The 72,089-nt window shown below is 32.6% G+C and overlaps 1 protein-coding gene and 2 long non-coding RNA genes across 3 annotated transcripts; 2 read left to right on the top strand and 1 right to left on the bottom strand.

Moving 5' to 3' along the window:
- Positions 1-11,128: 11,128 nt before the first annotated feature.
- Positions 11,129-14,949, top strand: LOC143078383 (uncharacterized). Its single transcript, XR_012979204.1, has 3 exons — positions 11,129-11,496; positions 12,540-12,590; positions 14,275-14,949. It is a non-coding gene; the product is annotated as an uncharacterized LOC143078383 (long non-coding RNA).
- A 6,736-nt stretch (positions 14,950-21,685) lies between these two features.
- On the bottom strand, positions 21,686-35,509 carry LOC143080566 (uncharacterized). Its single transcript, XM_076256470.1, has 4 exons — positions 35,492-35,509; positions 25,995-26,083; positions 24,414-24,771; positions 21,686-23,323 (listed from the first exon to the last, which is right to left on the bottom strand). Exons 2-4 carry the CDS (start codon positions 26,065-26,067, stop codon positions 22,189-22,191), a joined length of 1,566 nt encoding a protein of 521 aa, XP_076112585.1. The 5' UTR covers positions 26,068-26,083; positions 35,492-35,509; the 3' UTR covers positions 21,686-22,188.
- A 6,044-nt stretch (positions 35,510-41,553) lies between these two features.
- LOC143080567 (uncharacterized) lies at positions 41,554-47,525 on the top strand. Its single transcript, XR_012979740.1, has 4 exons — positions 41,554-41,636; positions 42,367-42,414; positions 45,927-46,029; positions 47,421-47,525. It is a non-coding gene; the product is annotated as an uncharacterized LOC143080567 (long non-coding RNA).
- Positions 47,526-72,089: the final 24,564 nt, after the last annotated feature.

Here is a 72,089-nt window from a genome sequence, read left to right as displayed (position 1 = left end):
TGATGTATAAGATTTATCTATAATTAGGGGTTAAAGGGTCGCCGCAGTCCATTCCATTATTCAAAATATCCATTTCATTATTCAAAATTGGCTATTTCTTAATTTTCACGTGTATTTTGGCATTTAGGTCTTCTAATATTCGTTGCGGAACATATTGACTATATACATTTTGTTCCTTTTGTAATCGGCTTTCGAATGGGGTATAAGATTTATCTATAATTAGGAGCTAAAAGGTCGCCGCACTCCATTTCAATATTCAAAATATCCATTTCATTATTCAAAATTGGCTATTGGTTTTTTTTTTCACGCGTATTTTGGCATTTAGGTCTTCTAATATTCGTTGCGGAACCTTTAACAGCTGACTATGCAGTATGGGCTTTGCTCATTGTTGAAGGCTGTACGGTGAGCTATAGTTGTTAATGTCTGTGTCATTGTGGTCTTTCTGGATATTTGTATCATTGGCAATCATACCACATCTTCTTTTTTATATTTCCTCATTTTTATGCATATTGTGGCATTTAGGTCCTCCGTAAACCGTCTTATGGTCATTTCGAATCAAAATATAGCTATAGTGTCACAGTCAATTTTTTTTATATTTTTTTCACTATTCACCGCTTCAATTTGAATAATGAAACATAAACCATTTCATTATTCATTATTCATTTTTCAATATTGAATATTGAATAGTGAACTATTTCATTATTCATTATTGAATAATGAATAATGAACTATGAATAATGGGTTTACTTCAGCGCGGTTTAATAAATAGACAAATGGACGTAAATATGCATGGCCTTACTTTTTCTTTCGTTATCGTTAATATAAAAACCGATAAACGACAATTTGATTTGATTTCTTTTTTCGATTGAAATTAATAAGTTATTGTGATTTAGCCTTCTTATGATAATTCCAAGGATTTATCTTGAAATAGAGATCAAACAATCATGTCGTATACTTATCAAACATATAAAGTGTCAATGCATCTCGGGTTTTTACGTCAACATTTAAACTTTTTCCCACTAAAACTTTTGCAAAGTTTTGATTTAGTTTTTGTTTGATTGAGTGTGGCTTGATCCATACTCAGCAGAATACTTCAATATGCATGCATGCAGATTCAGGACGAGAACAGCATATCAGTATATAAAACTCATAATGATAACTATACTATATAATGATGATAATTATTAGTACAAGTAGAAAGTCAGCCGACCAACCACTACGTGCACAATGATTGATAGCACCCTGTCACACACAACAGTACAGAAAAACAGTCACTTAGAGAAAAAAAACAGGTTAAAATTAATTATTTTTCACAGATGTTGTATACTAAAATATCCTTGTAGAAAATTAGGACAGGGATACCTTTGGCCTAGCTAACTCGCTAGTCTTTAGATGAACATGTCTACTGTATAGTTTCCTAAAAGAAATACAAAGAGATCCAGAACATATAAGTAATATTATATAAATGTGGTGTGATTGCCAACGAGGCAACTATATGCATCAGAAAACAAAATGCACGTTTTAATGCAAGCAACTGTATAGCTCCTCGTACGGCCTTCGACAATTGTAAACACAAAGCCATATATGGTTCTGTCTACGGGTTTATGTACAAAACAATCAACAAAAACAAATATGATAGATAACAGTTCCAATTAACGAAACCACTAAATAACAAGCTCTTGCCTTGGAAAGGGCACACACGCTGAATGCATTATATTGACACAAAGCACAAAAAAAAAAAACATAGAGCCTTCAGACACAAAGTACCATTCTACGAAAAGTTACAGTTACGGAAAACCAGTTAAAAGTCCAATTAATAAATCATGTTTTCCGGACGGCAGCGGTGTCAACAATGTATACGTAAGTGATGATTCAATTTAAAAGGATCCACTGCAGTAGTGATGGGTCAATCATATTTCGGTTTGCAGTTGTATTAGCAGTGACACATTTCAGTCATGATCTATTGACTTTGAATATTTTGCATAGTTTTTGTGTTAAAAGTTGCCGTTCCCTTGTTGCTTCTATCTTTCAGAAGTCTTCTCTACCTATAATATTCCATGTTTGCATTCAACATTAATAAGTAGAAGAACACAGATGTTCGCACATATTACATTTACATTTATACAATTCTATAAATCATTAGTAAAATCAAACCAGATAATTTGGTACATGTATTAAAAAGATATCATAAACATAGGAAAGATAAATTTTATTAAAAAAAAGTAAGTTAAACATTTATTTAAGAGCTTATTAAGACAGCGTGGAAAACTTCTTGATACTTTTTTTCAAGAAGTAAAATTATTTAGCATTAGTCTTCCTTGCAGCTTTGTTTATGGTTTAGGAGCTATCAAATTATCTTGGGTTCATGCAACACTTTTCAGAGTGTAAAGACTATTATCTGATATCTGTTTAAAGTTTAATCTAGGTATTGTCTTGCATAGTCTATTACCCAATTCTATAGCCATTAGAATATACAGCAAAGTGCTTTCGACCCTATGGAATTGTAGGATTTGGTGTTTCTTTTTTTGTGAAGAATGAATGAAATCATGTTCTAAGTAAGGAAACTAACAGTTCAAAACAAAGAGTTTCTATAAATGAGTTACAAATAACCCTAAGCACATTTTTCAGCTTGAAAAAAAATGTGATTAAAACCGACTTAAAGTTGAATTTTGAAACAAACATTAAAATCGATATAAGGTGCTGTATCATTGGTATCTTTAACGGTATATTGAAATATTAAAAACTTCAAATAACTAAAAAAAAATAAATTATAAAACCAATGCAATGCAATGCAATACTGCCCCCGAATTTGTAGTTTTAAGTAAATTTTGCAGTTTTTGGTTATTATCTTGAATATCATTATAAATAGAGATAAACTGTAAACAACAATAATGTTCAGCAAAGTAAGATCTAAAAATAAGACAGCATGACCAAAATGGTCAATTGAACCCATAAGGAGTTATTGGCCTTTATAGTCAAATTTAAGAATATTTCGTAAATTTTTGTAATCTTTTACCAACTTTGCCACAATCACTATTAGGGTATCGCGTTTAAAAAAATGTGTCCGATGACCCTGTCTGCCAACCAGCAAGGCAGACATGGCTAAAAATCGAGCATTGGGAAAAATGCATTGACAATCATTCCACATCTAATATTTCATATACTAGTAAATGATATATTCATATTACAAATGTTGACAAATCTTATACAAATAGCCTAATATTACAGATACATGTGTAAAACGCCTAAAATTTGAGATATTTATGCATTTATTCTTTATCGCACTTTTCAAAGCATCAAGAGCTCGGTTATCAAATTAAAGAGGAAGAAGATAATAAGATGAATAAAAGTACAATAAGAACATACATAATGATTACGATAGCAAAATAATGAAAAACGTGAGAAAGACAAATATGCAGTTATAACGCACATTTCTCATAAACTAAAGATTCAGCAACACGAACCCTAAAAAAAATGAGAGTGGAAAAACATGCCCCGAAAGAGTCAACAGTTTCTTCACCAATAGTGACATTCGTCGTACGCGTGCTATTGTTTATTTCCGTTACACCCGTCAAACTAGCAACCTTTTAAGTTGAATAGATATTTGCAATACAATGGACACGACTGTATTTTTTAAAAAATAACTCAAGTTTGTTTATTATACAAACTATGGTGGGGGAGAATGAAAACAAATGTTGGGGTCGGTCAGGCAAAATGGATCAAAACCCATACATTATAGTAGGCTAAAATGTCCCAGAAATAACATTATAGGAATCAAATTCATAAGAGAAAAACAAAAACCATATTCATGCTAAAAAAACAAACCAAATAATAACCAACTAAGGTAGACAACAATTACTAACGACACACACCGACTTAAAGGTTTCTAACTTCGGATTGCATATAAAGAAAATGGGGTTAATCATGTTTGTGAGCGCTCAATCATATTCCTTTAATTAATTTGTAAAGTGGTGTAACAGAAAATTACAAAAATAAAACAATAATATTCTATTTAGATGCATGATTATTTTTATTAGATGTTATTAGCTTTGGACTAGCTATCAGTAACTGCGAGTACTCTCAGATTTGCACATAGAGTCTTTTTTGTTATGGGGATGTACAAGTTCTCTGTAACGTCCACTCTGTTATTTTGTTAGATGTATTTCTGCTTTGTATCGATCGGATGAGTTACATTGTACGACCTTTTCTACCGATAGGTATAGTTTTTTTTTTATTGTACTGTAACACCACTATACAATGTTAGAGAGTTGTTTGAGCGCTCACAAAAATGTTCAAACCCACCACATTCTGTATGTACCTGTCCCAAGTCAGGAGCGGTTATTCAGGGGGAGGAGGAGTTCAGTTGTTGCTGTATTTCATATTTGTTTTTCGTTTATTATTTTGTTCATACATCAGACCGTTAGTTTTCACGTTTGAATTAATTTGTATAAGCCATTTTTTCAATTAGTGTCTAAATTTACATCTTTGCTAGCCAAGGATTACAATCCAGACGAGTCCTCTCCAGGAAAGGTTTTCGAAGATGATGAGTTTTATCGAGTGAGTAAAAAATAATATTTCCGCAGGTTAAAATACGATATAATAGTACATTTACGGGGGTAAAAAACTATACAGTACTCTGAAAGAAAAGAGAAAAAAAAGCACATACGCAACAATTACTTCAGTAAACCTTGATAATGCTGTACCTACATATTTTCCTCAACGATGGTCGTGAATTTGTTAATGTTGTTGTGTTAATATCTATTTTAAGCTTTAATTTACGGGGCGCCGAATGAAACTCTTGTGGTTTTGTACTCGATATTCAATTTTGTACGGACAAAAGTAGGCACAAAAAACTACAACACGCGATTGAGAAATAAGATTCTGAGAAAGTGTCAATAGTTCTTCTCCAATAGTGACACCCGTCTAACGCGTGTTACTTGTTCGTTTCCGTTGAACACCGATCAAATAATTAACATTTTAAGTAATATAGATAAAGGTAATACAATGGATCTGTATGTGTTCGTTTAAAGACTTTAAATTTGTTTGTTAAACTAACAAGTTATCAGAAAATGCAACCACATCCAGTATTCTGTTAAGCTTTGTAAAATGGAAAAAAATCATACCGTATAGTAGGGTAAAAAGTCCACAGCATAACAATGTAGGAATCAAACTTAAAAGAGAAAACACACGATCAGATTCATACACAAAACAACAAATGATAACCAACTAAGATATAAAACCAACAACTAACAACTCACACTGAATCAAAGGATTCTAACTTCGTAGTGGGACTTGTTTGTTTTTGTTAGATGTATATCTACTTTGAATCGATAGGATGAGTTTGTCCCTTTTCAACTGATTCTTATAATTTGTTCTTATGTGGTACTGTTACATCATTGTCCCATGTCAGGGAAAGGTTGAGCTTGAATGGTTTGCTTTTCCTTTAATTTTGTTACCGTCTATGTTTATATCTTCGCTATAGCCAAGGATTGCAATCTAGAAGAGTCACTAACAGGAGAGGAGGGACTGGCTCTTAATCCTTGGTTTTCGAAGATGCCAAGTTTTATCAATAAGTAACCAAATTTCTGCAAGTTTAAATCAAATCTATTTATACATTTACTGAAGAAAGTAAAAATCTATAAAGTACTTTACAAAACTTAACAGCTAAATACGTGCAAGTCTCGCACGTTATACAGTATCGTTCTATGTTAGTGTGTAATGTGCGAGACTGGCATCTTAGAATTCTATTTCAAGACCATGGTCACTTATACAATGTTTAGTGAAAATATTCCTGAAAATCATTTAACAATAAGTAAAAATTTTCTTCAAATGTAGGTTTTAATTTTTTTTTTTGCTACACTATTTACGGGGCGCCGAATGGGACTTGAACTCTTTGTAATCAAAATCAATTTTGTGTACACAAAATTCAATTCTGTCATAACAAAATCATTTTTGTCTTACAAAACTATGTGATACAGACTTGTATATAATGACAAAATTTGACACAATTTTTTAGAATTTTGGGTCCTCAATGCTCTTCAACTTTGTACTTGTTTAGCTTTACAACTATTTTGATCTGAGCGTCACTGATGAGTCTTATGTAGACGAAACGCGCGTCTGGCGTATTAAATTATAATCCTGGTACCTTTGATAACTATTTACACCACCGGGTTGATGCCAGTGCTGGTGGACGTTTCGTCCCCGAGGGTATCATCAGCCCAGTAGTCAGCACTTCGGTGTTGACATGAATATCAATTATGTGGTCATTTTAATAAATTTCCTGTTACAAAACTTTGAATTGTTCGAACAACTAAGGATTTTTTATCCCTGGAATAGATTACCTTAGATGTATTTGGCACAACTTTCTTGGAATTTTGGGTCCTCAATGCTCTTGAACTTTGTACGTGTTTGGCTTTACAACTATTTTGATCTGAGCGTCACTGATGAGTCTTATGAAGACGAAACGCGCGTCTGGCTTATTAAATTATAATTCTGGTACCTTTGATAACTATTGGGTATCATTGACGAATTTCTGATTAATAACGGGACTGTTCCGAAACAGTTTCGGCAAAAACGGTTCGCAATCGAAAGGATCTGGATGCAATCTGGACTCAATCGGCAGAAAATCATCAATGAAAAAATTTTCCAGGTCATTCCAGTTCCACAGGACACCGCCCAGACAACACAGAACATTGTTAGGATTCTGATCCGATACAGCAGAATATCTCACGACATAGTCACGCTTGTAATCCGACTAGACAAAATCGGCTGAGTTTCCCCGAATGTTACGGGAAGCACCTAACTGCACCCCGAACCATCCGGACCATTCACGCCCAGTAGGAATCTGTTACGAACTAAAACGACTGCGTTCAGACAATGATAGGACATTCCAGGTAATTGAGGATAGTAATCTGACTTTTTCACTGTTTGTGTCTTATCGATATCTGATCTCAAACGGGAGCAATAATCGGCAATGTGTGAGCCCCGCATAACGAACTTAAACAATTGCATTCAGACAAATGGACAATGATAGGACATTCCAAATAATTAAGGATATTAATCCGACTTTTTTAATTATCGTGTCGTATCGCTGTCTGATCTCAAACGGGAGCAATGATCGGCAATATGTGAACCCCGCATTACCTGATATGGAAATTAAAACACAAAAGTCAATTTTGAGAGACAAAATTGAATTTACGGGGCGCCGAATGGGACTCTTGTGGTTTTGTACTCGAAATTCAATTTTGTACGGACAAAAGTGAGTTTTGTTTCAACAAAAATGAGTTCAGTCAAACAAAATTTGTAGCATACTACAAATTTGAATTTTGTCATACAAAATTATCTTTCAGTGGACAAAAGTGACTTTTGTCATGACCAAATTCATTTTTGTAACACAGACTTACTTTTGTTACCTAATTTGAAAATTGTGCGACAAAAGTCAATTTTGTATGCAAATTAGTTTAATTTGGATTCTGTGAACTGATTTGCATACAAAACTGAGATTTTGTCACAAACATTCAATTTTCTGTTTATTTTTGTGTTGACAAAATTGAGTTTTGTTAAACAGAAGTGACACAAAAGTCAATGTTTTTGTGTCAGAAAAGTCAATGTTTTTGTGTAGACAAAATTGACTTTTGTGACACAGAATTGAATTTTGTAATGACAAAATTAATTTTTGTAATGACAAAATTAATTTTTGTAATGACAAAATTAATTTTTGTAATGACAAAATTCTTTTTTGTGGCGACAAAACAAAAATAAACACAAAATTGAATTTTGTCATGACAAAATTGACTTTTGTGACAAAAATGACTTTTGTGACACAAAATTGACTTTTGTGTTAAATTTTCACTTTCATTTTGACAGAACACGTTTATACATTGTTGAAGACTGTACGATTACCTTTACAAGTTATAATTAATGTCTGTGTCATTTGGTCTTGTGGAGATTTGTCTCATTGGCAATCATATCAACTCTTCTTATTTTTATATATGAATTAATTATTTTGATATACTAGTGTTCTAGATGTTAAACATTTTTTCGTATCTATATAGATTCAAATTCAAGGGGTATACACATGAAATAAAAATTTACAAAATGATTTTTATATCATGTTCAAAGTTGGTATTGCACACATAAAATTTACATATTTTCAGTGTATTTTTTATATCATCCATGTAAAACTGTTAAGAATATTAACCCCGCCGCATTTTTGTATCTGTCCCAAGCCTGGAGTCTCTGGACTTTGTAAGTCTTGTATTGTTTTTAATTTTAAATCATTGATATATTTCGGAGTTTAGTAAGACGACTATTATCACTGCACTAGAACACATTTTTGTTCGAGGTCAGCTGAAGCACGTCTCCGGATAATGGATTTTCTTGCTGTTTTGAAGACTCATTGGTGGACTTCGGCTGTATTCTGGTTTTTGGTCTGTTGGTGTCTCTGTGACATATTGCGCATTTCGATTCCGTTCTTTATTGTAAAAGAAAATGAATTTCATCTTCATCACCATCAGAAAAAGATCTGTAACATATTCTTTCTTCATAACGCACACTTCGTAGCTTCGTAAATGAATTCGTAATTTACAATTTTCCATCATCATCTGCCGATACTTTTTTTTTTTGTAAAGATTAGAACAGTACCTTTTTAGTTCTCTGTATAATGAGTTTGGGACTTGTACATATAAAAATCAGATTTTGAAATATCAATATAGCAATGTAATAACAATAGTTGACACCTGCAGAAAATATGTGAACCAATCGTGTATTCCTTGATATTGTAACATTTTATTTTTTATATTATATTTTTCAAATAAGAGTTCTTATGCTTTTCTTTTCGAACAAAATATTCAATGATACATTTTTGATGCTTTTCCCTCAGTTTTAGTTTGTAACCCGGATTTTTTCTCTCAATCGATTTATAAATTTCGGACAGCGGTATACTACTGTTGCCTTTATTTATATAACATTGTATCAAAAGATTACTGTACTAATGGTACATGTACAATTGTGAAAGTGGATCTGTCATATGTAACACTTGGTCGTGCAGAATCAGCACACCATTATATCTCATTCATTTAATCACGATGCACGTCTCAGCATTTACAACCGAACGGACGTGATCGGTCAGCTCCTCTTCACCAATATCTAAGATGTCGGTTAACTGATAGATGACTCAAAGACTTACTATTTTGTATAAAAGAAACCAATCCACATCTTTATAGAGTACATTGTGTGTAAATACCCACGTCAGTATACACTCAAAACAATTATGTATGGGGGGGGGGGGGGGGTGTTATGCGGTCTGAAGTTCGAGGGCTTGTATCCTAGATGTTAGATAATGAACCGCCATTTCACTGTCTCACGTAATTGGTACGGATACTGTTTCCTGTCATTGTTATTTCTTTGTCCGAGACTCACCTACCAGTACTTTTTCATCGTAGATAGTGGGCTGCACGGCTGACCATCCTGACCCTAAAAGCAGCAGATATGAAGGCAGTAAACAACACTAAAACAGTCAACAAACAAAAAGATAATACCAAAACCCAAATGACGGCCGTCCTTGCCATTTTTCATCATTACACAACAAAATGATTAATCGCTAACCAAACTCCTTCGGGCACTGAGCAGACCAAGAGAGGGATTAACAGCTTGTCAAGGTTGTTTAACACCACCAGTTAGTTTCTTTAGCTTGCTAAGATCATTCGTTTATTTATTCATTTTTTATTAAAGTCATATACAACAGTAGATATAACAGAACCTCCATATTTCAATATAACTGTCATATTCCTTCCCTTCTTTGGGACAGGTATTTCCTTGCGTAGAAAATGGGGATTTAAACCTCATTTATGGCTAGGAGAAAAAAGTAAAATCACAAAAATACTTAACTCCGAGGAAAATTCAAAAAGAAAAGTTCCCAATCAAATGGCACGATCAAAAGTTCAAACACATCAAACGAATGGATAACAACTGTCATGTGAGGGTTAATAAATAAACAATGAGACAGCACACCAACGAATATATATCAAACAAAACAAAAAGAATCTAGAGGGCAACAGTCAGTCGTCAACATTATCAGCGAGTCTATACAATATCTTGATCTGTAAATAGTTCCAACGCAATGAATTAAAGAAATAAAACATCAAAAGATCTGAAATGTACACACCTATGCATGTTTGAAAACAGCTACACTCATAAATTAATTCAAAACGGCGGATTTGACTAGAGGAAATAAGACATTTTGTAACGGATAGTTATTATTTTTGACGTAATTCGTTTGGGCCATGGTATTGTTTGTCATATAACTTATGATCTGTTTTAACCCATTAGTGCCTTTTTTCAAAGGATTAATACCAACAATTGTTGTTAAATTGTGAATAGAAATGTTGAATATATAAAAGAGACAACAACCCGACCAAAGAACAGACACCAGCCGAAGGCCACTAATCGAATTTTCAACGCAGCAAGACAATCCCACACCGACAGGTGGTCCTCAGCTGGCCCCTCAATAAAATTACTTACTAGTTCAGTGAAAATTGACATCACACTGAACTCTAAAACATATAAATGAACTAAAATTAAAAAAAAAAACAGACAAGACTAACAAATGCAAGAGGATCCTGGCTTAGGACAGGCGCAAAAATACTGCGGGGTTAAACATGTTTCGTGAGATCTCAACCCTCACCCTATTCCTCTATCCAATGAAGAATAAAGAAACACATAGCAATACGCACAGTAAATCTCTGTTTAAAAAAAGTCCGCGTTCGATGTCAGAGAAGGTGACAAAAGAAACTAAGCAAAATGGCAATGATACATAAATTACCAACGGACTACTAGCAGTTACTGATATGCAACTTTTGTTTTCGTTATTTTTAAAGATTTGTATTAATGCTCGTGGTATTTGTTTTATTCTATTTCGTTTATAATTTAAGCTTTGTTGCAATTAAGAAATAAAGATATTAACAAGATATAAACAACGGTAGCATACAATCAGTTATACATGTAAGTCTCCAGTCGTTAGTATTGGTCATTATGTTTCCTTAATACTTCACCTCCCCTATTATAACTCCACGACATAGCATATTGTGATAAAAGTCAATCAACCATATAAAGCTTGCCAATTAGGGTGACGGGAACTACTTGCGTAAGAGACATAACCAAGAAGGATTAGAAGAACATCTATTTTGTATTGCCAGCTTTTCGATGATAAAAAGTGTTGCATACTATAGTGATTCGAAACAAAAAATGTGAAAAAAAATAATAGCATTACTTAACTTGAAGTCACATTGTACAAAACACGATATCGTGATATAGACCAATTTAATGATTGTGATGTAAATTTACACTTGATAGAAATTCGATAGTTCAGGCTGAAACAATTGTATAAATACAATTAATCGTAAACTAAAAGTGCTAAGTGCTGGAGGTTAGTGGATAAGCTGTAAACACAGATTAAATCATTCTTTTACAGAGAAGAATACTATTCCTTATAATCAAGTAAGTACTCGTTTGTTTAATTTTGTATTTATATCTTTAATTTAATATGATTATTTACTTAGGAAAATCATTTAAAATATTCAAAATCCTTTTTATATAATATGATAGAAACGTTAAAATTATTCAAAAAGTATTCACCATTATCATTTTTAACATTTAGACAAACTGTCGTCTTGTCACTATATTAGAGAACAGATTTGCATGGGAGAATTGAAAAGGAATGAGTCTCATTTAGAAATCAGTGCGTTAATTTGTTTGAAGCAAATGAAGTCCTTTTATCCTCTTTTTGAAAATTCCTTTTTGATCTCATTTCATTGATAAAACATAAAAAAATATTAGCTATTTATTATTTACTCATTATCAACACAAGACCCCAAAACATTGTGGATCAAATAAATATACGTAATCGGTCTTCCAACTGGTACCATCCCTAGTTTCACTTCTCAGTTGACATTCGTTTCAATCAATTATAATAATAATTTATCAGCCTTGTTTTTGGCTATTTTTACAAAACTGAACGGAACAAGCTGATAATAAGACATTATTATATCCGCTTTAGTTAATATTTGAAACAAAATTGATTGATTGTTGGTTGCTTAACGTCCAGTGGCAAATATTTCATGCATATTCAGGACGAGAACAAGTTTACAATAAATACAATAGGTAGGTCTTGTCACAATAGAGGCCATCTGGGATGTTGGTCGGGGAAATTTGGACTGCCACTGGAAAATGAGGGTTTATAGGATAGGGACAGAAATTTTGCCTTGCAACAGGCCACCTACGGACCCCTCAAAGAGTTGTTGCAAGGGTTTTTAACGTGCAAAGAGCGTGGCACTCTCTTTACACGAGACATCGGATTTATTTGAAACAAAACAAACAAATCATACTTTTATAGAAAAATAAAGGATATGGGTATTCACTATTGTCACAAAATAAGTACATGCAAAGCAACAAACAAGGGCTTGGTTGCTTTCATTGTTAATAATTAATCAGTTATTAAAAAGTGAATGTCTAATAATGTACTAATTCCTTTGTAATTGCAGACACACCATCATGAAGATCTGTTATATGTGTTATTGTCTTTGCGTACTGTTGTAAGTATTTAAATCTATATTACATAATTTATACACAAACATATATATATATATATGTTACTTGGACCAGACGCGTATGGTCGTGACACTCATATGGTCCGACCGCACTCGTATGGTCGGACCACATGAGTATATACTCTTTTGGTTATTAACGGGTCAGACCAAATGAGTATTTGGACCACAAAGGTATTTTTTAGCAGTAGAAACGTTTCAATTATACAATTAACTTTATCTCTAAAAATACAATGATGGTTACATGAAAATGTATAAATTTTATAATTCAAATGTTACATTAACATTAGAAATTGATTCCATAGTTAGTTATCATCACTTATTATATTATTGCATGTATGCCATGGGTAACATCTATTTCCACACGGTACCATAGCTTTTCTGTATTTGCAGGTCTTGCTTGTAAACGATCCCTTTCCAAGTCTACATATTGCCATTCACTCTTAATACCATACGGTGCATGTAGCGGCCAAATTTATAAAACTTGTTTACGATAGTTTTGACTTATGATTTAGATCAAATACGGTTTATAAAACTGCTTAAAATTTAGTTCATCTTTTTATTATTGTGATATAATGAAATTACCTTTTATAGCGTCTTTTAATTACGTGACAACTATAGAAGAATCATACCTTATAAAGAGTTAAGTATACGCGTATAGTCCAAATACTCATATGGTCCGGAACATACACGCACGCCATCTACTTAAAATTTAACGACCATTTTTACGAACGAATCACCAATGCAGAGGGTATTGTTCCCTCAATTCGACATTTTAATTTTATTTAAAACAAACCATGTTTCCAATTTGTTTTAGCCTGTTTTGCACTATTCGTAATCTGTAAACTTGTTTTAAACATATATATATATATATATATATATCATTACATGAAGTATCATTCTTTTCTTTTATTTCAATTTTGCTGATTTGAACTAGAGTAAAATTTAATATTTTTTCGCATTGAAAAAAATTGTTACACATTTTAATACCATGTACTATTATTTTGCTGATTTAACGTATATCAACATTTCATTAAAAGTCCATGTCATTTTCTCTTGAACTTTTGGATGGGACGGTTCGGTTCTTCGTCGATGAAATATAAGTGATTGCCGTGCTAACCATTATTGTCCTTACACTATTTCTTTTTAAATATAGATATTTAGTTAAAAGTAAGTGCACATAGGACATATGCAAATACACCATCTAGGGTGACTGGACTTTAATGACTCGGCATGAGTTTATTTGTTTTATTGTAAAGGTTGTTTAGAAATTTTGAAACAATAAACGGAAGAATAGCGTGGCAGAACAAGCAGTCTTTCGTTGTTTAATATTTTATAATGAAATGCTCTGTATAAAGTCTGTATTTTCTTGAAATATCTTAGCTTGATTTGCCACAATACTTACAATGCAGCACTAAATACTAGGACGATAAATGCCGTTGTCTTTGGTATACGCGCGTAATCTCTTTTATTGATTAACTTTGCTATTTTAATGTCATTGCACTTTGACAATTTTGTGCTTCAAGAATATCAAAACAGATCATACACCTTACAACTGTTTGAACTCAAACGGTTTCTCGAAGACTAAAGTATAGTTGTTAAATAGATAGAAAAGTTTATTTCAAACTATGTATACCGCATGTAAAATCTATTTGTACTTTGTATATTGTAGCTTGTGCTACAGTGATGCCGTTATGATGGACGACGGACAGCTGGCGTTTCTACGACGATCAACGTTTGAAGATGGCGAAATTGACAAAGTTACAATTCCTGTAAAGAGATGGGGACGCTCATACGGCTATCTATATAAACTCCTTAGGAAGAATGGATTCCAAGTTAAAAACAAGTTTTCTCTTTAAGTTAGTTGAAGGCTATACGCCTTCATTTGCTTAAATCAGATTATTATAAGATCACAAAATTACGATATAGATAATGTCTAGTTCTTGTTCTGTTTATTTCATCTCTCCATTTTTCACAACCATACCGTACTCGTTTAATAAATAGAGGATGATTAATTTTGTTTAATTTGAAGACATTTTATTAATGCAAATATTATGGCTTCCTAAACGCCTACACGAAATAGGCCACATGTCATGCTACAGTTGTGTCATAAATTGGTTGGAGCTTCTAGATCTCAATCAAAATACAGTTCATTGTATCAGTGTAAAATATGTGTTTATTATTGTCATTGAAAATATAGATGTAGGACTCCGAGGTGCGATCGTCTGCACAAAAGGAGATGATCTTTTCGCTAATGTGCGATGGTCGATATGACGCGTGAGGACTAATTTAGAATCTACTGAGTTGCAATTATTATGAGAAATAAATATTGTTAGTTTTTAGCATATACCTTTCCATTCATTATTTTCCATATAGCTTTTATGGCATTGCGGTATCGTTATGAATATGTATGGTTAAAAGAATTATCATCCTGCAATAAGTCTATTTAATGGTAGTTGACTTATATCATCTTGAAGTACCCTGGTAATATAATAGTTTGATCTCTACCTTCAATGTACATCTTTTCAAATGGTGTTTCAAACCAGGGTTAAACCCCCATTCTCTACTTAAGAAAATACCTGTACCAAGTCAGGAATATGACAGTTATTGTCCATTCGAGCTTTTGAATTTGCCATTTGATTGGAGATTTTCCCCTTTGAACTTGCCTCTGAAATCAGTATTTTTGCGGTTTTATTTTTTGCCGAAGGTTTTTTTCCTTATTTCGACCAATCACTGTCCTTTAAATAATATTGACCAGAATTTTATCATTCATCTTTCACCAATCAATTGAAAGTTTTTGTATTACAAATAAAAGAGTTATGCTTCCGATGACCACAATGAAGGGGATTTCAAAGGATATATATTTTCTCTATTTCAGTAATAATAACTACGGTAATGAATTTTATCACTTGCTCTCATTAACAGCAGATGAACAGATTGGAAGCTTTTGTTTCGTGTCATTCTGACTAATCAAGTAGTATTTACATAAAAAAAAAACTACCACGATTTATAGTGATCTAAAATAGTACTGGTTTAGATTGAAAATTAACTTTGCATGCAGCGGCTATAGTTGTTAATTTTTGAACTTTTGTATGACTTCAATGACTATTATATAGATATAGGAAGATGTGGTGTGAGTGCCAATGAGACAACTTTCCATCCAAATAACAATTTATAAAAGTAAACCATTATAGGTCGAATGTACGGCCTTCATGACTATTAAAGCTAACTGGTGAAATCATCTATTATTTATTTAAAAATCAGTATTTAATACAAAATAATGACTTTATATTCGAAATGTGAAGATGGAAAACATTGAAAATATGGTTAATGTAAGTCATCGCTATTCAGCGTTATCGCAAAATATTTGCACTTCAGCGTAGCTACCGTATCGAAAGGATAACGTCACAGCTTCGTTAACGAATTCAACGTGACAAAAAAAACCACACTACAGCGTTAATCATTGTCAGTATGCATTAAAAATAAAGACAACAGTAGGAAGCCACTGTTCAAAAGTCACAAATCGATTAAGAGAAAACAAATCCGGGTTACAAACTAAAACCGAGGGAAACACATCAACTATAAGAAGAACACAAGCGAAAAACAGAAACACTTACGATTCAGAGTACTGCATATATGTAACTTCACATTGAAACGTGAAGATCTGCAATGATGAATGAAACAAACATAACAACAACAGCAAACAAAAAAACTATAGATTCCATTCAATCAAAGTTATTTTTATTTCGAACCCTTCTTATACCACAAAACTTAAAACAAAGACAGGTATTAACAAAATAAACTTAGAATTTAGGATCAACAGCCGGGAATTGAAGTACGGAGACACAAAGACATTCAGTTCTGATCATGTATGTCAACTTTGCAAGGAGAAATTTGAAGATGTTATCCATATCCTAGTTTTAATAATGTTATCCAAACAATATATTTGTATGGCTAATAGGTGGTGAGGATCCAGAAGATATAAAATAAAATCTATTATTCCATATTGGTGTTATTTTAGTAGGTTTCTCTATATGAATTGGATTTTGAATAAAAAAGCATATTCACCTGAGAAAGTGTTATTCACCGCGCTAAACGTCACGCGCTTTTACATGCAACGTTATGGTAAAATGTTTCATGTAAAAAAAAATTGGTATATGTTTGTCATTAGATACATTTTCTTCTCTCGGACTATGGAATAAAACAATTACTGTCTTTTGTTTCGGTAAATATGGGGTTTTATTGACTTTTGAAAAACTGATATTCACTTCGGCCGTCGGCCTCAGTGAATATCATTTTTTCAAAAGTCAATAAAACCGCATATTTACCTCATCAAAAGACAGTAATTGTATAGTATTTTTAACAATAAGTTTAAACAAATTAACTCGTCTTAAAATAATTAGCATTGCTTGTGGCTATTTCCTATTAGTTAGGTACGTAATTATGAAATTCAGATTCCATCGGGAAAGCCTGAAGCTTTTCAATACAATTTCCCTATGTTTAGCATTAAAACAAAAGATGGATATATAGCATGAGCATAAGGCACTATTTTGTTGTTTCGATGCTTAACATATGGACAATACATAGTAAATCAACTCACAATTGATATATTTCCACTTGTAATTTTGAAGTTAATAATTTTGTGTCTAATAGATAGATGATAATTGCTATCATTGCTAACAATGGCTTCCTATCGGCATATGCCAATAAACTCATAAATACCAGGATTAAAATTGTGAACGCCAGACATTTGCTTCGTCTTCAAAAGACTCGTCTGTGGCGCTCGAACCAAAGACGTTAAAAGACAAAAATGAACAGCTTATGATATGGTATAGATTTTTCTTTAAATCGATGGTTGTATTATTAGCTAATTATAATAGGTAACACATTGGCTTTTGCAGTGAATTATTTCTATCTTCTCAATGGGTTTGAATATCAATGATTTCTGTTGCTTCTTGTAAACACAATTTTACAAAAGACTAAGCAACACAAATCCCACTAAAACCTTGGAGTGATCTCAGTTGCTCCGGAAGGGTAAGAAGATCCTACTCCACGTGTGGCACCCTATCGTGTTACTTATATGTTAAACTACCTCCCTCTTGACAATAGTGTAATATCACAACGTAAAACGAAATGTAAAATCGAGTTGAAAAAGGTTTAACAATACAGATTGACACAAAACGAAATGAAAATAACAAAAGACCAAAATAATCGCAGTTGTTGAAAGCTATGTCAAAGTCCATTAAACCAAATAATCAAATCCTCAGAATCTACATAAAATAAAAATATAGAGTAGATCGAACACATTTTTTTAATAGACAGAAGATAACTTAAAAGTTATCGAGTAGTATTGTAAATTGTGCCCTCTATGTAAACCGTTTCATCGATTAACAACACAACGCGTGCCTGCTTTCTAATATACTTAGAGTTTCTGCACAGTTAAATTTCTTCAAGACACGAAAAACTCTTTAATATTTAAAATAAGATTGACCAACAGACTTACAAACAAACACACTTAACGGCCATTAGATATCCTCAAGGGTTTTTGATTTAATATGCAGTGTATAATAGACTTTATCCTTCGGGGATAAAAATGTCACCCTGATACATTGTTACTTTTTGCATTCAGATGACTGTTTGTGTCTAATATTGGTATACGGAAAAATGATACTAAGATATGTAAGTAAATTTTTGGAAACTAAGTATAAAAAAAAAACACAAAAACCTCTGTGTCTTACGACTTTCAAAGTTCGTGACCTTTTATTTGATTATTCCTTTTAATTTCTCATTGCAATGCATACAAAAAACATGATTCGCCTGTTTTGAAAATAGAATTAGCAAATGTGGCTTGATAACACTATCCAGTAAGACGATAATGACTACGGCCAATGTGTGAAAAATTACAGTTCATGGTACGACCTTCAAAAGTAAAACCAATACCGTATAAACAATTCAAGTCCAGGAAGACAACTAATTCTTAATAAGGAACTGCCAACAGTTCAATTGCAGGCATTTTGGTGACAAATTGTCCATAAAGCAATTATAATTTTGGGATGTATAAAATATTGCTATCTTACGAAAATAATTACATTTCTCTTAATAAGCTGTCGCATCTGAAAAGACAACTATTATTATTATCGGTACCAATATGACTTCTACAGAAGCGTAATATTGACATAAACAGGTTTACACGATTTACTGCGTAGTAATATTGATATAAGGCAGCAACCATTTGATTTTCGGGGGGGGGGGGGGGGGGCTATGGATTTTTTTTTAGAAAAAAAGGTTGTTTCCACTTTTTGTAGAAAAAAATAATTTGTTTTTGATTCTGAGAAAAAAAAATTGTTTGTTTCCCCCTCAGTTGCCACTATTTGTAATGCTAAAATTGAAAGAAAAAAATGTTTTCGACTTGTCGCGAAAAAAAAATAGATTGTTCAGAAAAAAATCCATAGCCTCCCCCCCCCCCCCCCCCCCCCCCCCGAAAATCAAATGGTTGCTGCCTAAACAGATTTACACGATTTACTACGTATTATTGACATAAACAGGTTTAAACCATTTCCCGTGTATACCTTTGAGGATTCCTACTGACCGTTAAGTGTGTTCGTTTGTCTGATGGTCAATCTTATTTAGAAAGGAAACAACACAATTTTATTAAATCGGAAGGGATTTTTTCTTTTTTCTTTTTCAGGCACTCCCAAGCCCGAATATTTGAAGTCAAGGATGATTAAGAATCGAAACAATTGAAGAGCTATATATTCCTAAGGATATCAAAAAAGAAGTCAAATTCATCTGAGGTTTACTTTTTCTAAGGAAGTTGAATTTCAAAGTTCGTTAACGGACAAATTTTGACTGGTTTGCTATAAATTATTATAATTCATTGTCAATGGACTTGCTACTGAGCTTATAATACGTTCGGTGACTTATAGTCCACCAGCAGAGTTATCAACCCTGTACTGTAAAAAAATTAAACAACACGTTATAAATTTCATGCGTTCAAAGCCCTGTTCTGGATTTATCTTAATCAGCTCCTAAAAATCCTTGGCAATACCACAAATACTTTTTCTTTTAAAAAAATAATTCGGAATAATAGTTGATATATGTATTATGAAATTGAGAATGGAAATGGGGAATGTGTCAAAGAGACAACAACCCGAATATAAAGAAGACAACAGCAGAAGGTCACCAACAGGTCTTCAATGCAGCGAGAAATTCCCGCACCCGGAGGCGTCCTTCAGCTGGCCCCTAAACAAATATATTTACAGGTCAGTGATAATGAAAGCCAAACTCCAAATTGTACACAAGAAACTAAAATTGAAAATAATACAAGACTAACAAAAGCCAGAGGCGCCTGACTTGGGACAGGCGTAAAAAAATGCGGCGAGGTTAAACATGTTTATGAGATCTCAACCCTCTCCTATACCTCTAGCCAATGCAGAAAAGTAAACGCATAACAATACGCACATTAAAATTCAGTTCAAGAGAAGTTCGAGTCTGATGTCAGAAGATGTAACCAAAAAAAATAAACAAAATGACAATAATACACAAATAACAACAGACTACTAGCAGTTAACTGACATGCCAGCTCCAGACTTTCAGTAAACTGCTTGAAAGATTTTCTCTTCATCATATGAATATCAGGCACAATCCTTCCCGTGAGGGGTTTAGTATCATACCATCATAACATATATGAGAAGAACATAACTCGTGTCATGCCAACAACTATTTTTTAAATAAATGTGTGAAGTTCCGATGACAAGACCCTATAAGTGAATCAATATTAACGCCAAAATATACAATCTTTAATGACCTGACAACAGTATCGTACCTATATCCCTTCTTAATAAGACTATTTAAAGGTTTTGTTAGCTTCTGAGGTGAATACTGACATTTTTGTGCTTTATAAAGAAAATTTTATAAAATATCAAATGTGAAATACCTGAACGTATAAGAAGTCTGCATGTTGAGCTATATTTACGAATGATGTCCTTATACCGATGATAAAATTTAGTAAACGTTTTAACTAGTTTGTGATATCGAAAACCCTGGTGTAATAACTTTTCAGTAATACATAAATTCCTCTCGTTAAAATCTAAAGCATTGTTACATACAAGAGCGAATCGTACAAGTTGAGATATATAAACATCATGACATTTAAGGAGTGAGTTTCCCTTCGATGTTGGAACAAGTGCGTATTTTGAATGCCTAAAATTTCCTAACATAGTGTAAACCCGCGGGCATAGGACTATTATTCGTGTCTATTATTGAAATACCAAGAAACAAGTACTTCCGGTCGCAGGTCCAGTTGAAGTAAAAAAATCGGGAAAAAAATCGAAAAGTTCCGAATTTCTTTTGTAAAAATGACTTTCTATAGACTGCTGTACCAGTTCCAGTTTCACTCCAACCTAAGAACTGTTAGGGTTAATGTTTTCATTTTAGTCATCTCTACATGCAGACTGCAGTTGGGTTCATCTATCAGCTTCTCTCAGTCTTCCAGGTCAAGAAATAGGAAGAAAAAATCGTCTAATTTGGTTGATCGTTTTTGAATATATGTTTTACTGATGACAACGGATATTTTCCAACTGTCTTGACTACAATCCTGTTCTGTGAACAATCGAATTAGGCTTACTACCAGGTGTGTACAAACATGAGCAATACGACGGGTACCACATATAGAGAAGGATCGACTTACCATTCGGAGCATCTGACATCATTCCCATTTTTTTTAGATTGTTTGTGTTACTCAGTCTTAAGTATTCTATGTTGTATTTTGGTGTACTGTTATTTGTCTGCTTTTTTTAGACATTGGTGTTATCATTTCATTCTCGACTTTTGAGTTTGAATGTCCCTTTGGTTAATTGTTATGCCTCTCAATATCAATACCTTGTTTATGTGTCTTTTGTTGTGATTTTGTTATGTGTGTGCTTAGTTTAAATTTAAAGGTGTCAAACCTTTTCCTTCTATTTTTTCAGTTTGGTTTTATGTTGTGATTATTGTGACACCATTTGTCCAGTTGGAAAGGTTGGTTGCTCACTTATATTTTCAACCACGCGATATTATTTATTTCTCAAGTAAGGAACACGAAATTACAAGGTTGCTGTCTGCCTGTTTTATTATTACATGTGTATTATCTTTTATTACATTAGTCCGCTGGTTTTGTATTTGAAAAGTTACTATATTACTCTATTACTACACATTTTAGGGTCTACTGATTGTTGAATATATATCTTTATATACATATAAAATAAAGCAGAAGTGGTACGATTGGTAATGAGTCAACTATTGTTACTTGAATGTAAGCAGTGAGATCTGTTAATATTAACTGGGGAATAGAAAATGAAGGAAAGTAGAGAATGTATTGCTAGCTACGAATTTTTGAAATTGAGAGTAAAGAAAAGAATCATATATTGTTTGAAATATACATAACTAAATCAACTTATTATGTTAACTGGTGTAAGTGCGATAAAACTGCTTGAACGTTTGTTTCCATTTTAGTATAGTGAGATATAGAAAATAATCACCAATTAACAATAACTATTTGATTATATCCTTTATACAGTGTATAAGTATGCAGAGAATTAGTTCCATCTTAACTAACAAACCAATCAATAGCGGAACTGGAATTGACGTGTCCCTGACTCTGGTGTTCACCAACAGTCCATCTTGTTTCGTCTAATTTACCAGCTGTCGTAGCGATCATAAAATTCCAATAGGGTTTAGATCCAAATGCTACATTATATAACCCATCTTTTGTCAACCCAATCGACCGAATATGCTGTGCAGCAAGATCATTTCCATCCGGACTTAAGTCTGCATTATCAGCATTAAAGACAGCAATATAATCATTGTTTAGTTGATTACATGTAGTAGATTTAATAGTGAATCTGAGCATCTTTCCATCTTTAACTCCCTGTATCAACGACGCCTTAGATCCATGTGTAGTAACACCTGTTTCTGAGTTGGAATACGCGTGTTGCCAAGGCCTGGAGTCAATGAACCACTTTGTTGCCTGTCTCTCATTGGAACTGCCACGATTAGTGTGAGAACCTACATTGTAGCGGATGGTTTCTACATTTCCGGTCGTCGCAACATTTTGCCAATACCAGTGTGCGTTGTCCTGAAATTTCTGTAAATTTGCTTTCGATACGTGGCCTAGAACTTGCGCAGTTACATGACCGTTTCTTACCACTAACTGGTCAGCTTCAATTCCGTACGTATAATCTGAGTAAACTAGCCTCACCCGTTTGCCAACTAAAATAGCTGAGCGTAAGAACTCCAGGGAACCATCGATGACTTGTCCGTCTTTGTCATGTTCATATGCTAAGGTCCAACATGTATCAGCAAACCATTTCATCGATGCTTTGCCATTAGAATGTCCTCGGTCAGTATGTTCACCAACAGACCATCTTGAAAAATCGCGTGTTCCATCGGTTGACCATAGAGTAAAAAACCAATACGCATTCTGCTGGAATTCTATATGATTTCCGACAATTGACTGACTTACTTGCCACAAATGTGTTCCAGCTACTTTCGTTTCAGCTTTATTATATGCTATATTTGAAAATTCAAGAGCTGCCGCTTGTTTACCTTTTACATTCGTAACGTGAATTTCTGCTCCGTTAGCAACAGCTCTTGTTAGATGTGTTATATTGCCACAGCTTGCTGATCCACTGTCTGAGTTGCAGTAAATGGGAGTTTGAGGATTTGACTCTGAACTTAATTGTCTGAAAATAGAGAGAACATTGGTTTGGCAATTATTATTTCAGTATAAGATACTAGTAATGAGGTGTTAAATGAAAAAGAAACAACAAACAAACAAAGCACTCTGAGAAAAACTTATTATATGGGCCTAGCACATTGTTGAAGACCATACGGTGACCTATTATGGCCATATGGTCTCTTGTGAACAGTTATCTCATTGGCAATAATACCACATCATCTATTTATATAATCAGCAATGCAAACTTCTACCTTATTCGATTTTTTGATTTTATGACGTTCAACTTGATGAAACATGTCCTCAAAGATTGATGGACATGTTATCATCTGTAATGTTTTTAGATTGAAGTTTCATTTGACAAAGCCACAGAAGAATATCATATCATTACCGTTATCAACTTTCCTTCATCAGAAGCGCATTCCGACAATTAATGTCTTGAGACAGGACTATTCGAAGATCATAAAGTAATACATATGCTGCAGGGCTGTTCGATCCAAACAGTACTTAAGATATAGTGAAATCCGTAAAAAAGAATCAGTGCTTTGTATGAAAAGAAACAGACCTTAATTTAATACAAGAGAGTCATAATATATGTACGGTAGTATTTCCTGGCCCATAAGGGATAATTATAGCCTTTTTAGAATTTTGACCACTTTCGAACACTGCTAAAAAAAATAACTTTCACAGTTAACTAAAGTACTTTCATTTGACAATTCAGAAATAAATATAAATGTGTATCATGACCGCTTACTTTTTTTGCTATTTTCAAAAATTTAAGGCCACTAGTGCTTTTAAGTCTTTTATCATGCATTGAATACACAATTAAAAAAAATCTTAAAAATTCATTTTCATCTGTTTGTAAAATTATTTCATATTTTTCTACACATGATTCATCCCTCAGTTTGGGAAAGTGTGTGCAGTTGATACTATATTTTATGTTCAAGCACACTGTTCAGATACATTGACTTAGGTAGGGTACACAAAAGAATAACCTAAATTCTGGAATGCAAATACTACTGTGCCACCTATATACCTGTTTTTCCACACTCGCTACTTTAAAAAGTAATAAGAAAGCTATTTATTTCTTTATATACCTTGTAAACCATCTGACACTGTATTTAGTTTTTGTTTCTGGTGTTGACTGTTGAGTATGATTTCCGACAAACCACCGAGACATGTGTACATTTCCAGTAGTACATACGTTGAGAAACCACCAATATGCCTTAGTTTGATGTTTATCCCAACCATTCTTGCTGATATGAAAAAGTGACTGTACACACACTTCATCATTTAGGATGTACGTAAACTGGGTATCTGCATAATAATTTCCAAAACTGATCCGAACTTTTGCACCACTCAAGATATCCTGTCGAAGCGTTTCTTTACTACCGGTTACTACATTGCCTTGTTGGTTATTCTCTAATTGTTGTACCCATTCGCTCCCACAGGTTACTATATGAAATAAAAAGAATAGCATGAGAACACATTGATACGACCTCAATATGTTGACACAAAGAACATGTGAAGCATTTATGAATAATCTGTACACTGAATGAGAGAGTTTTTCGAAGACAAAAAAAATAAGTGTTCATCATAAATGACTTCAGAGAAAGTAATTGGCTGGACATAATCATGATTCTTTTTTGAAATTGTCATAGTTTATGTCGAACAAAGTAAATTGTTTCTGAAATACATTGTGCCGTTTTCAATTGCAATTCTTGGTCCAGTTGCGATAGTTGGGAAAAATGACATATAAAATGCATTCGATTCCACCCTGATAGCTTAGAAACTCTTAGACCTATGCAATGCAACTTAAATAACACCACAAGATTGTATTGAACAGAAGTAAATTATCAATTTCCAAACAGGGAGAACTAAACATTTTAACAAGTATTATTCATCAAATATGTGTGCGGTTTTCAACGTTATGTTTACACACAATATAAATATTTTGAATATATATTTTTGTTTAATGCCACAGAACTGGAAAACCTTTATGAGGAACAAAAATTTGAATAAAATTTTGTTAGTTTTTAATCCTGACTGAAAACGACATATTGCTGGTTTCAAACATTAAAAGTAGCACGACAGAAATTCAGACTCATATATGATTACTGTCAGTCGTCGGTAGCTTTTGCATGAATATTTGCTTACATGACACAAGTGAAATCTTTTGTTTGTTTATCGCTTTTGTATTTTTAACAATATCGGCTTTTATTTTGATAATAACACTATTCTTTGATAACGCCAGCCTGTAAAAATGCAAATTTATCCCGTTGCTGTTGTTTGTGAAAAAATATAAATGATATTATTAATTTAAGGCCTAGGACATGAATAAAAGTGTCCATCAGTTATATTCTTCTTGGTTCACCTTTATAAGTTGACAATAATGCAATCAAATCAACCTTTTAGCTAGCTATAGAACCAGGTTTATTTCGCCGTTTTCTACATAAGAAAATGCCTGTACCAACCAAATCTGGCATATGACAATTTTTATCCATTCGTTTGATGAGTTTGAGCTTTAGATTTTTTATATTTGATTAAGGGTTTTCCGATTTTAATTGTCCTCGGAGTTCGGTATTTTTGTTATCTTACTTTTTTTATTACATGGCAAATGCTCCTGTTGAAGAATTACACGACCTATGGTAAAAATAAGTAAAATAATGTTGACTTACTTCCATTTTGCTGGCAGGACTCCACCGTTATAAGTGAAATGGAGATTAAGAAAACTGTTCCACTCCAAATCATGATTCCCTGCAGAGGTCTTTTAAAATAAGTGTCAAGCTATACAATTATTGCTTCCAAATATTCTAACTGTCTGACGTTGTTGTCAAGTACTATATATACCATGGTTATTTCGAGTTAACATATTTAAATAAACGAATCCGAAGGATGGGTGTGTTTAAATATGTTAATGAGTAAGACACATGGTATATAAAATTTTAAATATAAATAAAATGATTGACAGCTTGAACTAAAATAAGAAATTGATCACGTTACCGTTTTTTTTTCAATGACAGAAAGCTCTCGCAACCAAGGGTTTCGCCCCGTGTATGATCGTATGCGCAGGTAATTTCATTATGCCATCAGAAAGTAAACAAAAATGTCGGATTTCAGCAACAAGGATTAAATAATTATTCGAATGACGGTAAGAATTGTTTTATTTTTTTGGTTTTCAAGATATCTCAAGATATAAAGGAACTCGTAACAATCCCATTTAGTTTGTATAAGGTTTCAAAAGATGTGGTACACATGATCAATTTCCTAAATATTTCAGAGGCGGATACCTTTAAAAAGAAAAGGGTGGAGCATCAGCCATGGAATACCATAAAAACGAATATGTTGTATCTAAGCTAAGCTCCGCCTTCTTTCCTTTAGATCTAGTTGAGTCGCATATTTTATTAGCAAAGTATGGTTCAACATCAAATTGCAGATATAATTTCACCTTATTTAAGAATCCTAGATTTTGATTGGTTGATAACAAGTGTATTTTTTCACCAATTTACTGTTATCAAATGAATATCGTTCATTTTGAAACGCCGCCGGGGTATTTGCCAAAAGGATATGCCTTTTTTACCCTCTCTGCTGTGGTATTTGCCACGACTGGACGCTTGTAACATCGCAATCATCAATGCGTTTTTGAACATTAACATTCGGTGTAATTAAACAGATCTATATAGCATGTTCTTGAGGGGTATTTGCGAAAAATACCAGTCTTGAGAATGAATTTCCCTCGCCTTACGGCTCGCGAAATTTAACATTCTCTCTACTGGTATTTTTCACAAATACCCCTCCTTAACATGGTGTATCTGTTTATAATACCATGGTTTTCTCTCAACACATTTTTTAAGCAAATTATTTCTCTAAGACATCAACAGAAAATTCCAATTTATGTTACAACATACAATTGTATGAGTTTCTTCCAAATAAGTTGTTGTAACAATATGTACATGTGGTGTTGATGCAATGATCACGCACTATCATGTTTTTATCTGTTTGTGCTGTGTTCTTTGAATAACATTAGTTTTGGGTATTGTGTCCAGGTTTCTCCGACATTTGATATATTGGATTGGAAGACGGGACATAAATATTTGTTGGAAGAACGTAATGTTTTTGTGCAATAGTAATTCATTACAGTTACATTAAGTCTAACCATCCATTTTTGAATGATCTAACCCAGGTAGCACAAAATATATTGCAAAATGTCACCAAAATATCATTCAAAAACATGTTTTTGACATGATATGTCACGCTTTGCTCATGTGAATAGCATATTTTCTGGAAATATTTGTTCTGAATGTTTAAAGAGCATTTTGTTTTTAAATATCTTGATTTAATATTGAAATAACATAATTTTGATATTATTCAGTGTCAATTGAAAATATCCAGACAAAATCTTTCAAACATCTTGACAAAATATTCTTCTCATGTCTAGGATATGTTTTATGGATGTCTACCAAATTTTTATATACAGTCTGTCAACCATGTACCCATGACAATAAACAATTAATGTATTGAAATGAAAGGTTATGAATCATCTCATAAAAATCTACTAGTTAATGCTATATTCTATATAATCAGTAGTTTCACAACTGTCAATTGGAAAGCAAGAAAATTACTCGTGTCAATGATCTGTTGATTTGTAATAAGATGAGAAATTGTATTTGTTGTTTTGGGCTGGTTTACCATATTTTTTGTTTGTGCATAAGATTATTCAATCATTTATATGGCATGGTATTGGTTGCAAAAATTCGATACTTTTTCATTTAAATGCAATATTTCATATTTAATTGGTATATTTCTTCATTTAAATGCAATATTTCATATTTAATTGGTATATTTCTTCATTTAAATGCAATATTTCATATTTAATTGGTATATTTCTTCATTTAAATGCAACATTTTTTCATTTGATTGGTATATTTTTTCATTTAGATGCAATATTTTTTATTTAAATGGTATAATTTTTCATTTAAATAGAATATTTTTTTAATTCAAATGCAATATTTTTTATTCAAATGATATAATTTTCCATTCAAATGGTATAATTTTTCATTCAAATGGTATAATATTTCATTCAAATGCTATAATTTTCATTCAAATGCAATATTTTGTATTCCATTGGTATACAAAAACATTTGCATGCAATATTTTTTATTCAATTGGTATAATAGTTTTATATGTATATGCAATAATTGCATCATGGGAAATTCTTTGACGCCTTAAGGTCAAATTTGCAACAACGTTTGTGATTGGTCGGTATTGATTTGGATTTTCTCTCCTTTCTTTCTAAACTTGAGTGACCAATAATTAAAAAAACGCTTCAGAATATCGCCCCTCTAACTAAATCTGGCGTTCGTGCGAGTCCTGCACTGGCTGTTTTATTAAAATCTTGTGGTCCTGACTAGTATTTCTATTGCAAAATTCGATGGTCACAACGTTCGGGCCACTTTTCAAAAACTTCCATTGTATATAGATATATATGCAAGTACATTGTATACCTTTTTTAAAAATAGGTTAGACTTTAAATAGTTTTACATTAGTCATTTTTGGGGGCCCTTTATGGCTTTCTGTTCGGTTTGAGCCAAGGCTCCATGTTGAAGACCGTACTTTGACCTATAATGGCTTACATTTATAAATTTTGACTTGGATGAAGAGTGCAATTGTGAACTTTCCATTTCTAAGTAGCAACATTCCAGCAGCACCTGCATACGGGGTATATATCTCCCAATTGATACGATATTCCCGTGCTTGCATTTCCTATCAGGATTTTCTTGATAGAGGGTTATTGCTCACAAGGAAGCTATTAAACCAAGAGTTCCAAATGGTGAAGTTGAAATCATCCCTTCGTAAATTTTACGGACGCCATCACGAGTTGGTTGACCGTTATGGAATAACCGTTTCACAAATGATATCGGATATGTTCCTTACGTCGTAACTACAATCCCCTTCCCTTTCATGAATGTGACCTACCGAATTAGACTATTTACCGGATTTGTAATCACATAAGCAACACGACGGGTGCCACATGTGGAGCAGGATCTGCTTACCCTTCCGGAGCACCTGAGATCACCCCTAGTTTTTTGTGGGGTTCGTGTTGTTTATTCTTTAGTTTTCTATGTTGTGTCATGTGTACTATTGTTTTTCTGTTTGTCTTTTTCATTTTTAGCCATGGCGTTGTCAGTTTGTTTTAGATTTATGAGTTTGACTGTCCCTTTGGTATCTTTCGTCCCTCTTTTGTCTCACCAGATAATAGTTTGCTTTAAACAAAAGGATTCACAATAGTTTCAGACTTTAAGAATAACAAAAGTCAAGTGTACGCACGGGCGTTCTGACGTAAACGTAGCTTCGCGCCTGATATTCTTTATTTATCTGTCCAAGGTCAGGAGCCTGTTGTTTAGTGGCTGTCGTTGGTTCATGTCTCGACTCATATTTGATATTTTGTCAAGTGTTTTGTCATGTATAATTAGGCTGTTAGTTTTTTTCGTTTGAATCGTTACATTTTCATGTCGGGCCTTTTATAGACGACTTTACATTATCAGGTTTTTGTCATTGTTGAAGGCCTTTCGATGGTCTATAATTGCTTACATCCACTTCATATTTGAACTCCGGTGGATAGTTGCCTTATTTGCAATCACATTCCATCTCTTCGTTTTTATATTATATATCTGACTTCTAACTCGTGTTTTCATGAACAAGCATGAAATATTTGTCACTTGGTGTTAAAATTAGCAACATACAATCAATCAATATAAACTTGTGTTAAATAAAAGCCATTTTGTATTTATTTATTTGTTCGGGTGGGGGACAGAACAGAAGGATTTTATATATGAATATGGTTGCCTGGTAAGAGCTGAAAAATATGCTTGATTAGTGACAGATTGAATTGAGTAATAATGCTCTCCCTTCCCTTCCCCATCCTTCATTTATAAATTTAAACTGACCACCATGGAATAGCCCAATAGTGTTGACAGTAGCGTTAAGCACTAATGAATCAAAAACCCTTCCCTAGAAAATCAAATAATTGTCCCTTTAAAACAGTTATTGTCCGTGTAGTTCTTATATTTATCCAGCTTATCGTCCTACTGTCATACCATAAAAAACGTTTATAAAGAGCCCACATTCTTATATATCTGCATTCATAAATTAATAATTTCATTTAGACTAAACGACGCCATGTTTGTTATATGCCTCTACCGTCTTGATAACCTATCAAAAAAGAAGAGGTAAAAGAGAACTAGAAGATCTTCCAAATGCAAAAAAAAAAAATCAATAGACTTCTTCTGGCTCACTTCCGAAGAACAAAAAAAAAAAACAAAAAACGCGACCCATTAATACGTTTTTAAAAACGCCTTGCCCTTACCTTTTTTCGAAAAAAAAATGGCATTATCAAATATATAAACAAAAAATAGATAAGGGGCGGGACCAAACCTATAGTTAACATAATAAAGAGAAGAGATGATGAAATATACAGAATAAGTTGATTGATTTTTGGTTGCCTTATGTCCAGTGGCAAATATCTCATGCATGTTTAGGAGAAATATAATAGAGATCAAAGGATAAAGAATTGAGTGAAATGGAAAAAACTAAAAGATATAGAATTATAGAAACGATCTTTGATCTGTAACCCTCCCTACACACACACACCATAACCATTGCTGCCAATACTCGCATATATACATCTCTATACAAATATCTAAATTTGAACCTCCCCCTCCCCCTAAGACACTGAGGTTTTTTATCCGCCCCTGTTATGTGTGTCTTAATATATACATTTTGTACGGGTCTAGATAATAGCTAAACGTACAATCATATAATTTGTTGGATACCTATACTTATATTATATACTGTATCACAAAATAAACTTGTATACCCCTTCCTTTCCCAATGCAGTATTGAAAAGTAAATCATTTAAAAGTTTTGAAGATAAAATATTTGGATATCTGGATAGATAAAAATGGAAGGCTTTATATTCTTTGTTCATGTTTGCCCACCTGCAAGATCTCTGAGGATTAAGAAAAGTTAAAAAAAAATAATATACATGTAGCACAAAAACGTCATGATAACATGTATCTGGACTTAGAAGGGGGGAGGACTAGCTATGTATATATATTTTTTATTTCAATGTGAAGACTGTAGAGGAGTTTCTTCAGAAAGGGTTTTTATTGGAGATGTTTTTGAAATGCATGCAGGCATCTGTTTCTATCCATGAACAAGTTGTGTGTCAAATTAATTATTATTACTTGTCACTCGCATTTTTTTGCTCTGCCTGGCCATTATATTGGCATTAATTGCCAGTGAACGAACTCGCACGAACGCCAAATTTAAGTTAGATGGGCGATATTCTGAGGCTAACGCGTTTTTTTAATTCTTGGTCACTCAAGTTTAGAAAGAAAGGGGCAAAAATCCAAATAAATACCGACCAATCACAAACGTTGTTGCAAATTTGACCTTTAGGAGTCAAAGAACTTCCCATGATGCAATTATTGCATAAAAATAAAAAAAACTATTATACCAATTGAATTAAAAATATTGCATGCAAATGATTTTGTATACCAATTGAATAAAAAATATTGCATCTAAATGAAAAAATATACCATTTAAATGAAAAATTTTACCATTTAAATAAAAAAAAAAATATTGCATCTAAATGAAAAAATATACCATTCAAATGAAAAAATATTGCATTTAAATGAAGAAATATATTAATTAAATATAAAATATTGCATTTAAATGAAAAATATCGAATTTATGCAACCACTACCATTCCATACATTTAGGTAAATACATTTGAATGACTACACAGATTTGAAAATGTTAGATAAATAGAATGAAGAGCACATTTTTTTTTGTTAAAACGTTGGAATAAAAAAAAAATTCAATTATGTGGTATAAAGAGGGGAGATAAGTACCTAATACGTTGGCATATTGTTGGCACAACGTTGGCTTATATTTCTTTAGTTGCATAAAATATCAATGATATTTTCTTATAAACACTGTTTTAAAAACTTTGAATTAGGAAAAATACAAAGAATTTTCTAGTTCTAGGCACAGATTATCGTAGACCTATTTGGTATGACTTTATCATTTGATTTTTTACTGAGTCCTCAATGCTCTTCAAACACAATCGTTATTCGCTAGATAATTTTTCTTTTGACTTGATTGGAATTTTCATCTAAGTTAGATTAGATTTGTAAAAACGTTTCTATCAAAAATGAGAAGACATTAATGTTTAATAATCTGATTAAAAAAATATATAAAAAATATTTCCTTTTTCATACCAAACATGGGCGTCACACAAATATCACTTACAAACATTAGAAAAACATTTGTCGTACATCTTACAAATATCAATGAGAAATACTATGTAAAAATGTTTTTAAAATATTTCTTTTTTCATATCAAACATGTGCTTCACTCAAACATCACTAACAAACATTTGGAAAACATTTCTATCATACATCTTACAAATATCTATTAAACATATTATCTGAAGGATCATGTGAACCCTATGGCTAAAATGGCCGTATTTTCACCTCAAAATTTACTCTGCGTACAGACAAACCTGCGCATCTGTAAATTTTTTCAGGCATAGCATGCCCTAGATAAATGAATTTTAAATATGTTTAATGTTTTAGAAAAATTAAAACTTACCAGGATTTTGCCGTGCACTTTTTTTCATTCCTCCAGAAGGTGCCAAAATAAACTAAATGGGTTAACAGGTTTTAGAACTTCCCCACAGGTTAAAATTAAAGTGAGCATTTTTAATTGACAAAGACATTAGATGGACAATAGATAAGTGACAATAATTGGTTATTTAAACTTTGTATCTGAGTGGACCAAATCAAGGTAAACTCAACTGTTTGTTAATTTTATCATCTTCTGCAGAGACGAAAAAAAAGTGTACGGCAAAATCCAGTTAAGTTATGAATTTTTTAAATCATACAATGCACTTGAATTCTATTTATCTAGGGCATGATATGCCTTAAAACTTTTCCAGATGCACAGGTTTGCCTGTACTCAGAGAAACTTTTGATGTGAAAATACGGCCATTTTAGCCATAGGGTCCACATGAACCTTAAAACGATTATGAAACAGTCTTTATATTCTTTATAAAGCACAAAAGTGTCAGTATTCACCTAAAAAACTAACAAAACCTTTGAATAGACTTATTAAGAAGGGATATAGTTACGATACTGTTGTCAGGTCATTAAAGATTGCATATGTTGGCGTTAATATTGATTCACTTATAGGGTCTTTGCATCGTAACTAAACACATTTATTCAAAAACCAGTTGTTGGCATGACACGGGTTATGTTCTTCTCATACATGTTATGATGGTATGATACTAAACCCCTAACGGGAAGGATTGTGCCTGATGTTCATATGATGAAATCATAATCTTTCAGTCAGTTTAATTGAATTCTGGAGCTGGCATGTCAGTTAACTGCTAATAGTCTGTTGTTATTTATGTATTATTGTCATTTTGTTTATTTTCTTTGGTTACATCTGCTGATATCAGACTCGGACTTCTCTTGAACTGAATTTTAATGTGCGTATTGTTATACGTTTACTTTTCTACATTGGCTAGAGGTATAGGGGGAGGGTTGAGATCTCACAAACATGTTTAACCCCGCCGCATTTTTGCGCCTGTCCCAAGTCAGGAGCCTCTAGCCTTTGTTAGTCTTGTATTATTTTAATTTTAGTTTCTTGTGTACAATTTGGAAATTAGTATGGCGTTCATTATCACTGAACTAGTATATATTTGTTTAGGGGCCAGTTGAAGGACGCCTCCGGGTGCGGGAATTTCTCGCTACATTGAAGACCGGTTGGTGACCTTCTGCTGTTGTTTTTTTCTATGGTCGGGTTGTTGTCTCTTTGGCACATTCCCCATTTCCATTCTCAATTTTATTTAACTAATATTTTCTTAATAAAGTCAATAAAGATATATTGTTATGATGTTATTGAAATATTCATTAGATATAACCATTTTTATATTTTTAATTAGGACAAGAAAATTATCTTGATGTTACATCAAAAAGATATTTTATTATACATCAAACCTATGCTTTACATAGATATTAATAAAAAATGTGTTATAAAATATAATTCATGCATAAATTCTGATGTAGAAAAAATGTCTATAAAATATTTTTTGGTAAAATTTTTTGACAAACATATATATAACCAGTCAATAATATCATGAAAATATTATGTGTTAGCTGGGAACTGATTGAAATTTGAGATTTAAAGTCAAAAGAACAAAATATATGTATTTAAGCAAAGACCCAAAGAACCATGAATATTCAATTTGAGAAGACTATATTTTGACATAAGTATCAAGAATTGCGAAAGGTATTGATTGAATAGTATATTGGGCGCCACATTTACTTACGAATGAATAAAGAAAGAAGGATTCCAGTATGGAAGATCTTACTCGTATTCAATTTATTTTACTTATAAATGTGATATTTATCAGTATTTAAGCACACTTTACACGTATTTCTTGATTGTAATATATGTACAATGTGTTTTACTGCCGTGATACGGAACGTTTGAGAACGTCCGTAATATGAAGGATCCGTTTTACGGACGTGTTACTATTTTCTGTTTAAATCGTCCGTAAATTTATTGAAACTTCCGTTATACGGATGTCGTACAGACTTTTTTCATAACGTCCGTAAAACGTCCGTGGCTATTTTACTAGTGTACAACACAATTTAGCCAATAGTTTATTTTTTGTTTCTGAATTTGCAAAGAGTAAAATTAAGTTGCTTTAAAACCTGTTATTAATTAATAATTGTATTTTATTTGTAGGGATAGGTTGAATATATGTCTTTCAACTGTTGGTATAGGTTGAAAACACTGTTCTATTTATATGAAATCAGTAGATAATGAATTATTTCTATATTATACTTTATTTTTTTAATTCTACTTCTAAATTTGCTGACTTGTATAGATAAGCATATTTAATGAGATAGAGGCGTCAAATTAATATGCATATTAATTTAAGCATCGCATCGCATGTATTTTTATTTTTATTTTAGCCGTAGCATACTATTGTTAACATTACATTACTATGCATTTATCAAAACAAAAGTATAATATATTATAAGTGGGTAACATGAATTACATAACTATAACTCATATAGTTTTTATGATAATGACTAACCTTATCAATGATAAAAGTCTTTGGTTTTTTTAATGACCTTTGTTAAGGTCGACTTCACCTTCTTAGGTATCTTGACAAAGTGTTTTTCATACTTTATTGAACATTTATGTTATTCAACGGGAATCCGTTATGCCCGCGTCACACTGTCCCGATTTTTATATACGATGGACACCCGAATGCTAAAATTGTAAGTTCGTACGAAGTTGGTCCCGATCTCGTTAAAATACCAAAAAGTGACCGAAGTAAGTACGATGAATAACGAAGTCTATACGATGGTGCCGAAATTGATTACGATAGCAAAAGATGGACATACGAAGGTTAACCGAAGACGGGTATTTAAGCTTCATATCTCAGCCGTAGCCTACACGATGGATCACGAAGGCTACACGATGGATTACGAAGGCTACACGATGGATTACGAAGGCTACACGATGGATTACGATGATGGCACGATGGCCATACGATGTCTAAAACATGCGAACAGAATTTCGACAACATATCGTTTCTGTACAAGTCTGCCATGCATGGCGGGTAATCGATCTTTTTGTCTAATTCTTATAAAACTTAGTTTATTATCCCCTCGCCTACTACATTTAAGTTGCGAGTAGATAAAATTGTTATGGACACTCTAGAACCAAAATGCTCAAAACTTGGTAAGGTGTTACTCGTTAAGAATATATTAAGCGCTATTGACTTTAAAGTTCAAAGGTCAAGGTCACAGTGGCAGTTGTAATACAAGGCAATATCACCCTTGTGGACACTCTAAAACCAATATGCTTCAAAAGATTTTAACCACATTTGGTATATTGTTCCTCCTTGTAATGATCTGACATTTTTTACGTTCAAGGCCAAAGGTCAAGGTCATGCAGATGGACTTGTTTTTTCTCCTTGAAATAGCATAATACACAGGAAATTTTTTGCTCATTTTTTTACCTGCTGGTTCTAAAGACAATATTAAAGGTATTTCCAGTTACTAAATGTTTTGGTTGATTTCTAAAAAAATAGTTTATGTATCAAATATGCATATTCAATTTACCATTTTCTGCATGTGTCATATACAAATATAGTGTCCATATTTGTCCCCAATATGTTACATACGAGGGGATGCCACGCTCGGCATTGCCTTGCTTGAACTGTTAAATGTGTGCACTAGTCTGAATAATCACCCATAATTATGCCCATGTTTACTGATCTATCTTAATAAAGGTAAGGTAATGGGTTCGTTGATCCCTTTTATTCAAAAAGAGCTCTTTCCAGGAGAATATCACAATAATATAGACAAAAGGAAGGATGTGGGGAAAGCAACAAAGGCGGCAAAATATGACATATAGAAAACAAAATGGTTATGGAGTAAACATTCGTGTGACAACAACTCAGACGATACATAAAAAATCAGAATAATGAATAAAAAGTTGGTTTCCCTATATACGTGTACCTGCAGTGTTGGTGTACGAGGCGCGTTTATTTAAAGGAACCCCAGCATGTAATGATATGAAACAATCCAGATGGAAAAGGCCTGAACATATCGCTCTTATCATAACTAACGTTTTTGTCTTTTCGTGTTGTTGTTGTGAATAGAAGAAATTGAATATGTTCCGACATTGTCTGATATAAATTAAAAACTCTAAATTCTTTGTCACCTTTAATTATGTTACTTGATATAAAAAATTGACAAAAAATAATATTTTACTTGTAAAAGTAAATCCTGAGCCTGTAATAGCTGCTCTTCTTGTTCCATTTGAATTAATAGAAACAACGCTGTCGCCTTTCTTGTTCTCATAGAATCATAAGATATGAGCTCCATGTTTTGTGAACGTCTTTCTTAACTGTCGTATTGGACTGACCAGTGCATATCGCGCATGGCACTTTAAATGTATTTTAGCGCGAAAATTAACTTACATTTAGCTGGATTTATTGCCGTCGTAGTTCCATCTTGTCGCCTTCGTACTTTTATTCGATGGCAACACGACGGTATTACGAGGTCTTCACGAAGCCGTGTTGCCATCGTAAGACCTTCGGGTACCTTCGTGATTCATTCGTGTAGACATCGTAATTTCAAAACTGCCCGATGGACACGATTGAAACACGAATGCAATACGATGTTCAAAGATGCATTCCCGGTGACATTACGATATTGAGGATGGTGATACGAACTCAATACGAACCCTCAACATCGGGCGCACCTTCGGGGATTTTTTAACATGTTAAAAAATTTAGAACCCTTCCCGAAGTTGTCCCCGAAGGCTAGAAAAAGTGGCCGATGGTTAAAAATGGTTAAAGATGGCACTACGAATAGCCCGATCTGGATACGATCAGCCCCGATTTTGAAAATTTCCATTATCGTGTTGCCATCGGAGTAAAAATCGGGACAGTGTGACGCGGGCATTATAAAGAAACGTCAATTGTCAACATTTCCGATAAGCTGGTTACAAATAATAAAAGTTGAAGAGACAGTTAAGATATAAATAAAAATGTTATCACATTTTCCAGCATTATCAGTATATACAACCACAATCTTGATAAAGAGGAAATGTATATAGATTTGATAAGCAAAGAAAAAAGAACTAAACGACATACATAATTATATAGACTGTCAATATTCATCCCTCCTAATACCTGTCTGCTAAAGTACAATTTCACCCTTACCCGTAAGACCAGTCTGACTCAGTACAATTCCGTGTCCTTTCTCCTTATTATATTATATTATCAGATTAACTGAAGTTTCATCCCTCCTTTTTCCCTTTGACAAATCTTACTCAGTTCTCACCCACTCCTTTCCCTTATGGCCATTCTAACCCATTATTCAACGTCCTTCTTAGCCGTAAGACCAGTCTGACTCTGTCTGCATTCCTCATTCTCACTCTTTCTTTCCCTATAACCAGTCTGACTCAGTTATCGTCCCTTATCCTTACACTTGTAACTGTTTAACTCAGTACTTATCCCTCTCCTTACCTTACTAATACGTCTGACAATTATGACCACTCTGACTCAGTACCCATCCATCCTCCTCAGTTATTTGACCCTTCATCTTACGCAATTGACCATTTTGACTCAGTATTCATCACGGCCTTACCTTTTAAACCACTCTTACCCAGTATTCATTCCACATTTTTACCCTTTTGACTATTCTGACCACTCTGACTCAGTATTCATCCTACCTCATCCAACCTCATTAGCCTTTTGAGAACTTCGACTCAGTCTTGTTTTCAAAATGTTTGGGTTTGAGCGTTTCTGATCAAGATAAATGCTAAAAAGTGCTTCCAACGCTCTCAATTAATTGAGTGTTTCTTTCATCAGCGAACACAATTACTGGAGATGATACTACTGCTGGTGTGCGGTTAGTTCCTCTTGATATAATCAGCTCAGAGGTCAGTAATTTGGTATAGCATGATTTATAATGTATTTTTAGAATTTTCTAAATCTACGTTGATATATGCAGAAATTAATAATACACGAAGGTTCCATCTGCCTCATGTAAAGTTGTAGCTGTTCGTTATTTGCTTCCTTTTGTCAAACAATTCCTAACGTATCTAAGTGTTTATACATTCCTTACTTTTAAATGTTTGGGTTTGAGTATAACATTTAAGGAGAGTTTATAATAAGATTACTATTGATAATTTTCATGGGGTTGATTTGGTGTATATCTCACATCTTTCTGCGCACTCCATCGGGGAAAATTTGACATAGACGTTACCAACTATAGTATAGCTTTCCGTTCAGCCTTTGAACATTAGAAAATAAAGGCAACAGCAGTATCGCTGTTCAAAAGTCATGAATCGATTGGGAGAAAACAAATCCAAAACCTATCCCTCAGGGGCTTAGAAATAACAAATGCAAAACATTTCAAACGAGAAAACTAACGGCCTTTTGTATGTACAAAATAATGAACGAAAAACAAATATGTAACACAGCAACAAACGACAATCCATGAATAATAGGCTTCTGACTTGAGACATGCAGATACATTATAATAAAGTTTACAAAAAAAAACTATTTTATATTTGTTTGGTTTGCTGTGTCGTTGACGTTTATCCTATATCTCTCTTCATGCATAGAATATATGCATAGTGTATACTCTATCGAAAGAATTAATTAAAATAAATATACCTTAAGAAATTTGTTTAAAAACATGAACATATATCATATGATCTTTCACACCGGCAATTCCGTTATAACTGAATTTAAGAGAAAGAAAAGAAAGAATGACCCTACACATGTATCTAATATAAATTTAACGTGTACTTCGTGTCACGCTTGTAAGTACTTTTTTGTAACATCAAAATAGAATCAGGAATTACACAATACATTAACGTTACACTAGTCGCAAATGGAAGAATATATATTATATGTAAATAAACGTGACAAACAGACACCTGCAGTTGTCTTTTTCCCTCATGTTTGTAAATATCCACGTCTCTTTTTTCTTTATAGTATATATTTTTATTTTTGTTTTGTGGCTGGGTTATTTTAGGTATCTTATCACATCATTTGTAAACGTGACAATTTTCTTACCTTACTTTAACAATATGATGTTTAAGTTATTAATGTTCATACAAAATGACAGATCATTTATCGTATGTTGGCTTGTTTTATAATTATTTAATTGTTTACGGGCATACAATTAAAAACGGTTTGTGTCATTCGACCGCTAATTGCGTAGACGTAAGATATTTTCCAAGAATTGTTTACTTTTATTTAAGTTGTTTTTGTTTTTGTTTAATGGTTAGATTAAAAGAAAATATATTTTATATTTCGAAGGGAGAGTATTACCCTTACGACAACAACAATTTTGAGAGAGGAATTAGTAAAAGTGAAAATCCACTTGTTTTCAAATCCTAATAAGATTGTCATAATGTAATATTTACGTTATTTATTTTAAAATAAAATATTGTTTACACTCACAACAATTAGAAATGCCAATTGATACAATCTGATAAGGTCGTAATTAAAAAAATATATACCTAGATGTTCACTCACTATTCGATTTTTTCAGATCTTTATTTTATGCTATTTACCTGCAATCTAAAAGAAGTTTTTAACATAATAGAAAACACAAAATAAAAATCGACTCTCCCTCCCCTTCACTACTTTCAATCTTCAAAAGAAAAATATTCAGTTCTCACTTATCAATGCTTATTTTGGTCTGAGATATACCGTTTTGTCCGATTAACGCAGCTTTTACAGATAAATTATATTTCCTTTGTTTGTTAGTTTAAAAATATAATTCATATAGACATGAAAGAAAAGTTAACCTTATTAATGTAACAATACACAGACAACCTCAGGAATAATTAAGTCTTATGGACATCGGTGGAAATCAACATTGCCAAACCACACGAACGTTCAACCGTTATCCTAGATCTTTCCAAAGTCGAAAGTCTGTGAAGAATTGAATGAACATTCAAAACACACAGACAAACTTGGGAATAATTAAGACACATAACGTTACACAACCATCAACAGTGAAAACTTCCAAAATGAGAAACATGGATTCTGAAAAAGAAGGGGCGACGTCATAAATTAACAGAACATGATTCTTTCAAGACACTCGTCGTGAAAACAGTTTGATTAAAAGATAATATTTGTTTCATCTTATTTTTATTTTTTTTTATTTTTAACATGAGGCATTTGCCTCACTGTAGTTACGGACTTGGTCCGAAAGAGGAAACCCTTAATACTACAAATGTTCGCACGATCAACGCTTTTAGAACCTTATTCATATATGAAAAAAGGAGCATTCATTTTTTTTAATTACGTCTTATGAAACAATCAATTGAGAGTTACAAGTTTATTACATTTTGCTGGTTTTTTTAAATGAATTATTTTACCACGGTATCGGTCAGCACCTGCAGTCATATAAGTTATAAGTTATAAGTAAATCAAATATGAAATAGGAGTGGTTTGCCACTGTTGCCAGACAATTACAGTTTCTAAGTATATATGTAATGCAATAAGTTATTATAGAACAAATATCACGTTTCATCAACAAGAAATTGATTACCTATATATAAAAGTATTAAGAAAAACACCTTAGTAAGTGCATATACGTGAACCTTCTGATGACGACATCGAACTTTAGAAAGAAGAGCAATGACATAGCAAGACATTACTGATGATTACAGTAGCTAATTATTAAATGACATCGGTGAGCATATTTAAAGTTGGAATTTATTAGTGTCCAACGTGTTTTTGGAAAAGGTCAGTTTATTTATTTGTCTATTTCTTAATGGCTTTTAAGATATTTTGAATGCTCACAGCTCTCATACTGATTCCAGTGTTTAATTTCTATTTGATGCGTTTGTACTATATACATGTACTATGGAAATTAGGTAGTAGGAATATGTTGTCTTTGAGATAAAGTAAACATATGTTCTGTATATATAGTTTGTATCTAAGAGTATATCTGTGGAAAATACAAAATGTTTGTTTGCATCTTTTGTTAAATCCGACGGAAATATTCAATAGGTTTTTATTGCATAGAATATTCCATTTGTATTTTCGACACATTCAACGCATCATCTAAATGAGCATCACTTATCCGTGATAGGAAAATAAAATACAGTAGTAGGCGAACAATGTATATATATATATATATATAAACCAGGACAATGTCATAACAGTTTTGCGGATTATTTGTTATATGTTATTCTGTTTTAAACATTGAAGAAATAAAATATACCCATGCATCCACCCTCTAATTTTTGAAAGACATCGGTGAACATATTTAAACTTTAATATAACTGCCCATCTTTTTTTTTTAGGAAAAGGTATGTGTTTATTCATTTATCTATTAGCTTATATTGATAAATAAAAAGCTTGTATTAGAATTTTACAATAAATTTGTAGGTATTGATTTTTTTATTTATTTCTTTTAGGTCAATGATGTTAATGAAGATAACACCTCCTGAGCTGGTCATGGTGTTGTAAGTGTTTATTAAACAGTATGTGTAATGATAATATGAGTAAAGGTAGGCGTAAAAAAAAAATAAAAACACATCTTTTAATAAAAAAGGTGTTTCTCATTGCCACCTATATTTTTTGTTATATAATTCAGATAGAAAGTTCTATAAACAAAAAATATAAAAAATAAATGAAAAAAATATTTTGAAGGCATTTTATTCTTTGCTTCAAGAAAACAGTATCAATAAACTCGTCATAGATACCAGAACTAAAATTTTGTATATACGCCAGACGCTCATTTCGTCTACAAAAGACTCATCAGTGACGCTCGAATCAAAAAGTTGAAAAGGTCCAAATAAAGTACGAAGTTAAAGAGCATTGAGGACCAAAATTCCTAGCAAGGTAATCTATGCCTGAGGTAGAAAAGCCTTAGTATTTCAAAAATTCAAAATTTTGTAAACAGTTAATTTATAAAAATAACCATATCAATGATATAATTCATGTCAGCACAAAAGTGCTGACTACTGGGCTGATGATACCCTAGGGGAAATAAATCTCCACCAGCAGTGGCATCTAACCGGTGGTTGTAAATAAACTCATCATAGATACCAGGACTTAATTTTGTATATACGCCAGACGAGCGTTTCGTTTACAGTTCTGTCAATTCATTAGACTCGGATTTAACACGGCTGTATTTGTTTAATAAATTCGTTTTCATGAAGTTCCCTCCTTTTTTATAATATAAACAAGTATTTGTTTGTCCTTATATTAGATGAATTGTTGAGATTAAAGAATATATATGACTCATATTTATTTTAAAAATATGTGCACTTTTAAAAATAGACCACAAAAAACAACTAAATTTAAAAAAAACTAATGACCAATTAAACAAAGATACTGCTACAGACAAAAAATACTTCATTTAATGTATAATGATACACTAATGATTTATCAATAAGCCAGTAGATAATGTTAGTATGGTAATTAGACATGAACAGCAATCCAACAAATATTAAGCACTCAGCAATTCAACAAATATATAGCTCTCAGCAAGTGAAAACAAAGTCAAAGACCAAGTTTTAAATCTGTTATAACAAGAAAATGTGGGCTTTTAGATTTTGTTTTTTTTTTACATATGCTATAAATCTTGAGATAAAATATTATAATTTCTGTTTTAGATTTAATACCAGCCGCTGTACAAAACGCACACGAATTAAGAAAATATGATGATGCTATTTGATTTTTCAATTATTTGTAAAAGAGGCACGAAAGATACCAAAGGGACAGTCAAACTCATAAATCTAAAACAAACTGACAACGCCATGGCTAAAAATGAGAAAGACAAACAAAAAAACAGCACACATGACACAATATAGAAAACTAAAGAATAAACAACACGAACCCCACCAAAAAACTAGGGGTGATTTCAGGTGCTCCGTAAGGGTAAGCAGATCCTGCTCCACATGTGGCACCCGTCGTGTTGCTTACGTGATAACAAATCCGGTAAATAGTCTAATTCGTAGGTCACATTCATGAAAGGGAAGGGGATTGTAGTTACGACTTAAGGAACATATCCGATATCATTTGTGAAACGGTTATTCAATAACGATCAACCAACTCGTGATGGCGTCCGTAAAATTTACGAAGGGATGATTTCAACTTCACCATTTGGAACTCTTGGTTTAATAGCTTCCTTGTGATATGCTTTATATCTTTATATATATGTATTTTTGTCAATACATGTATCAAATATTTACTATATTAAAAGCAAGTCCATGAGTGCAAAAACACATTTAAAGGTGTCCAATTTTCAATTATTCTGTCACATGTGTGATTTATGTCTGATCAATGTGAATGGGCAATTGGTGTTTAACGCCACTTTCAGCATTATGTACTATTTCGTAGTAGTCGGTTTTTATTAATTGAGTGAGAAAATAATGCTTGTAGAAAACCAAGATCCAAGATAGTAAAACTGACAAACTAAGTCAATTATAAAATATTGTAGTCAAACTGAAAGGCTAAGTGTGTGCTTCGAAATTCATAACCTTTGTGTTGACAGGATAGTGATAAGGAAGTTATTTACTTAAGACCATTCATCCACTGAAACCAATTTCAATGAAACAGTATCACAGAAAAACATGCAGTCTTTATCTATAGCACAAGTTAAATGTAAAATTGCCGAGTTTCCATGTCCTTACTTTAGTTTACCTCAACAAATGTTATAAAAACGAATAGGTACAAGATGCTTATTACTTCAAAACACAGAACACGTTTAAAATTGGGTGGCATCACTTTACCGTTCATGACTTATGTTCCTTTATAAATGGAGCAATTACTTAATCTGTTGGTTTAATTCTCTTCCTCTTGTTTGCTTCAACTAAATGTTTTGAAATTTATACACAATGCTTATAATTACAAATGGGCTTTAATGAAATTAATCCTGCATCTGTATGCGGAAATTGACTGGTGAATATTGTTACAGGCAGGGTATTTGCGGCCCCAAAACACAATCTCAATTTAATTAAACCATGTTAATTTACAAGCATAGTATAGAAAAACCTCCTGTCTGAAAAATGCCTTCAATATATTTTTTAAATCAACTTTGAATTAATTTGAACAATTAACTGAATTGAAGAAAGCGAGGTGTTATATTTTCTTTACAAATATAATGTAAACTAATCCCCTATTTGAAAAAAAAACCTATTCTCAATGCTCAATTTCTTTCATTTTTTCCCCATTTCCATTTCAATAAGGAGGTAGTGTTATAAAATAAAAAAAAATAATCTGATTAATCGTGTCAAAAACTAAATAAATTTGTTTGTGCTTTGCACCTACAATACGTTTTACTAAGAAAAAAAACCGAGAATGTATATGCCCTACTTACGATTTTATGGGGGTATTAAGTTTTCTGGTCTGTTTGTCCGTTTATAAGATTGTCCGGCTGTCCCTTTTAGTTTCAAGTTTTTGTTCAAGGTAGTTTTTGATGAAATTGAAGTCCAATCAATTTGAAATATACATGTAGTTCACATGTTTCCTATGATATGATCTTTCTAATTTTAATGCCAAACTAGATGTTTAAACCACATTTCACGGTCCACTGAACATACATGTAGAAAATAATAGTGTGAGTGAGGCATATATGTACTAAGGACACATTCTTGTTAGATTTGTATTGTTTAGTTGCTTCATTACTGATATGTTATATCATTTAACCCATCATTGATTATTTTTTCTATATTTTTATATGGTTATTGCCTGTCCTTTTTGTGACCTGTATATGAGAACACACAGTCATGCACATAAAAAACCTCATATACATTTTTGAAAGTCATTTGATACATATAAAATTGAGAATAGAAATGGGGAATGTGCAGAAGAGACAACAACCCGACCATAGAGCAGACAACAGCAGAAGGTCACCAACAGGTCTTCAATGCAACGAGAAATTCTCGCACCCGGAGGCGTCCTTCAGCTGGCCCCTAACAATATATGTATATGTATTATTTCAATTGAGTTTTTTTATTTATTTTTGAAGTAAAATTGAGAATTATCCTTGCCTAGTTGACCAGGCTCTACTGATATGATAGATATGCTGATATCTAACTTGGAGATCTTGGGTACGTTGGAAAATGTATCAGGTAGGTGGTTATTCATACATATTATGAAACAAATATGTTATAGGGAAAACATTGAAATTAGCCATATGTTGTTGAGACAGCAACCAAACAACATTGTCATATAATTAAAATCAAAAACAATTTGATAGTAATATTTAAATAAATAATTTTAAATGGCTTTAACAATTACTAAGTAGATGTATTCATGTCTGCTGTTGAATTATGCTAAAAGTATTGACTAGTTCATTTGACTGAGAAAAAAGCCTGATCAATATTTCAGGTTTTACAAAACAGACTAGACAAATTGCCAGATAGCAATTATGGAAAAGAGGGACGAAAGATACCAAAGGGACAGTCAAACTCATAAATCTAAAACAAACTGACAACGCCATGGCTAAAAATGAAAAAGACAAACAGAAAAACAATAGTACACATGACACAACATAGAAAACTAAAGAATAAACAACACGAACCCCACCAAAAACTAGGGGTGATCTCAGGTGCTCCGGAAGGGTAAGCAGATCCTGCTCCACATGTGGCACCCGTCGTGTTGCTTATGTGATTACAAATCCGGTAAATAGTCTAATTCGCTAGGTCACATTCATGAAAGGGAAGGGGATTGTAGTTACGACGTCAATCAACTCGTGATGGCGTCCGTAAAATTTACGAAGGGATGATTTCAACTTCACCATTTGGAACTCTTGGTTTAATAGCTTCCTTGTGAGCAGTAACCCTCTATCAAGAAAATCATGATAGATAACGCAAGCACGGGAATATCGTATCAATTGGGAGATATATACCCCGTATGCAGGTGCTGCTGGAATGTTGCTACTTAAAAATGGAAAGTTCACAATTGGAAAGCTGAAATCATCTCTTTTGTCGTAAAGTTTTGTTTTCAACCGACCCTCATTGTCAATTTCTAGATGTAAGTCAAGATATGAAGCCGACTTAACTGTATCTGTAGTATCCTTTATCTCCAATTCGATGGGATAGATGCGTTCCACATAGTCACCAAATTTTGAATTGTTTAGTGAAAGAACGTCATCTATATAGCGGAAAGTAGAGTTAAAGGATATTGTTAACTTCTTATCTTTCTTCCTAAGAAGTTCCTGTATGAAGTCAGCCTCATAATAATAAAGAAACAAGTCGGCAAGTAGAGGGGCACAGTTTGTTCCCATTGGGATGCCGACAGTCTGTTGAAAAACACGTCCTCCGAACAGTCACAGTTGAAAAAAACATAAAATCTATGAAAACAGCTAATAACTACTCATAATTTTTTTTAATCCATTTGCTATTTGTTGTCTTGATTTTAAACTACCAGTAAGCTTTAAATATTTAAATATAGAAACAATCGAACTGCACAAACTAATTTCAACATTTTTATTTTTGGTATTTTGTGGTTTTTTTTTCAGATGTAAAACATGTAGAAGTAGAAGAAACAACAGTGAAAAAAGAATGAGACTCATCATTTTAACAAAAATTTAACTTGAAATTGAAATAAATCTAATTTTTCTTTATTATGTATTTTTAATATGAGCATAAGGATCAAACTTTAATGAGACAGCAAGCCAGCAGCACACTCCCAATAGCTATTTGGAGGTCTACTTAAACTTTATGCAAAAATGGTTTTTCAATATAATTTAAATTGAAAGTTATCAACTGTTTGAGGCTTTGGTGCAACTTGCACGGTTTCATATTTATAGCTTCAGAACTTGTTCATAAATGATTGATTTATTCCACATTTAAGATGGACATATCAATATACAAAGAAGGAGATGTGGTATAATCGCAATATGACAACTGATTTTATATGTTTCGAAATATCTTCTACTCTTGTCTCGTTATGTCTTTCATCCCACTACATATTGACTTCCCTCTGTGTAATTATATTGGTTGCGATGGTGAATGAGTGATATTTCATAATGTAAGTCATTTTTCTTAAATTTCTTGTATGTTTTTATTAAATACTATTCTTTTAAAGAGTCATTAAAATAGAGAATGGAAATGGGGAATTCATTTAAAATGATATGCATTGCTCAAAAGTTTCCTTGGTATGAAATATTGTTATTTTCAGAACTTCAGTTTTTGCTGATATATGATGTTGGGCTACTGCCACAACCTTGTGCATGCTCTTTACTGTCCTGAAACAATCAAATAGTTATTCAAAAGTGATTCATTATATGTATTAGAAATTACTTAAGTATATAAAAGGGCAATATGCTACTTATTTAGTCTTATTGCCATAGGACTAGAATGAGCAGATTCCTCCAGGGACGAAAATGCGCCAAAAGGGGAGATAATGTCCTTTAAAAAAATCTGCCGTACCGATGAAAAGAAATAATGTCATTTGTTACCAGGCAATACGTATGCTTTAAATTGGTGTACACAAATAATCATCTTCTGTTAGATTAGCAAAAGCTGCAGATTTAATGGATCATTTTTATATCATATATTTTTTTCTGCTTCTTAATGTGTTGACTAATGTAGATAAGCATCGTCAATAAGATAAAGGCGTTAAAGTAATCTTCAGTATGTTTATATCATCGCATGTGCTATCCTTTTCATGTTAGCGTAAGCATACTGTTGTAAATATTACATTACTATATGTAATCCAAACAAGTCCTGCATCTTGCATTGAGGATGTAAAACTTGTTTTAGATCATGCACAATTATCTAAAATGTTGAAGATAGAGTAAAATGTTTGACGGTTCCTGGTGAAAAATAAAGTCATAAAAGCAAATCGCTTTTGTTAGATAATTTAATTTAAATGTCCACCATGTTACAAATGGGTCATATGCATTACATAACAATACTTCATATATTTTGTAAAATAAATTTAATGACTAACCTCAACAATGAGAAGTGTGTGTTATAGAAGACTTCTTTTTATGTCGACGAAAGCTAATTGAGTACCTTGAAAAAGTGATTTGATGCTTAATTGAACATTTATATTCGTCAACGAAAATCCCTTACAAGGAAATGTCATTTTTCTTTATTTCTCCGATAAATGAATAATTTGAGAATAATACATGTAATATATCAATAAAAATGTTATAAACAAGTAACATCAGTTAATATAATCACAAATTGATAAATATAAAACATAAATAAATTTGATAAGCAAAGAACAAAACAATATGCTGTACAGTGTAAATATTCATTAAATATGCATCCCTTTTTATACTAGTCCAAACTTTTGTTAACCGTATTACAAATGTAAACGCCCCCTCTTTTCCCTTATAACCATTCTTACTCAGTAAACATGGTCTTCTTTACCCGTAAGACCAGTCAGACTATGTCTGCATTCCTCCTTTTCCTTTCCTATATGACAATTTTGACTCATTTATCGTCCGGTCTCAATACTCTTGTAACTGTCTGAATCAGTTCTCATACTTTCTTATCCTCTGACCAGTCTTTCGCAGTTGTGAACCCTCCTCCTTAACCTTTTGATTAGTTTGAATCAGTACTGATCCCTCCTACTTTCCGTTATGACCTGTCTGAATCAAGACCTGTGATATCCTAGATCTTTTTGACTTTGGAGGGTATGATTCCCAATGTGTCAACAAACGACAACCAATGAATACCATACTCATAGCTGGTACATACGAAATGTGACCGATTTCAATATTATTGCGGTCATAGGGCTGTCACAATGAATTTTCCTTTAAAAATTATTGTCATTGATTTACCAGGACGACAGCAAGTACATACCCGTAAAAACACCAAAAACCCTTAAGGTGGTTGTGGGTACAAAAATTTCAGCAAAATATTGAACCTTTATTTTTTCATCACAAATTTTATTTATAACACTATTAGTTATTACTTTATTAAATGGGTAAAAAAATCAACCCCAAAAAATCGATTCGGTTTGGCTCCAGATGACTTTTAAAATGTTTATATCATTCAAAAAGCTCCAAATTATCTCCCTGTGGTGCAAAAAGCCATTTTTTGGCATTAAATTTGAAATATCTTTTTTTAAATCATCGGTGACCTATATTTTTTATTATTTTGTTTATATAAGCTGTACATCAACTAAATAATTGTAAAATTTAAGCGATTTTTGTAATTAGGTTATTTTTTTTATTTCGATATAACCTCTATTTCTCCTATTAGTTCAACAGAAAAAAGGACATTAACAAAAATGTATGTTTCTTCCGGAGGCAGATTGTGAGCCTAAATGAACGGTGACCCTATTTTTTTATTTCATTTTTCTTTTAAGTATATGATAAAGTTCATTTATAAAAAAAATTTAGCGAAATCCTATATTAGAAACAAAATTTGATTTATACCCAGGAGCCCCCTTAACAAAAATTCAGAAATAATTCATCGATCTGAGAGCACACGCGGTTACTGAAAGGTAATTTTGATAATAAAAAAGAATCGTGTATCCAAAGCTGAATTATAAATCAGTAAAATCGGTAAAATTGTATTCACTGTTTATGAATTCAGAAATGATTAAGAAACCAATGTTTTATCTCCCACACACTAAGTTGACGATAGCCAAATTTATTCTTTGGTTTTTTTTTTATCTAACTTGGCCTTTTTTTTTGATGCATGATTTTATGCATTTCTTAGTATTGTTGTCAAAATGCAATTAACGGAGTGGTACATGTACTTCATCAACGAACACCTGTACTGGCGGTCGATACTACTGCGATTAGTTCCCCTTTGTTTCGTCAGTTCAGTAGTCAGGTATTTGGTATAGCCTGAATTATAACGTTGTTTTTTTTCTAATTCCTCGTTGATATACTAGTAATCAGAAAGTAATGTTTCAACTGCCTCATGCAAGGTTGACAAAAATAAAGCTGTTCGTTGTATGCTTTTTTAGTCAAACAATTTCTACGTTTTTATACATTCCTTACTTTAAAATGTTTGGGTTTGAGAATAATGTTTAACGAGTTTAGAATTAGATTACTATTAATATTATTGATTCGGTTGATAAGGTGAATATCTGACATCTTTCTTCGCACTCACTTGAGAACATTTGACATAGACATCACCAACTATAGCTTTTCGTTCCGCCTTCAAACATTAGCAAATCATATACCGCAGAGGCTACGAAATACAAATGTAAACCAATAGAAAAGAGAAAACTAATAGCCTTATGTATGTACAAAAAGATGAACGAAAAACAAATATGTTTAACAGCAACAAACGACACACTTTGAATTATTGGCTTTTGACTGGGGACAGGCACGTAATTTTATTTACGTTTATCCCACATCTCTCTTAATCTAAGAATGTATGCATGGTATATACGTTATAGAAAGTTTTAGTATACGTTCAGGATAGTCTTTTAAAACACGAAAATATGATCTTTTATACTGTTAAAATCGTTATAACTAAAATGAAGAGAAAGAAAAGAAAGAATGACATTACACATGTATTGAAAATAAATTTTAAGTGTACTTCGTGTCACGCTTGTGTGTATATTTTTCATCATAACATTAAAAAAGAATAAGGAATAGCATAACATATAAACGTTACACTAGTCGCACATGGATGAGAATATGTATTGAATGTAAATAAACTTGACATACAGACACCTGAATTTGATTTTTTTTTACCTCATGTTTGTAAACATCCATGCGACTTTTGTCTTTGTAGTATTACATTTAATTCTAAATGACTGTTCGGTTGATGTATCTTAATTAAACCTTCATTTGCAATAGTTACAACTTCTTACCTTAATAATTAACTTATATGTTGTTTATGTTACTTATGTTCATACAAAATGACAAATCATTGATTATCGCTTGTATTTATAATTTATTTTATTGGTGTCTTCCTCCTATTCCCACTTTTTAAAAATACTATTCCTTCTATTCCCACTTGCAAATAACAATAGATGTTTTGATAGATAATTTGTTTTTATAGTAATCAAGGTTAATTGGAATTTCACCTAAGATTTACCTGTATTTGTTTTCAAAGTATAACATATTTGATACACTGTTTAAGTATAAGACCTTGTTTATTTGTAATATGTTTCTTTTGTTATTTCACCAAAGAAATACTTGAAAATAAAGAAAAATTATGATAAATAAATTGGAGTAAAATATTTTTCAGAAATAAATTTTTAAATTGTACTTAAAAATATAGGAAAATTATCATAAATAGATAAGAGTAACAAGAGAACATCGAAATCAAAACGGGTAATGTCAATAATTCGACCATTCGTGTTGCGTTCCATGAATTACAACATTCAGTTTAAGGCAAAACATATTGTAGGTGCCAAAAATAACATAGCTGACGCTCTCTCTCGCTTTCAGTTAGAAAAGTTCAAAAGGTTAGCACCATTGGCGGAGGATACACCAGAAATAGTCCCTCAGGAGTTCATAGACCTGATCTCCAAGGTGAAATTGACCGACTAATTGTATCAGCAGTTGCACCGAATACGTCGAAGGTTTATCAACAAGCTTTACAGTCATTTAAAAAATTTAGGACCTTATTCCAATTTGAAGATCTATGGCCTATTCCATTGCATCACATAATTAACTAAATTGCCTATATGTCATTCACTGGAACTGCGGCCTCAACTGTCAAATCATATATCTCTGGGTTGAGTTTATCTGATTCTGAAATTCAGGCTATGGGTAGGTGGAAGTCTGATACATTTCGTTCATATATTCGAATACAACAATGTCTATACCTGTTAGATTTATTTTTAATTTTGTTTAATGAACTTGCAATCACTTTAGTGGGACTAACCACTATATAATTATTGTATTTGGCCCACAGCTTTTACGCAGCTCTATCCGCTTGGAATGGCGGTTGACCCGTCAGTCATGTATGACTGCCTTGGTCAATTTGGCACATTTCGCTGCGTTTACTTTAGATATGCGTCATTTTGTCGCATATTTCAATTAGCATCCAAAACATTTGATATTGGGGGTCTCTGTATCCCAGGACCCACCACACAAAAAAAATGAATCTCTGTATCCCAGGAATCATTTTATTTTATTGGATGCTTCATTTATTGTAAATATTTAGTTATCTATCTAGTTAGTTATCTAGTTATCTTTTGTAGTCTGCCAATATGAAAGGTGACTACGTTCATTTAATTATCTATCTGCTTGCTATATATATATATATATATATATATATATATATATATATATATATATATATATATATATATATATATATATATATATATATATATATATATATATATATCTTAACTGTTTATCTAGTTATATGTGTTTATAATTTTGTAGTTTGTAATAAAGCTGTGGCCAAATACTGCCAAAACTGTGTTTCTGATATTTGCGCATCAATAATAATAGAATTTATGATTCAGCATAAATTCGGTTATTAGTGTAAGCAATGTGTGTCATTGACCGTGCTACTTTTTGTCTAATGTGGGTTATCACTTATCCGATTGATCACCCGCAGTATGACTGCGAATGCAATCTTTTCAATAGCTACATTTGACGAAAGCAGACGTATATTTATTTTGAGGATTTCAAAAAAACCCACCCACCCACCGCTATTTGTTTATAATATATTTGGACAATTTTTGCTGTGTCTTTATGTATTTTTTCAGAATGTTCCTGTTACAATTAATGGTTCGAGATGTCAACTAAGCAGTCGACGGTATATGGGGCGTATCAGTTTGGTATCTAGTGCACTTATCTTAAGTCCATATTTTGCTGGTTGAAGTTTACCATCTTAACGTTATGTGCGTGTTCCATTTCAAGACTAAGTATTGTAGAGACATTTCGCTGCGTTTACTTTAGATATGCGTCATTTTGTCGCATATTTCAATTAGCATCCAAAACATTTGATATTGGGGGTCTCTGTATCCCAGGACCCACCACACAAAAAATAATGAATCTCTGTATCCCAGGACCCACCACACAAAAAATAATGAATCTCTGTATCCCAGGATTCATTTTATTTTATTGGATGCTTCATTTATTGTAAATATTTAGTTATCTATCTAGTTAGTTATCTAGTTATCTTTTGTAGTCTGCCAATATGAAAGGTGACTACGTTCATTTAATTATCTATCTGCTTGCTATATATATATATATATATATATATATATATATATATATAATGTCTAAAAATAGCAACAATCAACATTCAATCTATTTAAGCGTGGATCAGTTTGTGAAAATAAACTGATACAGTTACTGAATTAAGATAATATAAATGTCTAAGAATATAACTTAAACACACTAATTAATACATTAAAAAGTTCTATTAGATGTTAAATAGAAATACGCAATATTTCGCTAAACAAATTAGCTTCATCAGGCGTGTGCATCTCTCAAGGTGAAATCGGATGCATGACAAAAAAATATTTTTGTAGCTTAATCTATACAAGAGTTGAGGAAAAGTGTAACATATTGATTGATGTTGCATAAAATATGTTTGTAGCTACAACTACATGAAGTTGGAATAAAAGTTTAACACATTTATAGATGTTCGATTAATTGTATGAATTTCTATAAATTAATTTGTATGATTTCAAGATAATTATGGTTTTGATTTGTTTTTAAATCTTTTTTCGTCTCGCTCATTGAGTCCATCAGGTTCAAGAGTTCGTAACTGGTGCATTCAAAATCTCTCTCTTTTTTGTCTTCCTTGTGTATCCCAATTTTGATTTTTCTCAATGATTTGAAATGTGACGTTTTCAAAATCATGTCCTGCTCTTAAAAGGTGTCTTGTAATTGGGCAGTTCCTTTCTTTTGTATAAAATGACCGATGGTTATTTAGTCGGATGTTAAATGGTGTTTCTGTTTCACCAACATATTGTATTTTGCAAGTTCCACAAGTTAGAACATAAATGCAATTTTGCGTTTTGCAATTTGATGTTATGAATATGTTGTATTTTTTCTTTGTGACTGTGCTGACGAATTGGGTTTCGATAGTGGCGACTCTGCAGCACTTACAATTGCCCCTTCCGCATGGTGTATAACCTCCGATTGTTGATATCTCCTGTTTAGATACTTTGGATGTTACTAAAATATCTTTGAGGTTTTTGGGTCTGCGGTAAGCCATAACGGGAGGTGATGGAAAAATCTCTTTTAAGGAAGGATCATTTTCAATAAGACGCCAGTGTTTGTGGACAATTGATGAAAGATTTGTCAGGTCAGGATGAAAGCTAACAACAAACGGGATTTTATTTGTCTGGGCCGTCTTTTCTTTGTATTCAAGTAGGTTTGTTCGGTCTTTTTCTTTTGCTTTACCGAAAGCTTCTGAAATATTTTTGTTCTTATAACCTCTTGATTTAAGTTGCTGTCTGAGTTGCCCCAAACGATGGTTAAATTTTGATTCCGATGAACAAATCCGTTTTAACCTGATGGCTTGGCTGTACGGAATGCTCCGGGAGCAGTGTTTCGGGTGGCAACTCTTCGGAGAGAGAAATTGGTGTTTATCAGTTTTTTTGGTGTGAAGGTCGGTTGTCATGACTCCGTTTTCTAAAGTTATGGTGGTGTCGAGAAACGCAATTTTCTCATTTGAAACTTCAGATGTGAACTTTATCGATTGATGAAAGTTGTTACAGAAATCGAGAAATTCTTGCAGACGTTCTGCAGTTTCGTTCCATTTGATGTCGATGTCATCAATATAACGGAGCCAAGACAAGGGTTTGTATGGTACATTCGAAAGGATGCGTTCTTCGAGACTCCCCATGAAAATGTTGGCAAAAGAAGGTGCCATTTTGGTTCCCATACTGGTACCGTCAACCTGCAAGTAGTGCTGGTCGTTGAATACAAAATTGTTGTTTTCCAGCACTAGTCTCAGCAACTGAACCAGACAGTCTGTTGGGGGATGTTTATCCTTACGATTGTTCCATACTTGTTCACAAGCGACTATTCCTTCATTTTTGGGAATATTTGTGTATAAAGAAGACACATCCATCGATACCAAAATTGTGTTGTTTGGTAAGGGATTTAATGAATCCATTTTCTTCAAATAATCTGTTGTATCTTGAATGTAGGATGGCATTGTTCTAACATGTGGTCTAAGATGGTAATCCACGAATTCAGATATTTTTTCGGTTGGATGGCCATTTGCAGATACTATCGGTCTTCCCGGAATCCCTTCTTTATGAAGTTTTGGGAGCAAGTAAAATCGACCGGCTGTGCAGGTTTCATCAGGGCGTAGATAGTCGTACGTGTCGTCATCTATGTGTTTTTTGCTGTTCATATCTGAAAGGACCTCATTAATTTGTTTACTTATTTCTTTTGTAGGATCACTTTCTAAATGTTTGTAAAATTTTGTATTTGCCAGCTGACGATTCCCTTCTTCAATGTAGTCGGTTTTGTTGATCACTACAACTGCACTTCCTTTGTCTGCTTGTTTAATAACAATATCATCACGGCTTTTTAAATTATTAATGGCTTGGCTTTCTTGTTCAGAGAGATTCCGTAAACGTTTGCCACTGACTGATGATTTTACTTCAGTTTTAATAGATGATATAAAGGATTCTAAATTGTCGTTCTTACTCCTTGGTGGATTCCATTCGCTTTTCTTTTTAAATCTTGGGATGTACTTGTCCTCTTTATCACTCTCATATTCCAAATCATTCATTCCGGCTTCTTGTAAGTTTTTTTTGTGTTGCCTATTAAAGTGTTCTTTTAGGCGAAGACGTCTTGCAAATTGATCCACATCTGTCTCCAATTGTAGGTTGTTAATGTTTGCTGGTATAGGACAGAAGTTTAGACCTCTACTTAATAATTTTTCTTCTGAATTGGTTAATTCTGTTGACGAGAGATTAACAACTAAATTATTATCCGCGGGGTGTGTCCGTTTTTTAAAACGTCTTTTTCTTGGTTGTTTTAAATCACTCTCTTTTAAAATATTATTTATATCAAAATTTGAAAATTGCTGTTTAAGATCATCTCTGGTAAATTTCTTTTGTTGCTTGTTTTTGTAATTTTGACTTTCTATTCTTTCAATATCAGATAGTCTTTTCTTGATTAAATCCATGTCTCCGTTAGTAATGGACATTGGTGGTTTAGAAAGCATTTCATTTATTCCAGAGTTGATTTGTTTATATGAATAGATAGAAAAGGAGAGTAAAAGTTGGAGAAGCCGTAAAGAACAATTGAATAAAGTTTCGTCCCAACGTTTCATAAATCTGAAGGACTTTACACCCGGTGTTTGTGGTGTCAATTTAATATTCAATCCGTTTGGTATTTTGTTGTATTTTGAAAACGTCACATTTCAAATCATTGAGAAAAATCAAAATTGGGATACACAAGGAAGACAAAAAAGAGAGAGATTTTGGATGCACCAGTTACGAACTCTTGAACCTGATGGACTCAATGAGAGAGACGAAAAAAGATTTAAAAACAAATCAAAACCATAATTATCTTGAAATCATACAAATTAATTTATAGAAATTCATACAATTAATCGAACATCTATAAATGTGTTAAACTTTTATTCCAACTTCATGTAGTTGTAGCTACAAACATATTTTATGCAACATCAATCAATATGTTACACTTTTCCTCAACTCTTGTATAGATTAAGCTACAAAAATATTTTTTTGTCATGCATCCGATTTCACCTTGAGAGATGCACACGCCTGATGAAGCTAATTTGTTTAGCGAAATATTGCGTATTTCTATTTAACATCTAATAGAACTTTTTAATGTATTAATTAGTGTGTTTAAGTTATATTCTTAGACATTTATATATATATATATATATATATATATATATATATATATATATATATATATATATCTTAACTGTTTATCTAGTTATATGTGTTTATAATTTTGTAGTTTGTAATAAAGCTGTGGCCAAATACTGCCAAAACTGTGTTTCTGATATTTGCGCATCAATAATAAATGATATTATAACCAAGTATAATTTAAGATGTAGAATAAAAAGATACTCTTAAAATATAATTACTTGGACCAATAATCAAAGATATAAAATAATAGGTGAAAACTGTTAACTTTACTTCAAAGCATCAGCAATCAGATTTGATTAACTTTAATTGACTGAGTTATCCAAGCTAAAAAAAAATCAGAATCATTTTTGCAAGCTAAGAACTTAGCTGACAAATACTTACTCAGATGCCAACCCCAAGCTCTGTGAGCTCCAAGCTTACAAATTGATATAAATTGTGGTCCTTGCCCAGTCAAGTCATTATTCAGTGACAATGGCTAATGCACAACTACAAGTAAAGTTTGTTACAAACAGACTCGGGAACCTAAACCTTGTACACAGTGGGTTTAAGTTCCAGGCAAAGAACAAAAGGGGCATAAGAACTTACTGGAAGTGTTCAACTGCAAACTGTCCTGCCACCATCAATACTTTGAACAACATACCAACCAAAGTCTCAGCAAACCACAACCATGGGTCTGACCACATGCAGCTGAAAGTAGACGATGTCCTCCAGAGAATGAAAGTTCGCTGCACAAATGAGCTGACACCAATTCCAACAATCTACGAGGAAGAACTAGTTAAACTCAGAACAGATGACTGGCACGACGACACACCAGAACTTGTAGAGAACATTCCAACGTTTCCATCTTGCAAGAACACAATTACAACAAACGCAAGAAGAACTTTCCAGTTTTACCAAATCAACATAGATGGCATTTGGACACGTACAACCAAAGGTGATCCATTCCTGCTAGCAGACGATAACACAGAAGGGCGTATGCTTATCTTCAGTACACAAAAGAATCTAACTCACTTATCAGCTGCAGATATCATATATGGGGATTGTACATTTTACACCTATCCAAGTCTATTCTTCCAACTATACACTTTTCACGCAATGGTTGACGGAGCAATGTACCCACTCGTACACAGTTTACTTCCAGCCAAGAGTGAACTTGTCTATACAAGGTTCCTGACTCTACTTAAAGATCTCTGCCACCAACACCAACTACAACTTCAGCCGAATACTACCTTCCTGGATTATGAAGTCGCCATCCGAAATGCAGCATACTCTATATTTCCTGGCATCAACGCAAAAGGCTGTTTCTTCCACTACACGCAATGCATCTGGAGAAAAGCACAAGAAACAGGTCTTCAGGTTCCATACAAGAATGACGACAATATTCACCAACTGGTACGTCGTGCTGCTGTACTTCCACTTATACCCTTTGCCGAGGTTGAAGATGTGTGGTTTAATGCCCTAACAGACATAGACCAGATCGATACCAACACTTACTACACAGCCTTTACAGACTATGTAACAACATACTGGGTTGAACAGAATAGTCATCTTTGGAACCACTACCTAACACAAGGGCCAAGGACAACAAATCATCTAGAAGGATGGCACAGCAAACTAAAGAAACATGTCACCCATGCACATCTCTGAACTGATTAAACTACTGAAACATGAGGAAGCATTCAACGCCATGACTATGATCCAGTATGCAGCCGGTGGGAAGAGAGCAGCCCCCAAGAAGAAGTATGTAGAAATCAACATCAGATTGGACGAACTTAAGCTTAGACACCGCAACCAAGAAGTAACTACAATAGAGTTTGGTGATGCAGCCTCCCATCTTCTTCACGTAGAATAGATGATAAACTTTAATATACTTATATACAATGATTGTTGCTACAATGTGTGATTTGATTTAGTGCTGTTGTATAATTTGTTATATTATGCTTGCTTGAATCCAAAGTTGAATTTGTGTTATAAAAGTAATAAAATAATTGTACTTATGTTTGTTTTAATTTCTTTCTTTGTTTAAAAAAACCGCAGAATTCATACAGATACAAAAATGACTTATTACCTGTTCTAATAAAAAAAAACACTGGACCAATTAACAGTTGATTAAAAAATGTTATTACAGTATAATCCTTTGTTTGCACAAGTTTTCCTCCTATTCCCACATGAAATTTTACCTTTTCTTACCAGATTTATAAAAAGTGGGAATAGAGGGAATGAACCATTTTATTGTTTGCGCGCATAAAACTAAAAACGATGTGTGTCATTCTACCTCTGATTGCGTAGACGTTAGATATTTTCCAAGAATTGTTTACTTTTATTGAAGTTGTTTTTTGTTTTTGTTTAATTCTGATTTAAAGAAAACATATTATATATTTCGACAGGAGAATGTTAACTTCCTGACAACAACAATTTTAAATTTTGTAAAGTAAAAATTAATTTGTTTGTTATGTTTATGTTATTATTTTCGAAATAAAATATTATACTCACATGCATTAGAAATGCTATTTGAAACAATCAGATAAGGTCGTAATTAAAAACAAATATACCTATATAGATCTTCAATCTCTATTCGATTTTTCCAGATCCCCATTTACATTGTACTTGCATTTGATGGAAGTTAATACCATAACAGAAAATAAAAATGATATATAAAAATAGGCTTCTCCCACCTTCTTCTTAAATGAAAAACATGCAGTTCTCTTTCATACCATTTTATCCGATAAAAGCCCCCTTTACAGATGATAAATCGTATTTCCTTTGATACATGTGTGAGTTTAACATAAAATTCACGTAGACATGATTAAAGAGAAATAAACCTTATTCATTTCCAGGTCAAATATCAAGATCATAGTTGCTAAAAAAAATTGTGCCATATAACTATTTGATCTGAACAAGAGAAATTTTGCATGTTGTTAAATTTCTAATTGTGACTTTCAAAACAATAAGCACAACATGCGGTGTTCTTTTGCTTTTGGTTTTTTGAAGTGCGGGTACATATTTTATGCCATGAATTAATATAACATTATATTTAAATTACCCATGTCCGTTTTTAGAGTTCATTCACAGAACGGAATACCATTTTTTTTTTAAATGAAGTTTAATTTTCCATTAAAGTAAAGACCAAATGTTTTATGTCCGGTAGCATCGTATATTGTCAAATTATTTTTTCTAACATTATCTGGACATCGACAACCATCAACAGTGAACACTACAAAACTGAAAAACATGGATTTTAAAAAAAGTGGGCGACGTCATAAATCAACAGAACATGATTCTTTCAAGACACTCGTCGTGAAAACAATTTGATAAGAAGATTATATTTTGTTTCAACTTATTACCTTTTTTTACATTTTTTTATTTCTAACATGAGGCATTTGCTTTAATGAAGTTATGGACCTGTTTCAAAAGAAGAAACCCGTAATATTATAAATGTACATTTGTACGCACGATGTACGCTTTTTTCAATCCTATACATTTACAAAAAGGAGCATTCATTTGTCATAATTACGTTTATAATATAACCAAATTGCGAGTTACAAATGTATCTCATTTTTCTGCTGTTTTCATAGAAGTGAAAATGAAATATAACATTGAAGTTGCTCACGACTGTTGCCAGCTAATTACGAATTCTAAGTATAGTTTACATGTAATGTAAATATAAGTTATTATAGAACAACAATCACGTTTCTCCAACAAGACATTGATTTCCTATATATAAAAGTATAAAAAAAATCCTAAGTTAGTGCAAATATACTTACGTTAATTTACTGATCACGAAATCAAACTTCAGAAAGAAGAGCAATGATATAGCAAGACACTACAGTACACCGTGTAGAACGCAACATGCGGGGTGTCGGCTATGTTTGACATGGGGTGGCAATTTTGAAGCGACGAAAAAGTAACAAGGTAAGTTCAAGCATCAAAATTTCCTATTTTCAGATCTCTCAGTACCATATAATGTATTGCACGGAAGGAACCGCAACATAATCTTTTTCCTGAAAGCAGAAGCAGTCGTCTTCAGTGCTCAGTTTTCTCAAACACCTCGCCCTAGTTTTCCGTGATGCAGATTTTGAGCCTTTATATGCAAATTTCGGTATAAAAAATACTTAACACTGCTACCCTCCGTATCATTTATATAGAATTGTATTCCTCTCATTGACTTATACCAAATACCAGTTTCTTAGTTAAAATCAGTTGGTTTTAAAACTGTTATTCATCAAAATATAAAGTGTCGCTCGGGGTGTCAGATTTTGCGTCGCACGGGATAGAGGCTTGTCATAAAAAAGAATAAATTTTCTTATAAATCGATCTCTATCTGATACTTTTTAATTCAAACACACCTACACTGTTATGATGACAAATTACAAACTTCAGGTATGTCATTTGGTCCATATTTTAGTCTTTCAAGTAATGTGCATTTGTATTGATAAACATAGCAAATAAAGCCTCAAAGTAGAAAAATAATTGGATATGAATAGAAGTGTAATGTTGTTTGTTTTATATTATACCTTTGAAATACAAAAATATTGACAAATGGACGTAAGAATATGAAAATCACACGTACGAATGAAGAAGGGTGTACCCGATTAATTATCAAATCATTAATGATTTAAATTGAGTTGAATAGGAGTATACTTAATTAAATGCTATGAACATATACATCTTTAATCTTTCCATGATATTTTTTTTCAATTTCGTAAATGCAAATGTATATTCGAGATCGTAAATGATTTTATATAATTTTTATTTAGTAACTGTATCAGTTTATTTTCCCAAACTGATCGACGCCCAAATAGATTAATTGTTGTTTAGACATTATGTAAATGCATAAACGTATTTTGTGATTTTCCACCATGTTTTGGTTTATTGAGCCATAGCCTTGACTTTTTTTACCATGATATATATAGTGACTGAAAAGGAAAAGAAATCGTTTACCAGCTTGAAAACTAAATATTTTGAGCCAGTTTTTACTATGAATGAAATCAAAAGCACATGTTTTATAAGACCAAAAACAGGCAAATTGAAAAAAACCCTTATTTTGTCATGGTAAAGTAGATGTGAATGAAATCAAATGTATCGTATGAAGACTAATTTACATGCAAATATGTATTTTTTTATAACAAGCCTCTACCCCTTGCGACGCAAAATCTGACACCCCGAGCGACACTTTATATTTTGATGAATGACAGTTTTAAAACCAATTTATTTTAACTAAGAAACTGGTATTTGGTTTAAGTCAATGAGAGGAATACAATTCTATATAAATGATACGGAGGGTAGCTGTGTATAGTAGTTTTTTATACCGAAATTTGCATATAAAGGTTCAAAATCTGCATCACGGAAAACTAGGGCGAGGTGTTTGAGAAAACTGAGCACTGAAAACGACTGCTTCTGCTTTCAGGAAATAGATTATGTTGCGGTTCCTTCCGTGCAATACATTATATGGTTCTGAGATTTCTAAAAATAGGAAATTTTGATGCTTGAGCTTACTTTTTCGTCGCTTCAAAATTGCCACCCAATGTTAAACATAGCCGACACCCCGCATGTGGCGTTCTACACGGTGACAGTAGCTAATTATTGAATGACATGTGTGAGCATATATATAGTTGGTTAATATTAATACCAATCTTTTTGGGGAAAAGGTATGTTAATATATTAATCTATTTCTTAATTGCTTTTAAGATTTGTGGAATGCGCACAGTGCTCAGACTGATTCCAGTATTTTATTTTTTTTTATGTAAATGCGTTTTTACTATATACATGTACTGTAGAATTTAGTTTGGTAGGAATATTTTGTCTTTGAGATAATTTATATATATGTTTGGTATATATAGTTTGTATCTTATATGCTAAGAGCATATCTGTGGGAAAAAAAACAGAACGACTTTTTGCATCTTTTGTTCAATCCGACGGAAATGTATAATAAGTTTTTATTGCATTGCATGTTTAATTTGTATTTTCGAGTTTAATCTCTAAACACACAGAATAAATCACAAACTTGACGCATCTTCTTAATGAGCAACACTTATCCGTGTTTTTAAAAATGCGTTAGTTTTTTATCCATAGGCGGGAAATTTTTATATATAAACCTGGAAATAACAGTTTGGCGGATTACACGTTTTTTGTAATTCTGTTTTATATATTTGGTTTTGATGTTATATTTGTTATTCTCATTTTGTCTAATGCTTAGTCCGTTTCTGTGTGTGTTACATCTTAATGGTGTGTCGTTGTTCTCCTCTTATATTTAATGCGTTTCCCTCAGTTTTAGTTTGTTACCCCTATTTTGTTTTATGTCCATGGATTTACGAGTTTTCAACAGCGGTATACTACTGTTTATTTATACATTGAAGTCTTAAGGTGGCATATCTATCTAAATGGAGATTGTTTATAAATGGTATCCATTCCATCGTCCTTTTACACCACATTCAAGTAAATCCTTTCCAATAAGTCTAGAGTAATTATCTCATTACATTTTTCATTCCAAAATTTAGCTCTTCTAATTCAAAGCCGTTATTGGAGTTCACTTTTTTTCTGAAGGTCTCCTTGATTTGGGACACACACTGATTTACATTTCTATTTGAATGCGTTACATTTAACCTAAAAAATAAGATGATTAAATGATAGAAAACTTGTATTAGAATTTTACAACAAATTTATCGGTATCATTTTTCTATTTCCTTATGATGTTTATGAAGTTGCTACAGCCTATCCTGATCATTGTGTTGTAAGTGTTTATTAAAGGTAATGAGTAAAGGTAGAAATCAAATCAAAATTAAAAACACATTTTCCTATATCAAAAGTGGTGATCGTAAAATTTGTCATCTTATGTTTCAGTTTTAAAAGTGTTATATGTTTACTTTTTAAACTGAAAATATCAGATTACATGGTATATCTATGACACATACAACATGAAAGTATCAATAAAACGACCAACTTTGATCGCTGTCATTTAATGTATTATTCTTCTTAAGAGTTTCTTTGGATTTAAGTGGCAATACACGTCATTGTGGGAATGAAGGTTTGTAAATTCAGTATGCAGTATAGATGTATCATTTCGTATTGTCCAATAATACAACATAAATTCATCTTTCAAATAATCCTTTAATTGTATTGACCAGTATTTAAATTGGTATCTGAAATTCCTTTTTGTGCGTGAGTTGGGTTATGGTTTAATTTAACTGCATTTTCATCCCAAAGCACTTGCTGGGAGAGACCCGAGATATATCGGTGCATTTGATAATAAAAAAAGTTGTTTTTGCAATATCTTAAATAGGCATCGGTTGTAATGACGCAATTAGAACATTTCTTGATATTGTGGTTTTGTTTTAAAGCAAGGATATTTTAATTCCAATTAATTATGTGAAAATGATAAACAGACTGAAACATTAAAAGGAACAATTTATGCTACAATCAGAATATAATACCAAAGCATTATTAGCAAAATAATAATAATAATAACTCTGTAGAGTTTTGCTTGCCTTTGACAAGCTCCATGGAAGAAGTTTTTAAACATAAAGATATAAATGTATTATTAATTCATTTTTTTCACAGGGTGAACCATATTCCTGCAGTAACCATTACGTGAATCAGATGTGGATACTTAAAAATTCCAAAGATCTTTTAGAGTACATACAATCTAACTCTCTTTCATCTTGTAACAGTATTAAAACATTTGACTTTTCTACTCTTTATACTTGTATTCCACATTCCAAACTAAAAGACAAATTGAAAGAGTTGGTATTGCTTTGCTTCGTAAAAAAGAATGCCCAACGTAGATACAAGTATCTTGTTTTAGGGAGGGATAAATCCTACTTTGTAAAGGATCACTCTGATTCCAACAAAAAATTCTCTGAAACTGATATTATCCAGATGCTTGATTTCTTGATTGACAACATATTTGTTACGTTCGGAGGACGTGTTTTTCAACAGACTGTCGGCATTCCAATGGGGACAAACTGTGCCCCTCTACTTGGCGACTTGTTTCTTTATCATTATGAGGCTGACTTCATGCAGGAACTTCTTAGGAAGAAAGATAAGAAGTAAGCAATATCCTTTAACTCCACTTTTCGCTATATAGATGATGTTCTGTCACTAAATAATTCAAAATTTGGTGACTATGTGGAGCGCATCTATCCAATCGAGCTAGAGATAAAGGATACTACAGATACAGTTAAGTCGGTCTCATATCTTGACTTACATCTAGAAATTGACACTGAGGGTCGGTTGAAAACATAACGATAAAAGAGATGATTTCAGCTTTCCAATTGTGAACTTTCCATTTCTAAGTAGCAACATTCCAGCAGCACCTGCGTACGGGGTATATATCTCCCAATTGATACGATATTTCCGTGCTTGCATTTCCTATTATGATTTTCTTGATAGAGGGTTGCTGCTCACGAGGAAGCTATCAAACCAAGAGTTCCAAATGGTGAAGTTGAAATCATCCTTTCGTAAATTTTACGGACGCCATCACGAGTTGGTTGACCGTTATGAAATAACCGTTTTCACAAATGATATCGGACATGATCCTTACGTCGTAACTACAATCCCCTTCCCTTTCATGAATGTGACCTACCGAATTAGACTATTTACCGAATTTGTTATCACATAAGCAACACCACGGGTGCCACATGTGGAGCAGGCTCTGCTTACCCTTCCGGAGCACCTGAGATCACCCCTATTTTTTTAGTGGGGTTCGTGTTGTTTATTCTTTGTTTTTCTATGTTGTGTCGTGTTTGCTGTTGTTTGTTTGTCTTTTTCATTTTCGTTTTCAGCCATGGCGTTGTCAGTTGTTTTGGATTTATGAGTTTGACTGTCCCTTTGGTATCTTTCGTTCCTCTTTTACAGAACCTACACACCATTTAAGTTTATGATGAATTCTGAATTAAAGACACTAAAAGGCACATATCCAGAGACGGAGATCCACCACTAGCAAAAACGAGCTAGGGCTTACTTCGTCGGAGAATATCACAACCATACAAAGACCTCGAAAGGCATGTATCCTGGGACGAATATGCACCACCAACAAGAACAAGGAGGAACACATCTAGAAGGATGCTCTCCCAGCCATTCTTTCTCAGACTTCTAAAATCCTTAGGCATCCATGTCAGATTGAATTGGAAACGCAGCCATTTACAGTTGATAGTTTGGTCATAATTTCATCTACATATAGACGTGTAATTCTTTTAATTGTAAAAATGATTTACCCTTAAGATTTACCGATAAGTTTGACAATTTCTTTCTTTTTTTTTCGTTTACGTCAAAAGAAAAAGCCCACTGTCATTGGTTCTGTATATTCACCTGTATGGACACATATATGTATCCGTTACAGAAAAAATTAAATCATGATAGTAAGCCTTCTCTATGTTCCTGATCACACAACGTACACAATACAAAATTATATATCAATCATGCAGTCATTTTTTAGTTAATATTTTGTAACTAGCTGTATACTTCAAGAAATATCATTAACCAGCTATAAATACAAAAAACTTGTTTTAAGTATTTGAAGTAGTAATATTATAAGACAATAACAATCAAAACCAAGGAGTAAACGAAGACTCACAAAACCAAAAGACATTTACATCAACAGTTATAAATAATAATTAAGAAACAACACGAACTCCACTAAAAACTGGGAGTGAAATCGGGTGCTCCGGAAGGGTAGGCATTTCTTGCACCGTATACGGCACCCGTATAAAATATAATTGCTATTACTTTTTTTTAAATTCACACTACTACAGATGTAATGCTGCTATTAATATGTATAGTCGTCTTTTGTTTAATAACACATTTCACTGTCTATGAAAATCATGATTAGAGTAAAATAAGAAGAAAGTTGAACTATGGTCGATTGTGGGTTCGATACGCGGCATGATCAAACTTATGACTTAAAAATTGGTATATTCTCGGCAATGTAGTGTTCATCAAATTTGTGAAATTATAGGAATAACAGAATAACTAATTAACTTTAAATTGTTGTTATCATCGTGCAGCTTTTCACATCGGTTTTTTGTTGGAGTTCGTGTTGATCGGTCTTTGGTTTTGTTATGTTGTGTTTTGTGTAGTTTTCAATCGTTTTGGTGTTGTTTTTTTTTCCGATTTTTATTATTGATATTGTCAGGGTGTTTTTCTACTTGTGAGTTTTAATATCTCTCCGATTTCTCTTTTTTTCATTTCTTAAAGAGTTACAGAAACAAGACATTTTAATGACTTTGTTCATCTAATTAAATGTTTGTGTTGCTGTTTCACTGATAAATGTTTCACATCTCCTTTTAAGGTGGTACCTAACACTACAGGGAAATAACTCTGTAAAGTCAGCTAAACGTTTTAATTACGTTGTGTTGTAAAAGGAATATCAAGCTTCTCAATGATCAAAATTGGTGTTTGTCAAATTGCTATATAACCAGTGTATTTTTTTCTGACAAAACGGTTGGTTAAAAAATTTAAAAATTTTCATATTTTTATTAAAGTCTCAAAGTAAATACTTTGACAAAATGTTATGAAAATTAAACGAGCCAAATTAATTTTAGTGAAAGTGTTGGGTACCACCTTAATACTTTCTAAAATATGAAACATCAATTACTTCTGTGGGTTTTGCGTGTTTAGATGGCATTTGGGTTTTGCGTGTTTAGATGTCATTTGGATTTTGCGTGTTTAGATGGCATTTGGGTTTTTAGTGTTTAGATGTCATTTGGATTTTGCGTGTTTAAATGGCATTTGGGTTTTGCGTGTTTAGATGGCATTTGGATTTTGCGTGTTTAGATGGCATTTGGATTTTTAGTGTTTAGATGTCATTTGGATTTTGCGTGTTTAAATGGCATTTGGGTTTTTAGTGTTTAGATGTCATTTGGATTTTGCGTGTTTAAATGGCATTTGGGTTTTGCGTGTTTAGATGGCATTTGGATTTTTAGTGTTTAGATGTCATTTGGATTTTGCGTGTTTAAATGGCATTTGGGTTTTGCGTGTTTAGATGGCATTTGGATTTTTAGTGTTTAGATGTCATTTGGATTTTGCGTGTTTAAATGGCATTTGGGTTTTGCGTGTTTAGATGGCATTTGGATTTTTAGTGTTTAGATGTCATTTGGATTTTGCGTGTTTAAATGGAATTTGGGTTTTGCGTGTTTAGATGGCATTTGGATTTTTAGTGTTTAGATGTCATTTGGATTTTGCGTGTTTAAATGGCATTTGGGTTTTGCGTGTTTAGATGGCATTTGAATTTTGCGTGTTTAGATGGCATTTGGGTTTTGCGTGTTTAGATGGCATTTGGGTTTTGCGTGTTTAGATGGCATTTGGATTTTGTGTGTTTAGATGTCATTTGGATTTTGCGTGTTTAAATGGCATTTGGGTTTTGCGTGTTTAGATGGCATTTGAATTTTGCGTGTTTAGATGGCATTTGGATTTTGTGTGTTTAGATGGCATTTGGATTTTTAGTGTTTAAATGTCATTTGGATTTTGCGTGTTTAAATGACACTTGGATTTTGGGTGTTTAGATGGCATTATAAGGAAAATATAAGATAAACAAAACTGAAAGAACATTAATATATGTAGAGCTTACCCGTACGAAATATGTAGCAGTATTCCACCTAGAAACTAGTAGGAATGTAGAAGGAATCTACATAGAATTTAAGATTCTACATAGAAAGTAGACGGACAGGGAAAATAAACAAAATTTTGACTATATTTTTTTAAACGCTAACTTGGAAAATCCTACTATCTAGCTATGATTTTCAAAGTCTGTATGGAATTGTTTTTATTGAAAATCTTAAAAAGGAATTTGAACAGAAAATATGATTAGATTATTAATTTTTCCTACTACAAGATTCCTACCAGAATTAATATATGCCTTCCAGCATGACCATAAAATCTTCCGATCTGGAATCTTGTTACTTATCTTAAGCTGGATTCTTGTTTGCTAATGACACAAGTGTAGTTGTGTTAAATGCAACAAAGTTCTAGTTTACAAATTCGGAGGGGGAAATAATGAAAAGTTGTGTTGGAACATAATGCTGCAAGGTCAAACAGTTACAATATATTGAAATGTAAGAAAATATGGCTCATGTGGACTGAAGGTAATTTTAATACTTTTAAATGATTTTTTTTTTATCTGTCTGCCATTTATATTTGAATGATCAACTATTTCAATAATAATGCGAAATTTTACTTATACTCATACTCATTATTTGTTCATAACTCTTTTTATCTAATAAGCAATATTTTTACTAATCTACAAGTACATGTTTTCTAGCTTGCATGTATTGCAGTTTCCTTTAAATACATTTGAAAAGTCCATATTTATAAAATGAATATATTTCATGCATTTTTTCTGTTCTTTGTAGTTGAAATTTAAACTTAACGGATTAACCTATATGTGTATATCATTATCTATACTTACATTTTGCATACTTTTAGATTCCTACAGAAAGATATTTTCTCGGAGGAATTTTGAAACATTCGGATCGGGTTTTCTAGTAGGATTTTTATTTTTTTTCTGCCATACTATTCCTGCATATTCTTTGTAATATTCCTTCTAAATTATTATTTTTTTTATATTTTCTGTGTGGATTCCTACTATTGTCTGATTGGAATATCACTCTTTTATAATAGGAATTTAAGCAATATTCCTACAGAACTATTATTCTACTTTTTCTATGATATATTTCATACAGGAAGGTGGTCGAGTGGTCTAGCGCTATATTTATTTTAATGGATAATATAATCATTGGCAATCATACCACATACCCTTTATTTTTATATCATACAAGTAATTGTGTAAAAAGCTATAAAACCAGTTTCAACACACGCTTTTCTTCATGAAAAAATGCCTGTACCAATTCAAGAATATCTATACGTATGGTTTGTTTGAGCTTTTGATTTTGACATTTGATGACGCACTTTTGAATTTTCCTTGGAGTTCAAAACTTTTTGCTATTATTTACTTTTTTTAATAGCAACAGTAAACATTAAACATAATGCATGACGCTAGCGGTAGCGTGTAAATACTACTAGTTAAAAGAGAATGACAATTTAGAGGCTCTAAAGAGCCTGTGTCGCTCACCTTGGTCTATGTGAATACTAAACAAAGGACACAGATGGATTCAAAACAAAATTGTGGTTTGGTGATGGTGATGTGTTTGTAGATCTTACTTTACTGAACATTCTTGCTGCTTACAATTATTTCTATCTATAATGAACTTGACCCAGTAGTTACAGTGGAAAATGTTAGTAAAATTTTACAAATTTTGTGAAAATTGTTAAAAAAAAATGAATATATAAAGGGCAATAACTCCTTAGGGGTCAATTGACCATTTTGGTCATGTTGACTTCTTTTTAGGTCTTACTTTACTGTACATTATTGCTGTTTACAGTTTATCTCTATCTATAATAATATTCAAGATAATAACCAAAAACAGCAAAATTTCCTTAAAATTACCAATTCAGGGGCAGTAACCCAACAATAGGTTGTCCGATTCATCTGAAAATTTCAGGGCAGATACATTTTGACCTGATGAACAATTTTTCCCATGTCAGATTTGTTCTAAATGCTTTGGTTTTTGAGTTATAAGCCAAAAACTGCATTTTACCCCCATGTTCTATTTTTAGCCATGGCGGCCATCTTGGTTGGTTGACCGGGTCACCGGACACATTTTTAAAACTAGATACACCAATGATGGTTGTGGCCATGTTTGGTTTAATTTGGCCCAGTAGTTTCAGATGAGAAGATTTTTCTAAAAGATGACTAAGATTTACGAAAAATGGTTAAATATTGACTATAAAGGGCAATAACTCCTAAAGGGGTCAATTGACCATTTCGGTCATGTTGACTTATTTGTAAATCTCACTTTGCTGAACATTATTGCTGTTTACAGTTTATCTTTATCTATAATAATATTCAAGATAATAACCAAAAACAGCAAAATTTCCTTAAAATTACATATTCAGGGGCAGCAACCCAACAACAGATTGTCTGATTCATCTGAAAATTTCAGGGCAGATAGATCTTGACCTGATAAACAATTTTAGCCCTGTCAGATTTGCTCAAAATGCTTTGGTTTTTGAGTAATAAGCCAAAAACTGCATTTCACCCCTATGTTCTATTTTTAGCCATGGCGGCCATCTTGTTGGTAGGCGGGGTCATGCCACACATTTTTTAAACTAGATACCCCAATGATGATTGTGGCCAAGTTTGGTTTAATTTGGCCCAGCAGTTTCAGAGGAGAAGATTTTTGTAAAAGTTAACGACGACGGACGACGGACGACGAAGGACGACGGACGACGACGGACGACGACGACGACGGACGCCGGACGCAAAGTGATGGGAAAAGCTTCCGAGGAGTTAAGACAATTCTAGCAAAGAAAATCCAATGAATAAACTGTTATTGTTAGGAAAACACTTGTCCGGTTTCCATAGAATCTA

This window comes from Mytilus galloprovincialis, chromosome 6 (genome assembly GCF_965363235.1).
Source record: "Mytilus galloprovincialis chromosome 6, xbMytGall1.hap1.1, whole genome shotgun sequence".
In the NCBI taxonomy this organism is placed as follows: Eukaryota; Metazoa; Mollusca; class Bivalvia; order Mytilida; family Mytilidae; genus Mytilus; species Mytilus galloprovincialis.
The sequence above is the reverse complement of the archived record's forward strand: the minus strand, read 5'-3'. Positions and strand labels throughout refer to the sequence as shown.

Bases quoted from the DNA above. Each gene is read 5' to 3' on its own strand.
- LOC143080566 (XM_076256470.1), bottom strand. From the start codon at position 26,067: ATGATTTGGAGTGGAACAGTTTTCTTAATCTCCATTTCACTTATAACG. The intron at 24,772-25,994 runs GTAAGTCAACAT...TATTTCATATAG, and splicing joins GTCCTGCCAGCAAAATGGAA to TAACCTGTGGGAGCGAATGG. The intron at 23,324-24,413 runs GTATATAAAGAA...CTCTATTTTCAG, and splicing joins AGTGTCAGATGGTTTACAAG to ACAATTAAGTTCAGAGTCAA.